The 72,089-nt window shown below is 36.7% G+C and overlaps 1 protein-coding gene across 1 annotated transcript; it reads right to left on the bottom strand.

Annotated features, from left to right (window-relative positions):
• Positions 1 to 35,886: 35,886 nt before the first annotated feature.
• LOC308439963 (vomeronasal type-2 receptor 116-like) lies at positions 35,887 to 60,003 on the bottom strand (the record flags this gene model as incomplete). The annotated part of the gene is made up of 6 exons (XM_080941898.1): positions 35,887 to 36,782; positions 39,120 to 39,243; positions 47,150 to 47,377; positions 48,925 to 49,737; positions 57,055 to 57,340; positions 59,762 to 60,003. 6 exons carry the CDS (start codon positions 60,001 to 60,003, stop codon positions 35,887 to 35,889), a joined length of 2,589 nt encoding a protein of 862 aa, XP_080798024.1.
• Positions 60,004 to 72,089: the final 12,086 nt, after the last annotated feature.

The raw sequence follows: 72,089 nt of genomic DNA, 5'->3' as shown, positions 1-72,089 counted from the left end.
ACAGCAGTGTCTGGCATCAATGTGAGAAGAGGCCTTTGTTTCCAGTGAGGACACATTTTCCCTGTATTTGGAAAGCCAAGGCACTGTGGTGGAGAGAGTGATTGAAAGGGCAAGAGAGCTAGTGCACCTTCGTGAAAACAAGTAGAGGGGGTTGGGGCTTGGGAGCAAGGTGGGCAAAGGGGATAACATTTCAAATGTAAATACAGAGAGTATCTAGTAAAAAATTAAAAAATTAAAAATAAAAGAAATAGTTGAAAAATAAAACCCAATTCCCCTACCACAGCATCCTGAATACCTTAACACACCAGAAAAGCAAAATTCTGATTTAAAATCACAACTCATAATGACGTTAGAGGACTTTAAGAAGATCATTATTAACTCCCTTAAAGAAATACACAACAATACAGGCAAACAGGTACAAGCCCTAAAAGAGGAAACAATGAAACTGGTGAAGAAATTAAACAAAACCATTCAGGATCTAAAAATGGAAATAGAAACAATAAACAAACCACAAAGGAAGATAACTCTGGAGATAGAAAACACAGGAAAAGGGTTAAAAGTCATAGATACAAGCATCATCAACAGAATACAAAGATAGAAGATAAAATTTCAGGGGCAGAAAATACCATAGAAAACATTGACACAACAGTCAAGGAAAATGCAAAATGCAAAAAGCTCCTAACCTAAAACATTCAGGAATTCCAAGACACAATCAGAAGATTAAATCAGAGAATTATAGGTATAGAAGAGAGTAAAGATTTCCATCTTAAAGGACTAGTAAATATCTTCAACAAAAGTATAGAAGAAAACTTCTCTAACCTAACAAAAGAGATACCTATAAACATACAAGAAGCCTACAGAACTCCGAATAGATTGGACCAGTAAAGAAAATTTTCCAGTCACATAATAGTCAAAGCACCAAATGCACAAAACAAAGAAAGAATATTAAAAGCAGTGAAAAAGGTCAAGTAATCTATAAAGGCAGACCTGTCAGAATCACACCATAATTCTCAACAGAGACTGTGAAAGCTAGAAGATCCTGGTCAGATGCCATACAGACCCTAAGAGAACACAAATGCCAGACCACGTACTATAGTTTACTATATTCGGTAAAACTCTCAATTACCATAGATGAAGAAACCAATATATTCCATGACAAAACCAAATTTACACAATATCTTTCCACAAATTCAGCCTTACAAAGGATGATAGATAGAAAATTCCATCAGAAGGAGGGACACTACACCCAAGGAATGGCAAGAAAATAATCTTACAACAAAACCAAAAGAAGAAAAGCACACAAACATAATTCTACCTCTATCAACAAAAATAACAGAAAACAACAATCATTATTTTTTAATATTTCTTAAAATCAGTGGACTTAATTCCCCAATCAAAAGACATAGACTGTCAGACTGGATACATAAACAGGATCGTGCATTTTTCTGCATACAGGAAATTCATCTAAGTGACAAAGATCATAGATACTATTATCCTGAGTGATTACTAAATTACTAAAGAACACACATAGTATACATTCACTGATAAGCAGATACTAGCTACCAAAAGGTCTGAATATCCAAGGAACAATTCACAGACCTTATGAAGTTTAAAAAAGTAAGGAAGGCCAGAATGTGGATGCCTCAGTCCTTCTTTGAAGGGAGAACAAAACACTCATGGGAGAAAATACAATGTCAAATCAAGGAATAGGGAATGAAGAAACTGTCTCACCTGAGGATCCACCCCATATGCAGCTACCAAACCCAAGCACTACTGCTGATGCCAAGAAGTAATTACTTGCAGGAACAATATGGATGCCTCTTAAGAGGCTTCTCCAGAGTCATACAGATACAGCTGATGATGCTTGCAGCCAACCATTGGACTGAACATGGGGACCCCAATGATGGTGCTAGAGAAAGGACTGAAGGAGCTGAAATGGTCTGCAAGCTCATGGTAAGAACAACATTATCAACCAGCCAAACCCTCATCAACTAAAACACAAACCATTAAGCACACATGGAGAGACCAGGTACATATGTAGCAGAGGATAGCATTGACTGCCATCAATGGGAAAAGAGGCCTTTCCTCCAGTGAAGGCGCGTTTTCCCACTGAAGGGCAATGCCTTGTCATTGAGATGGACAGGGTAATGGGGAGAGGGAGCACATTCATAGAAACAAGTGGAGCATGAGGGGGGATGGGATTGGGAGAAGGAGATATCGTTTGAAATGTAAATATAGTGAATAGCCAATAAAATAATTTAGAAAATAAAAGGGAACATCATGAAACTGAAAACTTCTCTATTGCAAGCAACACCACCATTCATACATAGCAGTAGTCTACATATTGAGTATCACTTTCACATCTGATAGAGAACCAGTAAATAAAACAACAATTCAAGATACTAGATACAAAAACCGCATCAGTGCATTTTTCAAATGAGATGGAAATCTCAACATAAAATTTTCAAAAAAGGAAGTTCAACTGGCTGAGAAACATTATTATTGTCTCATCCCTGGTACCACTGCACTGTGCTTTCTTTTCTTATGTGCTGTAAAATAACCTTTCCAAAGAGAAAAGTGGGCATTGTGGCACTGGGATAGAGGTATGTTTTGGAGTAAGTGGGATGAGTGGAAGAAAGAAAAATGTGGTTAGAGCTTATTGTATTAGAGAAGAATGTATGTTCAATAAAAGAAATATTCAACATGCCTACCCAGAAACAATATATAGTATTCACACATCTCAAGTTATCAGCCATTATGTAAATGATGAGCTAGCTACAGTATGTAGAACCAGAAAGGTAAGACACAGAGAAAGGGGACTAGGTGACACACATGGATTTCCATGGAAGCAGAATAAAAATGGGATTTTAGGAGTGAATTGATGGTAAGAATGATAGGATCTTGTTCAGAGGAGGAAAAGTGTTAGAGTTAACTAAAGGAATGTGGGAAGGACAGCTGGAATTGAGAAACATTTGAGGGGTAGTTGTTAAATCTAGTACATTGGAAATTTTCTAAAATATGTGAAGGGAATATTCCTGACATAGCTAAATATTGATGGCAATGGATATCCTTCTAATGGCATGACAAATAATTACTTGTCACCAAATGAAACTTCCCAATAACAGGAGTGGTTTAAATTCAATCAGTTTTGTTGGTGAAAGTGATTACATGTAAGTTCTTTTAATATTCTTGTTTCCAAGATAAGTAAATTTCTCTCCACAAGATGACAGCATGATCCTATTGCTGGAGACAACACCTGTAGAAATGGAGAGTTTGAGCTTGTACCTATATAAAACCTTCATTTCTATATTACAGTGTTAATGTGCAGAAAATATACTCCAGGCTGCCCAATGTATAATTTAAAATCTAGTTATGTTCCAAAAAATCTTAGAGCAGATGTCACAAAGTTTATCTGAATAAACAACCAATGTTTGATTTGTCTTACATTCCATCTCATCAGTGGAAACTTTGTGTGATTCTGCTTGAGTGACCATGAGTCAGAGACTTGATAGCTCAGAGACTTAGGATAAAACCAAATATTCATGGTCTTTAGCAAATAAAGTGATAATAAAAATTATCCCTGATGTCATTCTGCTAAAGTCATAGAACAGTGACTTTTTCACCAACCATCAGGTAAGCTTCCCCTCAGATGGGGTAACATACAAAAAGCAGACATTACAAAGAGAGGTAAATCTTGGAACACACAGTTCTAAATGTGAAGTGTCAATTAAATCCCTCACCTCAGAATTCAATGTTCCCTACTGCACATGGAGGAGTAAAGGGCTAAATGTCAGAATGGAAGGAGGACACCAGGAAAATAAGGCCCTATAAATCATCTTAGAAAATCTCACATGAACTCACAGAATCTGTAGAGAAACATAGCAAGTAGTTTAGCATAGGCCCAACTGCTCTATCAATGGTGGATGCTATACATATCGTGCTAATGCTACCTCATTTATACTTGAGAATAAAACACACAGTGAGTCCACTGAGCTCAGAAAGTCACACATTCTTTCAAAATCATATCTTCACTTCTAATGGTGGATCTTCTGAACACTCACTTCATTCCTACAGGTTTTCACAAACCTATAGCTTGTTGACACTAGCCTGGTAACACGTTGTCCAATGAATCCTTCTTAAGGTTCTCATTTTCCAGAGACACATATGACGTTACAGGACTAAACACTTCTGTTTCCTCAAACATATTTTCCAAACCCCAAATTTCCATCTCTACTGTGAGCTTATGAGTGGAACAGCATCAAGAGACAGGCAACATAGTCAGGGACAATGCCCAAAAATATTGTTGGGAGGCACAAATGAAGACCATGCTTCACACCTGCTTAACATGTTTGGGTGACCTATATCCAGCCCATGCTAGCTTTTTGGTTATTGTAGGTTCAATCACAGTGAGCCTCCAAAGGTCCAGGTTAATTTTGGTCTCCTTGTACAGTCCCCGTACCCTCTGCGTTTAGAAACCCTTCCCCCAGCTTTTACACAAGATTCTTCAAGTTCCATCTAATGTTAAACTGTGTGTCTGCATCTGTTTCTATTGCTGGGGGGGGGGATACGAATATAATAGACTTCATTCTGGCAGTATGACAGAGTGTCATTAATAGTGTCAGGGATTGTTTTTGCCCATGAGATGGTTTGCCAGTTGTGCCAATCATTAGTTGGCAGATTTCTCAGTTTTTGTTCCATTTTGTCTTGGCATATCTTGTATATCTGTATTCTGTACTTATGTTGGTATCTTCAGCGCTACAATAGGACTCCTGCCAGGCTAAAAGTGCTGGTTACGTCAGGGTCCATATCTTCCACAAATAGCAGTCTCAGAGAGTCTCTGGAGACAACGTCATACAGGGTCCCAGGCTTATTCTAAAGATGCTCCCATCTCACATTCCACTAATTTCCTTTGTCTCTCCCCTGCTCTCTCTACAGATGATCTCCCCACCACATCCAATCTCATGCCGCTCACCCCCAACATGTTCCACTGAAGACTACTTTATTTCCTCTTCTGAGACAGATTCAAACATCCTCATTTGGGCCCCCCTTGTTATTTGGCTTCTTTGAGTTATGGACTATCTCATGATTATCTGTATGTTATGGTAAAGATTCACTAATAAGTGAGGAATATCATGCTTCACATTTTCAATCTGGGCTACCTCACACAGGATGGTACTTATTAGTTTCCTCAATGTACTTGCAAAATTTATAATGCTCTTGTATTTAATAGCTTAATAGTACTCTGTTGTGTAAAAAAGAACAATTTATTCATCTATTCTTTAGGTGAAGAACATCTGTGTTTTTCTATATTTTGGGCTATTAAGAATAAAGCTGCCATGATTATAGTTGATCAACTGGGGTAGAGAAATTTTTGGGTATATGCCCAGGACTATTCTAGCCTGTTCTTGCGTTAGATCTATTCGCAATCGTCTGAGAAACCACCATATAATTTTCCATAATTATTAAACAGATTTGTGTTCTCACCAGAAATTGACATGTGTTCCCCTTGCTCCAAATTTATGCACTATTTACTATTACTTGTGATTTTTAATTTAATCTATTCTTTTATTATCATTTTTATTGGATATTCTATGTATTTAAATTTTAAATATTATCCCTGTTCCCTCTCTCTCATCCCAATCTCAACTATACTTACAGGTGTGAGATAAACCTTCAGAGATTTTTTTTTATTTGAATTGCCCAAATGACTAAGAATTTTGAACTTTTCAATAAGCGTTTCTAGGTCATTTGATCTTCATGTGCTGAGAATTCTCGGCTTAGTGCTGTGCCCCATATTTAAAGTGGATTATTTGTTTTGTTGTTATTTAATTTTGTGAATTCTTTATATCTTTTAGATTATAGCATTCTGTGAGATTTAGGGTTGGTGATGACATTTTCTCAGTTTGTAGGCTGTCATTTTGGTTTTTGATGCTCTCCTGTGCCTTACAGAAGATTTCCATCTAATAAGGACCACATTTATTAATTGTTAAGCTCAGTGCCTGAGCTATTGTTCTTCTGTTTAGAAAGTAGCTTTCTGTGGCAAAGTGTTTAAGGCAGTTCCCCACTTTCTTTCGTGTGGCAGTGTTCAAGATGCAGTCTTTGATACAAGTGGACTTAATTTTTGTGCAAGGAAATGAATATTGATCTATTTTCATTCTTCTACATGGAGATACCCAGTTAGTCCAGCAACATTTATTGAAGACACTTACCTTTCTTTACACTGTAGTTTTGTCTTCTTTGTCAAAAATCAAATGTGTATAGTTTTTTATTTTTTGAAACTTCAGTTTGATTCCATTGATTAAACTGTCAAATTTCATGACATTACTGCATAATTTTATTAGCACTAGCCAATAGTACAACTTGAAATCAGTGTTTGTTATGCATCTAGAAATTCCTTTTTGTACAGGATTGTTTTAGTACCCTGGGTTTTTTTTCCATAATAAAGTTGAGAATTGTTCTTTTTAGGACTCTAAAGGATAACGTTAGAATTTTGGTTGGATTTCCATTGAATCTCCAAATTGCCTTTGGTAAATGTCCAGTTTTTACAATGTTAATCTACCAAGCAATGAGCATTTTAAATTTTACAACTTCTGATAACTTCTTCTGTTTCTTTCTTCAGACACTTAAACTATTTTTCATACATGTCTATCACTTGCTTGTTTAGAGTTATACCAAGACATTTTACATTCTTGTATAAGCAATTTGTACTGTAAAACCTTTTATTTGTTTAATTTCTTTAATCTTTTTTAGTCATTTGGAAAAAGAAAGGCTACTCATTTTTTGAGATGATTTTGTTCCAGGCAACATCGCTGAAGTTTCTTATCAGCTGAAGGAGATCTCTGGTAAAATTTTAGAAATCACTCATGTATACAATCATATCTGTGAATAGGAATACTTTGACTAATTCATTTTTTTTATAAAACAACTTTATTTTACAAAACAAAGATAGATGTACAGATTTTAAACATTTTTTGCTTAAAATTATATACTTTTTGTCAGTACTTTTTTTTCAGATTTTAACATAACTTTTACATAAAACTATATGAATATATTTTTTTAGTCAGTACTTGATTTTTTTCAAGGTTTGATTGTATGCCTTGAAAACTTAATAGTTACAATGAGTACATATAAAACATGTAAAACAAAATGTAACATGGAAATAGTTAAAGTTTTCTTGTTTTGTAAATATTTTTTTTGTTTTGTTTTGTTTTGTTTATTTCTTGGACTTCATACAGTCTGTGAGTTGTTTCTGGGGGAGTGCAAGACTCTGGGGTTAGCATCCCACTATCAGTGACTGCATATTATGTCTGTTCTTTTGTGACTGGGTTATCTCACTCAGGATAATCTTCTCTAGATGCAGCCATTTTCTTAAGAATTTGTTTAAGTCATTGTTTCTGGTGGCTGAGTAGTATTCCATTGTGTATATGTGCCACAATTTTTGTATCCATTCATCTTCTGAAGGACATCTGGGTTCCTTCCAGCTTCTGGCTATTATAAATAGAGCCGCTATGGACATTGTGGTGCATATATCTTTGTTGTGTATTAAAGTGTCTCTGGGGTATATGCCCAGAAGTGGAAAAGCTGGGTCTTCAGGTAGTACTATATCCAATTTTCTGAGGTATCGCCAGACAGATTTCCAGAGTGGTTGTATTAGCTTGCAACTCTACCAACAGTGGAGAAGTGTTCCTCTTTCTCCTCAGCCTCGCCAGCATCTGCTGTCATCTGAGTTTTGGATCTTGGCCAATCTGACTGGTGTGAGATGGAATCTCAGGGTTGTTTTAATTTGCATTTCCCTGATGGCTAAGGATGACGAGCACTTCCTCAGATGTTTCTCGGCCATTCGGTGTTTCTCAACTGAAAACGTTTTGTTTAGCTCTGTACCCCATTTTTTAATAGGGTTATTTGATTCTCTGGTGTCTAGCTTTTTAAGTTCCTTTTACACCTTGGATATTAGGCCTCTATCTGATGTGGTGTTGGTAAAGATATTTTCCCAGTCTGTTGGTTGCCGTTTTGTTTCTTGACGATGTCCTTAGCCTTACAAAACCTTTGCAATCTCATTAAGTCCCATTTGTTAATCTTTGACCTTAGAGCTTGAGCCATTGGTGTTTTGTTCAGGAAATTTTCTCCTGTGCCTATGTGTTCTAGGGTTTTCCCTACTTTCTCATCTAATAGTTTCAGTGTATCTGGTTTAATGCGGAGATCTTTGATCCACTTACACTTGAGCTTTGTACAAGGAGATAAGAAAGGGTCTATTTTCATTCTTTTGCATGCTGAGTGCCAGTTGGACCAGCACCATTTGTTGAATAGGCTGTCCTTTTTCCATTGATTGTTTACTGCTCCTTTGTCAAAAATCAGGTGACCATATACATGAGGGCTCATTTCTGGATCTTCTATTCTATTCCATTGATTCACATGCCTATTTCTGTACTAATACCATGCAGTTTTCAGCACAATTGCCTTGTAATATTGCTTGAAGTCAGGGATAGTTATTCCCGCAGATGTTTTTTTGTTGTTGAGGATGGATTTCGCTATTCTAGGTCTTTTGTTATTCCATATGAAATTGCACATTGATCCTTCCAATTCCATAAAGAACTGGGTTGGAAATTTGATGGGGATTGCATTGAATCTGTAGATTGCTTTTGGTAGGATGGCCATTTTTAAGATGTTGATTTTTCCAATCCATGAGCATGGGAGGTCTTTCCATTTTCTGAGATCCTCCTCAATTTCTTTCTTTAGAAGTTTGAAGTTCTTGTCATACAGGTCCTTCACTTGCTTAGTTAGAGTCACACCAAGGTATTTCATAGTTTTTGTGATGATTGTGAAGGGTACCTTTTCCCTAATTTCTTTCTCCACGTTTGTCCTTTGAGTATAGGAAGGCTACTGATTTGTTTGAGTTAATTTTGTATCCAGCCACTTTGCTGAACTTGTTTATCAGCTGTAGGAGTTCTGTGGTGGAATTTTTGGGGTCACTGAAGTACACTATCATGTCATCGGCAAAGAGTGATGTTTTTATTTCTTCCTTTTCGATTTGAATTTCCTTGATCTCATTTTGCTGTCTAATTGCTCCAGCCAGGATTTCCAGTACTATGTTGAATAGGTAGGGGGAGAATGGGCAGCCTTGTCGAGTCCCTGATTTTAGTGGGATTGCTTCAAGTTTCTCGCCATTAAGATTGATGTTGGCTGTTGGTTTGCTGCATATTGCTTTTATTATGTTTAGGTATGGGCCTTGGATTCCTGTTCTTTCCAGGACTTTTAACATGAAGGGGTGTTGGATTTTGTCGAATGCTTTCTCAGCATCTAGGGAGATGACCATGTGATTTTGGTCTTTGAGTTTGTTTATATGGTGGATTTCATTGATGGATTTCCTTTTGTTAAACCATCCCTGCATCCCAGGGATGAAGCCTACTTGGTCATGATGAATGATTGTTTTGATGTGTTCTTGGATTCGGTTTGCAAGGATTTTGTTGAGTATTTTTGCATCAATGTTCATAAGTGAGATTGGTCTGAAGTTCTCTTTTCTTGTAGGGTCTTTGTGTGGTTTAGGTACGAGGGTTATTGTAGCCTCAAAAAATGAGGTGGGTAATATTCTATCTGATTCTATCTTTTGGAATAGTTTGGCGAGTATTAGTGTTATATCCCCAATAAATGTCTGATAAAATTCTGCACTGAACCTCTCTGGACCTGGGCTTTTTTTTGTTGGGAGGCTTTTGATGACTTCTTCTATTTTTTTAGGTGTTATAGGGTTATTTAGATGGTTTACTTGGTCCTGGTTTAACTTTGGGACCTTGTATCTGTCTAGGAATTCGCCCTTTTCCTCCATTTTTTCCAATTTTGTGGAGTATAAGTTTTTGTAGTAGTATCTGATGATTTCTTGAATTTCCTTGGTTTCAGTTGTTATGTCACCACTTTCCTTTCTGATTTTGTTAATTTGTGTACTCTCTCTTTGCCCTCTAGTTAGTCTGGCTAGCGGTTTATCAATCTTGTTGATTTTCTCAAAGAACCAACTGATGTGATCTCTCTCCAGTTTCTTTTTGGAAGCACTAGGGGTTTTAAGTTTTCCTCTTAATACTGCTTTCATTGCATCCCATAGGTTTGGGTATGTTGTGTTTTCGTTTTCGTTGGATTCTAGAAAATCCTTAATTTCTTTCTTTATTTCTTCTTTGACCCTGCTATTCTTTAACAGAGCGTTGTTTAGTTTCCATGTGTATGTGGGCTTTTTGTTGTCTGTGTTGTTGTTAAAGACCAGCCGTAGACTATGGTGATTTGAGAGGATGCATGGGAGTATTTCAATCTTCTTATATCAATGGAGGCTCATTCTGTGTCCAATTATGTGGTCAATTTTCGAGAGGGTGCCATGGGGTGGTGAGAAGAAGGTGTATTCTTTTACTTTAGGATAGTATGTTCTGTATATATCTATTAATTCTAGTTGGTTCAAAGTCTCTGCTAATTTTGCAGTGTCCTTATTCAGTTTCTGTTTCCCTGATCTGTCCATTGGTGAGAGTGGGGTATTAAAGTCTCCCACTATTATTGTGTGGGGTGAAATGCATTTTTTGAGCTTTAGTAGGGTTTCTTTTATGAATGTGGGTGCTTTTTTATTTGGAGCATATATGTTAAGGATTGAGAGTTCCTCCTGACTGATTTCCCTTGTAATGAGTAAAAAGTGTCCTTCCTTATCTTTTTTGATAACTTTTGGTTGGAAATTTACTTTATTCGATATTAGAATAGCCACTCCAGCTTGTTTCTTGGAGCTGTTTGCTTGGAAGTTTTTTTCCCACCCTTTTACTCTGAGATAGTGTCTGTCTCTGTCTCTGAGATGAGTTTCCTGTATGCATAAAATGGCTGGATTTTGTTTATGTATCCAGACTGATAGTCTATGTCTCTTTATTGGGGAGTTGAGACCATTTATGTTAATAGATATAATGGAATAGTTGCTTCTGTTTCTTGCCATTATTGCTTTTTTGGGTTGAGTTGTGTCTGTGTTTTTTTCTTCTTATAGTTTTCTTGTTTAGGAGTTTTCTTGTTTTTACTAGGCTGTATTTTCCCTCATTGTATTGGGTTTTCTACCTATAATTCGTTGTAGTGCCGGGTTTGTGGTCAGATAATGTGTGAATTTTGATTTGTCTTGAAATATCTTCGTCTCTCCATCAATGGTGATTGATAGTTTTGCTGGGTATAGCAGCTTGGGCTGACACTTGTGCTCTCTTAAGGAGTGCATGATGTCTGTCCAGGCTCTTCTAGCTTTCATAGTCTCTGTTGAGAAGTCTGATTGGTCTGCCTTTATATGTTACCTGACCTTTTTCCCTTACTGCTTTTAGTATTCTTTCTTTACTTTGGGCACTTGATGTTTTTACTATTATGTGTTGGGAGGTATTTCTTTTCTGGTCCAACCTATTTGGAGTTCTGAAGGCTTCTTTTATGCTCGTAGTCATCTCATTCTTGAGTGTAGGGAAGTTTTCTTCTATGATTTTGTTGAAGATATTTACTGTGCCTCTTAGTTGATACTCTTCTCCCTCTTCTATTCCTATTATCCTTAGGTTCGGTCTTTTCATTGTGTCTTGGATTTCCTGGACATTTTGGGTTAGGAGCTTTTTGTTTTTTGCATCTTTCTGGCTATTTTGTCTATGTTTGCAATGTTGTCTTCTTCCCCCGAGATTCTCTCTTCGATCTCTTGTAATCTATTGGAAATGCTTGCTTCTGTGACTCCTGATTTCTTTTTTTGGTGTTCTCACTCAAGGGTTATCTCTTTTAGCGTTTTCTTTATTGTGTCAATTTCTGTTTTAATTTCCCTCTTCCATTCCTTTATTTCTTTGGTTCTGTTTTCCTCTAGTTCTTTTAGTTCTTTGAGTGTTTTTCTTGTTTCTTCTTTAAAAGCTTCTGAATCTTTTTGCTTTTCCTCCCTTTCTTGTTTAAGTATCTCTATCAGTGTCTTGAGGTATGATTTCAGGTCTGTGTCTTCTTTTTATGGAGTGTTTGGAATTCCGATGTTTGCTACTATCGGAGAGTTGGGTTCTGGTGTTGCTAGATTGTCTTGGTTTCCTTGGGATATACTCTTTCGCTTTCCTCTTGCTATTTTATTGTCAGTGATATGTTCTTGCCTTTCCTTTGTCTCTGGTCTGTGACCCTGGTTCTCCACTGGTCCAGGTGTCAGATAGGCCAAGCCCTGTTTTATGCCTCAGAGTCGTCGGGTGTGAGCAGAAGTTCCAATGTTCTTTTTCTGGTTGCTGGATCGGGCAAGGCAGGGCTGGGCTAGTTATGGTGTGCACTTTCTGTGTGCACTCCGCAGAGATCTCTCTGCTCCCCTGCAGCCCAGGTCTCCCACCCACCAGTTGCTCAGCCTCTATTCGCCACCGTTCCGGGTTGCAGATGGGACAGTCTCCGCTCTGCGTCCTGAAGTCGCCTCTGGGTGGAAACAGAAGTTCTAATTTTCTGTTCCCAATCGCTGGATCTGGCAAGACAAGGCTGGGCAAGGTAGGGTGTGCACTTTCCGTGTGCACTCCGCAGAGATCTCTCTGCTCCCCTGCAGCCTAGGTCTCCCACTTACCAGTTGCTCAGCCTCTATGAATCGCTGTTCCGGGTGGCAGATGGGCCAGGCTCCTCTCTGAGTCCTGAAGTCGCCTCTGGGTGGAAACAGAAGTTCTAATTTTCTGTTCCCAATTGCAGTTGCTCAGCCTCTATGAATCGCCGTTCCGGGTGGCAGATCGACTTATTCATTTTTAATTTGCATTGACAAGACCACTATAATTTTCTTACTGCCTTAGCTAGAAGTTTGAGTAGTATGTTGAACAGAGAAAAACAGCCTCAATTTTAGTAAAATTCCTTTACATATCTCTCCATTCATTTGGTGTTGGCTCTTGGCTTGGTGTATATTGCTTTCATTATGTTTAGTTATGTATCTTGCATACCTCATCAAGACTTTTCCATGAAGGGTTGTTGTATTTCACTCAAAGCCATAGTTAGGGCAATGGTGGCTCAAAATTTGTGTGAATAATAACCAAAGAATATCTGATTTATCTAAAAAGCCAGTTCACAAAGTTGACCCAAGCTGACACTGCTGGAATGCTTATGAGATATTAAATCAAACAGGCACCTACAACATCAAATCTTACTATTCACAAGACAGTAACAGAATTACTTGTACTGGCATTTTATCAAACTCAGAAGTCAGTCCTTTGCAAGGTCTACATCAGTACTTTTTTCTTCTGTGGTTAGAAGAAAACAAGAGGTCAACAGCCAGATATTATGTGGGAACATTCAAACTTAGCATAAAACAAATGTCTCCATTAAATATCTTCCTCATGCCTCAGAAAACACCATGGCAGATAGATTCAGAAGAATGTAACCACTGAGATCATGGAGGACACCAAGGAAACAATTCCTTCTACAGCAACAGTACTGGCACTTTAGAAAGCCCAGAGACTTAGGCAAAAGGAATATGATCTCTATCAACCTGCCAAAATGCCACTTGTAGTCCTAGTGCTCAACTTAGATGTGGACATACACCCCATCTATCCAGAAGCAATGTTTGATTCCTACAATATTTCAATGCAAAAGTCTCCAAAAAAGACCAACAAGGGAAGCAAGCCATTCTTAATGTTAGAGCATGAGCTCAGCAATAAACAGCAAAGAGGAAATAAACCAAACCTCATGTTTGGAGGATCCTGTCTGAAAATGTGACAGGGTTCTGATTTTCAACACTGTTGTTTAAAACACACACACACACACACACACACACACACACACACACACACACACACAAACACACACACACACTCACTCACTCACATACACACACACACACAAACACACACACACACACACACACACACACAGACACACACACACACACACACACACACACACACACACACACACACACAACCCTAATGCTACTTGTATATATATTATGGCTTCCAGGTTTCATTTTTTTATAGAATTCCTGAATGTTGTAATGTATGAGTTTCTGCTTCTTGTTCATTCTCTTAGTGTCTACTCCTTATGTTTTCTGTTGTTGTTTATTCAAATTCTGATGTATTATATTAACTTAGTGTGTTTTGTTTGTTTGTTTGCATTTTGGGTTTTGTTTGTTTTTGGTTTTGAGTTGCCTCTCCAGTTTTATTTATCTTTATCTTTTTATTTGAGGGAGTTAACACATGTAAAGGTAGAGTGTGGGAGATGTATTCTTTCTGCCTTACTACATTGAAGGCAGAATATCAATTATTTTTGAAAATTATATTTTATTTGTATTTCTGTGTATATATTTTTCCTACTTGTGTCTTTGTGTTTCACATGAATGCACTGCCTATTGAAGCCAGAAAAGGGCAGGAGATACACTGAAATGGTAGTTACAGTAAGGCTTTTAAAAAAATTATTGAATATTCTCTGTATTTACCTTCAAAAGTCATATTCTTCTCCCATTGAATATTCTCTGTATTTACATTCAAAAGTCATAATCTCCTCCCATTGAATATTCTCTTTATTTACATTCAAAAGTCATATTCTCCTCCCATTGAATATTCTCTGTATTTACATTCAAGTCATATTCTCCTCCCATTCTCCTCCCTCCTCCCCTGAACTTGCTTCCATGTAGTTGCTTCCTCTACAATCACCTCAGTGCCTTGACTGGTTGATGATGCTTTTTCCATTAGGTTGAAAACCCTTTCAGCTTCTTCAGTCATTTCTCTAGCTCTTTCATTGTGGCCCCCATGTTCAGTCCAATGTTTAGCTGCAAGCATCCTCATCTGCATTTATTTGACTCTGGCAGAACCTCTGAGGAGATATCCATATCTGGTTCCTGCCAGCAGACATTTCTTGGCATCAGCAATAATGCTTGAGTTTGGTGGCTGCATATGGGATGGTTCCCCAGGTGAGACAGTCTCTGTAGATCTTTTCTTTAATCACTGTTACTCTATTTGACCTTGTATTTCCTCCTATGAGTGTTTTGTTCTTCCTTCTAAGAAGGACTGAGGCATCCACATTCTGGCCTTCCTTCTTTTTGAGCTTCAAAAGTTCTGTGGATGGTTTCTTGGGAATCTGAGATTTTTGGGATAGTATCTGGTTACAAGTGAATACATACTGTGAGTGCTCTTTTGAGACTGGGTTACCTCATTCAGGATGATAGCTTCAAGTTCCATTGATTTGCCTAGGAATTTCATGACCTCACTGTTTTTGATAGCTGAGTAGTATTCCAATGTATATATGTACCACAATTTCTGTATACATTCCTCTGTTGAAGGACATCTGGGTTCTTTCCAACTTCTGCCTATTATAAATAGGGCTGCTACGAACATGGTGGAGCATTTTAGGTGTTGGAGCTTCCCTTGGGTATATGTCAAGGAATGTTATAGCTAGATCCTCAGACAGTACTATGCCCAATATTCTGAGGAACTGATTTCCAGAGTGATTGTATCAGTTTACAATCCCACCAATATTGGAGGAGTGTTCTTCTTTCTCCACATTCTCACCAGCATTTGCTGTCACATGAGTTTTTGATCATAGTAATTCTGATTGGTGTGGGGTGAAATCTTAGGGTTAGTTTGATTTGCATTTCCCTGATCACTAGGAATGTTGATCATTTCCTTAGGTGCTTCTCAGCCATTCGATATTCCTCAGTTGAGAAGCTTTTGCTTATCTCTGTACCTCATTTTTAATAGGATTATTTGGTTCTCTAGGAGATTAACTTCTTGAGTTCTTTGTACATAGTGGAGGTTAACCCTCTATCAGATGTAGAGTTGATAAAGATCCTTTTCCAATCTGTTGGTTTCTATTTTGTCTTTTTATAGTGTCATTGGTCTTACAGAAGATTTTAAATTTTATAAGATCCCATTTGTCAATTTTTGATCTTAGAACATAAGCCATTAATATTCTGTTCAGTAAAGTTTTTCCTGTTCCTGTGTTCTAAGCTTTTCTCAAATTTCTGTTCTATTAGTTTCAGTGTACCTGGTTTTATGTGAAGGTCTTTTTTCCACTAGGACTTGAGCTTTGTACCAGAAAATAAGAAGGAATCAATTTGCATTCTTCTGCATGCTGACTGTTAGTTGATCCAGCACTATTTGCTAAAGACTCTGTTCTTTTTTCCATTGAATATTTTTAGCGTATTTCTTCAAAGATCAAATGACCATAGGTATGTGGTATCATTTCTGTATCTTTGATTCTATTTCTACCTGCCTGGCTTTGTACCAATATCAGGCATTTTTTTTTTTTAAATCACAATTGATCTGTAATACAGCTTGGGGTCAGGGATGGTGATTCCTCAGGTAGTTTCTTTTTATTGTTGAGAATGGCTTTTGCAATTCTGAGTTTTATATTAGTCCAAATGAATTTGCAAATTGCTCTTTCTTAGAGTCTTGCACTTGCTTTTTGTCATTCTTGTCATCTTGTTATCTTGAAATCAAAGAATATCTCAGAAGATAAAAAAATACTTTATTGCTCATGGATTGTCAGCATTAATCTAGAGAAAATGGCCACCTTGTCAAAATCAGTTATGGGATCCACATCAAAATTACAACTCGATTCTTCTTCTTCTTTTTTAAAATTATTATTTGTTTATTTTCTTTACATCCCACTCCCTGACCCTCTCCCAGTCACCCCTTCTACAATTCTTCCCCCTTTAGCTAGTTCTCCTCTGAGCAGATGGAAGCCCCCTGGCTATCTTCCCACCCTGGCACATCAAGTCTCCATGATATTAGGTGCTTCCTCTCCCACTGAGGCTATTCAAGGCATCCAAATGAATAGAACATACCCCACATACAGGCGACAGCTTTTGGGGTAGCCCCCACTCCAGTTGTTCAGGATCCAAATGAAGCCAAGCTACAGATTAGCAGGGAAGCCTAGGTCCAAACTGTGAATTTTCTTTGGTTAATGGTGCAGTCTCTGAGAGTCCCAAGGGTCCAGGTTAGTTGATTCTGTTGGTCTACCTGTGGCGTTCTTGATCCTGTGGAACCCATGACCCCTTAAAGGCTGTGATCCTTTCTCTTGTTCTTCCATAAGTGTCCCCAAGCTCCATTCGCTGTTTGAGTCACATTTTTTTAAATCCATCTACTGATGACTTTCTTTCCTGGCTGTTATGAATAGTGCTGCAGTAAACATGGATATACGTGTATTCTGAGGTGTGTTCGAGTTCAGAGTTCCTGGGGTACACATCTTGGAGTGGTTTAGATACATCATATGGTTGTAGTAGCTTCAGATTTTTCCCTTAAATTTTCAAAGATTTATTTATTTACTTTATGGATATAAGCATGCTGCCACTTCTGACACACTAGAAAAAGACATCAGATCTCTTTGCAGATGGTTGTGAACCACCATGTGGTTGCTGGGATTTGAACCAAGGACCTCTAAAAGAGCAGCCAGTGCCCTTAACCGCTGAGCTATCTCTCTAGCCCCGTCCTTATTTTTTTCACTTTTATTTTTACTTGTGTGTGCACATACTGTGTGTGTGAGGGAGAGTGTTTGTGTTAATGTGTGTGTACAGAGTATGCATTTATATATATTGCATGTGTATAAATCATGAACTGTAGAGGCCAGGAGAGGGCTTAAATTCTCTGGAGCTGGAGTTAAAACTGATTGTGAGCTTCCCAGCGTAGATGCTAGGCTCCTAGCCCAGGTCTTCTAGAAGAGCATCCAGTGCTCTTAAGCACAGAACCATTTCTCCAGACCCATATTTTGAATTTTCAGAGAAATCTCTACACTGACTTCCATAGTGGAAATATAATTTCACACTCCAAATCTCAGGGAATACAGGCTCCTCTTTTTTCATATTGTCAAATCATTCATTGAATTTTTTTATTTTAATTTTTCCAGTGGGTGCTTTGCCTGTATGCATCTTAGTACCAAATGTATGCAGTGCCTGTGGGGGTCAGAAGAGGGTGCAGTTCCCCTGGAACTGGCTTTATTGATGGTTAAGAACAGACATGTATATGTACTGGGAACCAAATCCAGGTCCTCTGGAAAAGCAGCCAGCATATTTGACTATCTCTCCAGCCCATTATTTGTTTTCTTGATGATAACCATTCTGAGTAGGGTGAGCTGTAACTTCAAAACCAGGTTATCACTTAATTTTCTTAATAGCCAGTGTTCAATACTTTTTCAATAAATTCTGTCCCATTCATAGGTATTTTGCTAACTTTACATTCAATGCATAGCCCATTTGTTCATTAGATGCTCTGTGTGTGTGTGTGTGTGTTTAAGTTCTTTATATATTTAAATACTAATCTCCTATCTGACATATAGTTTACATTATTTTCTCCATTCTATAGGCTGTCTCCCACAATAGCCCCATGAAGAAGAGACCATCCTTTCCTCTCTTAAAGCACTATTACCAGCCTTTGACATATGACTTTGGAACATATTGAAGGTTCAGACATCAGTGAGTGAGGTAATGATGTCCTCTGCCTCTCCAGGATGACTTTCTGTTCAGTTTCACATTATGTGTATGGGTATGTTGTGGGCATACAAATTCAGTGCATCATATATATGCAATACCCAGGGAGAGCAGAAGAGGGTGTTAGATCCCCTGAAACTGGAGATATAGATGGTTGTGAACTACCATGGTGCTTCTGGGAATTGAACACAGGTTCTCGTTTTCTCAGCTATACCACCTACAAGGTTTCTTTCTTTCTTTCTTTTTCTTTTTATGTTCCTTTTGAAAAAAACTTTATTTTAAAAAACAAAGATAAAAGAAAAAAATTTAAACATTTTTGCATAATTGTATACAAATACATTTTTGTCAGTGCTTGGCTTTTTTTTTTTTTTTTTTTTTTTTAAGATTTGAAACTCTGCATAAAGGTCTTACTAGTTACAATGAGCAAAAAGTACATGTAAAACAGGATATAACCCGGAATTAGTCAATGTTTTCTTGGTGTGTAAGAATTGAGCATAATGTTTTTTTATGTTTGTTTTGTTTTGTTTTCTTTGTTTCTTGAGCTTCACACAGTCTGTGAGTTGTTTCTGGGGCAAATCCAGACTCTGGAGTGAGCATCCCACTATCAGTGACTGCATATTATGTCTGTTCTTTTGTGACTGGGTCATCTCACTCAGGATGATATTCTTTAGATGCATCCATTTTCTTAAGAATTTGTTTAAGTCATTGTTTCTGATAGCTGAGTAGTACTCCATTGTGTAAATGTACCACAATTTTTGTATCCATTCATCTACTGAAGGACGTCTCGGTTTTTTCCAGCTTCTGGCTATTATAAAGATAGAGCTGCTTTTCTTGTTTCTTCTTTAAAGGCTTCTGAATCTTTTTGCTTTCCTCCCTTTCTTGTTTAAGTAACTCTATCAGCGTCTTGAGGCATGATTTCAGGTCTGTGTCTTCTTTTTCTGGAGTGTTTGGAATTCCGATGTTTGCTACTATGGGATAGCTGGGTTCTGGTGTTGCTAGATTGTCTTGGTTTCCTTGGGATATACCCTTTCTCTTTCCTCTTGCCATTTTGTTGTCAATGATATGTTCTTGCCTTTCCCTTGTATCTGGTCTGTGTCCCTGGTACACTTTCCGTGTGCACTCCGTAGAGATCTCTCTACTCCCTGGCAGCCCAGGTTCTGGGTGGCAGCTGGGCCAGGCTCCGCTCTGCATCCTGAAGTCGCCTCCAGGTGGAAACAGACATTCCTAAGATCTGTTCCTGTTCACAGATGCTCAGCCTCTACGAGCCGCCTTTCCGGCAGGCAGGTGGGCCAGGCTCTGCTCTGCGTCCTGAAATCGACTCTCGGTGGGAACAGAAGTTCCTAAGATCTGTTCCCGGTCACTGGATCGGGGAAAACAGGTCAGGTCAGGGCAGGAGGTGCCCTTTCTGTGTGCACTCCTCAGAGATCCCTCTGCTCCCCAGCAGCCTAGGTCTCCCACTCACCAGTTACTCAGCCTGTATGAGCCGCCTTTCTGGCTGGCAGTTGGGCCAGGCTCCGCTCTGTGTCCTGAAGTCGTCTCCAGGTGGGAACAGAAGTTCCTAAGATCTGTTCCAGGTCACAGTTGCTCAGCCTGTATGAGCTGCCTTTCCGGCTGGCAGTTGGGCCAGGCTCCGCTCTGCGTCCTGAAGTCGTCTCCGGGTGGGAACAGAAGTTCCTAAGATCTGTTCTCGGTCACTAGATCGGGGAGCCAGGGCAGGTCAGGGCAGGGGGTGCCCTTTCCGTGTGCACTCCGCAGAGATCCCTCTGCTCCCCAGCAGCCTAGGTCTCCCGCTCACCAGTTGCTCAGCCTGTACGAGCCGCCTTTCTGGCTGGCAGTTGGGCCAGGCTCCGCTCTGCGTACTGAAGTCGTCTCCGGGTGGGAACAGAAGTTCGTAAGATCTGTTCCTGTTCACAGTTGCTCAGCCTGTACGTGCCGCTTTCTGGCTGGCAGTTGGGCCAGTCTCCACTCTCAGAAAATTGGATATAGTACTACCTGAAGACCCAGCTATTCCACTTCTGGGCATATACCCCAGAGACACTTCAATACACAACAAAGATATATGCACCACAATGTTCATAGCGGCTCTAATTATAATAGCCAGAAGCTGGAAGGAACCCAGATGTCCTTCAGAAGATGAATGGATACAAAAATTGTGGTACATATACACAATGGAATACTACTCAGCCACCAGAAACAATGACTTAACCAAATTCTTAAGAAAATGGCTGCATCTAGAGAAGATCATCCTGAGTGAGATAATCCAGTCACAAAAGAACAGACATAATATGCAGTCACTGATAGTGGGATGCTAACCCCAGAGGCTTGCACTCCCCCAGAAACAACTCACAGACTGTATGAAGTCCAAGAAATAAAGAAAACAAAAAAATATACATATATTCACAAAACAAGAAGACTTTGACTATTTCCATGTTGCGTTTTGTTTTGCATGTACTTTACGCTTATTGCAACTAGTACGTTTTCAATGCATACTGTCAAGCCCTTGAAAAAAATCAAGTACTGACTAAAAAACATATTCACATGGTTTTATGTAAAATTTATTTTAATGTCTGAAAAAACAGTACTGACAAAAATGAATAATTTTAAGCAAAAAATGTTTAAAATCTGTACATTTATCTTTGTTTTGCAAAATAAAGTCGTTTAAAAAAAGAGATAGACCTGCTATGAACATTGTGGTGCATGTAACTTTATTGTATATTTGAGTGTCTCTGGGGTATATGCCCAGAAGTGGATTAGCTGGATATTCAGGTAGTGCTATGTCCAATTTTCTGAGGAATGGCCAGACTGATTTCCAAAGTGGTTGTATCAGTTTACAACCCCACAAACAGTGGAGAAGTGTTCCTCTTTCAACACAACCTCGCCAGCATCTGCTGTCATCTGAGTTTTGGATCTTGGCCAATCTGACTGGTGTGAGGTGGAATCTCAGGGTTGTTTTGATTTGCATTTCCCTGATGGCTAAGGATGTTTAGCACTTCCTTAGATGTTTCTTAGCCATTTCATATTCCTCAATTGAGAATGTTTAGTTTAGCTCTGTACCCCATTTTTTAATAGTGTTGTTTGGTTCTCTGGTGTCTAGCTTTTTGAGTTCTTTGTATACCTTGGATATTACGCATTATCTGATGTGGAGTTGGTAAAAATCTTTTCTTATTCTGTTGGCTGCCATTTTGTATCCTTGTCAATGTCCTTAGCCTTACAGAAACTTTGCACTCTCATTAAGTCCCATTTGTTAATCTTTAACCTTAGAGACCTTAGAGCTTGAGCCATTGGTGTTTTGTTCAGAAAAATTTCTCCTGTGCCTATGTGTTCTAAGGTTTTTCCTAATTTCTCTTCTAATAGTTTCAGTGTATCTGGTTTAATGTGGAGATCTTTGATCCACTTACATTTGAGCTTTGTACAAAGAGATAAGAAAGGGTCTATTTTCATTCTTCTGCATGGTGAGTACTAGTTGAACCAACACCATTTGTTGAATAGGTTGTCCTTTTTCCATTGAATGTTTACAGCTCCTTTGTCAAAAATCAGGTGACAATATACATGAGGGCACATTTCTGGATCTTCTATTCTATTCCATTGATCCACGTGAAAATATCTGACCAGTACCATGCAGTTTTCAGCACAATTGCCTTGTAATATAGCTTGAGGTCAGGGATAGTGATTCCCGCATATTTTTTCTTGTTGTTGAGGATGGATTTCGCTATTCTAGGTCCTATGTTATTCCAGATGAAATTGCGCATTGATCTTTCCAACTAAATGAATAACTGAGTTAAAATTTTGATTGGGATTTTATTGTATCTGTAGATTGCTTTTGGTAGGATGGCAATTTTTAAAATGTTGATCCTTCTAATCCATGAGCATGGGAGATCTTTCCATTTTCTGTGATCTTCCTCTATTTCCTTCTTTAGAGGTTTGAAGTTCTTGCCATAGAAGTCCTTCACTTGCTTAGTTAGAATCACACCAATGTATTTCATAGTTTTTGTGACTATTGTGAAGGGTACCTTTTCCCTTATTTTCTTCTCCACATGTTTGTCCTTTGAATATACAAAGGCTACTGATTTGTTTGCATTAATTTTATTTCCAGCCAATTTGCTGAACTTGTTTATCAGCTGTAGGAATTCTCTGGTGGAATTTATGGGTTCACTTAAGTACAGTATCATTTCATCTGGAAATAGTGATGTTTTTACTTCTTCATTTCCGATTTGTATCACTTTGATTTTCTTTGCTGTCTAATTGCTCCAGCCAGGACTTCCAGTACAATGTTGAATACGTCGGGGGAGAGTGGGCAACCTTGTCGAGTCCCTGATTTCAGTGGGATTGCATTAAGTTTCCCACTGTTAAGTTTGATGTTGGCTGTTGGTTTTCTGAGTATTGCTTTTATTATGTTTAGGTATGGACTTGGATTTCTGTTCTTTCCAGGACGTTTAACATGAAGGTGTGTTGAATTTTGTCAAATGTTTTCTCAACATTTAGTGAGATGACCCTGTGATTTTGTTCTTTGAGTTTGTTTATATGGTGGATTACATCGAATGATTTTCTTATATTAAACCATCCCTGCATCCCAGGGATGAAGCCTACTTAGTCATGGTGAATGATCCTTTTGATGTGTTCTTGGATTCGGTTTGCAAGAATTTTTTTGAGTATTTTTGCATCAATGTTCATATGTGAGATTGGTCGGAAGTTCTCTTTCCTTGTAGGGTCTTTGTGTGGTTTAGGAACAAGGGTTATTGTAACCTGAAAAAATGAATTAGGTAGTATTCCATCTGATTTTATCTTGTGGAATAGTTTGGAGAGTATTGGTGTTATGTCCACAATATTTATCTGCTAAAATTCTGCACTGAACCTGTCTGGACCTGGGCTTTTTTTGGTTGGGAGGATTTTGATGACTTCTATATCTTTAGGTGTTATGAGATCATTTAGATCGTTTATCTGGTCCTGGTTTAATTTTAGGATCTTGTATCTGTCTAGGAATTCATCCATCTTCTCCAGATTTTCCAACTTTGTGGAGTACAGACTTTTGTAGTAGGATCTGATGATTTCTTGAATTTCCTCAGTTTCAGTGTTTCTATCTCCACTTTCCTTTCTGATTTAGTTAATTTGTATACTTTTTCTTTGTCCTCTAGTTAATCTGGGTAGGGGTTTATCAATCTTATTTTCTCAAAGAACCATCTCTTGGTTTTGTTGATTCTTTCGATGGTTCTTTTTGTTTCTATTTAGTCTATTTCTGCCCTAAGTTTGATTATTTCTTGCCTTCTCCTCTTTTTGGTGTGTCTGCTTACTTTTGTTCTAGAACTTTTAGCTGTGCTGTCAAGTTTCTGATGTATGCTCTCTCCAGTTTCTTTTTGGAAGTGCTCAGAGCTCTGAGTTTTCCTCTCAGTACTGCTTTCATTGCATGCCATAGGATTGGTATGTTGTGTTTCCGTTTTCATTGAATTCTAGAACGTCCTTAATTTCTTTCTTTATTTTTTCTTTGATCCTGCTATCGTTTAACGGGGCGTTGTTTAGTTTCCATGTGTATGTGGGCTTTTTGTTGTCTTTGTTGTTGTTAAAGACCAGCCTTAGACCATGGTGATCTGAGAGGATGCATGGGAGTATTTTAATCTTCTTTTATCAATTGATGCTTGGTCTGTGTCCAAATATGTGGTCAATTTTTGAGAAGGTGCCTTGGGATGCAGAAAAGAAGGTGTATTCTTTTACTTTAGGATGATATGTTCTGTAGATATCTATTAATTCTAGTTGGTTCATAGTATCTGCTAGTTTTACAGAGTCCTTGTTCAGTTTCTGTTTCCATTGTCTGTCCATTGGTGAGAGTGGGGTATTAAAGTCTCCCACTATTATTGTATGGGGTGAAATGTATTTTTTGAGCTTTAGTAGGGTTTCTTTTATGAATGTGGGCGCTTTTGTATTTGGAGCATATATGTTAAGGATTGAGAGTTCCTCCTGACAGATTTCCCTTGTAATGAGTAAAAAGTGTCCTTCCTTATCTTTTCTGATACCTTTTGGTTGGAAATTTATGTTATTCGATATTAGAATAGCCACTCCAGCTTGCTTCTTGGGTCTGTTTGCTTGGAAAATTTTTTCCCAACATTTTACTCTGAGATAGTTCCTGTCTTTGTCTCTGAGATGAGTTTTCTTGTATTCAGCAAAATGCTGGATTTTGTTTATGTATCCATTCTGATAGCCTATGTCTCTTTATTGTGAGTTGAGTTTATTTATGTTAATAAGTATCAAGCAATAGTGGTTGTTGTTTCCTGCCATTATTGCTTTTGTAGGTTGAATTGTGTTTGTGTTTCTTTCTTCTTTTGGTTTTCTTGCTTAGGAGTTTTCTTGTTTTTACTAGGATGTAGTTCCCCTCATTGTATTGGGTTTTCCACCTATAATTCGTTGTAGTGCTGGGTTTGTGGTCAGATATTGTGTAAATTTAGATTTGCCTTGAAATATCTTCATCTCTCCATCTATGGTGATTGATAGTTTTGCTGGGTATAGCAGCTTGGGCTGGCAACTGTGCTCTTTTAGGGTCTGCATGATGTCTGTCCAGGCTCTTCTAGCTTTCATAGTCTCTGTTAAGAAATCAGGTGAGATTCTGATTGGTCTGCCTTTATATGTTTTTCCCTTACTGCTTTTAGTATTCTTTCTTTGCTTTGGGCACTTGGTGTTTTGACTATTATGTGTTGGGAGAAATTTCTTTTCTGGTCCAACCTATTTAGAGTTCTAAAGGCTTCTTTTATGCTCGTGGTCATCTCATTCTTAAGGGCAGGGAAGTTTTCTTCTACAATTTTGTTGAAGATATTTACTGTGCCTCTTAGTTAATATTCTTCTCCCTCTTCTATTTCTATTATCTTTATCATTGGTTTTCTCATTGTGTCCTGGATCTCCTGACATTTTGGGTTAGATGATTTTTGGTTTTTGCATCTTCTCTGACTGTTTTGTCTATATTTTCAATGTTGCATTCTGCCCCCAAGATTCTCTCTCTCATCTTTTGTAGTTGATTGGAAATGCTTGCATCTGTGACTCCTGATATTTTTTTTAGCTCTTCTACTCTAGGGTTATCTCTTTTAGTGTTTTCTTTATTGTTTTAATTTCTTATTTAAATTCCTTCTTTTATTTTTTCATCTCTTTGGTTCTGTTTTTCTCTAGTTATTTGACTTCTTTGAGTGTTTTTCTTGTTTCCTCTTTAAAAGCATCTAATTTTTTTTATGCTTTTCCTCTCGTTCTTGTTTAAGGATCTCTATCATCGTCTTGAAGTATGATTTTACGTCTGGGTCTTCTTTTTCTGGAATGTTTGACATTCTGCTGTTTGCTTTATGGGAGAGCTGGGTCCTGGTGTTGCCAGGTTGTCTATGTTTCCTTGGGATATGCTCTTTCGCTTTCCTCTTGCCATCTTGTTGTCAGTGATATGTTCCTTCCTTTCCCCTTTACCTGGTCTGTGTCCCTGGATCTCCGCTGGTCCAGGTGGTAGATGGTCCTAGACCTTTTCTATGCCCCAAAGTCGCTGGATGGGAACAGAGGTCCCAATGCTGGGTTCCTGGTCCCTGGATCAGGCAGGGCAGGGGTGTGCTTTTTTTGCGCACTTGGCAGAGATCTCTCTTCTCCCTGGCTACTTGGATCAACTTCTCCTTAGGCCTGTACCTTTGTGAACTTCTGTTCCAGGTGGCCGACAATGTTTCTTAATGTTTCTTAATAGTTCTTCTGCATGACCTCTAAGCCTCAGAACCATTCCCTTGCAGGTTTCTGATACTAATGACAGGCACCAGCTGACTCCCTTTCCTGTGTGCTGCACTTCAGAGGCTTCTCCTGAACACTTAACACTCACTGGTTTCTGAGACCTCAGCTCAGGAAGGGGAAAAGCAGGCCATCTGGACTAGGAGAGGCCTTGGGTGTTTGTGGAGGACAAGGGGAAGTGGAAGAAAGACAAGGAGGCCAAAGCATCCTTTCTGGTAGGTGGGTGAGACAGTCCTCTTTCTTATCTTGCTGGTAGATTTTGCTGCAAAACTGGGCTCTGTCTCTTAGGGAGACGATTGGAAGAGAAGGTATCAAGCCTACAAGCAGTCCATGCCGGATCCCGCAGAGAAGGAGCTGGGTTTTTGGACTGTTTAGGAGGTAGGGCGAGGCTCACATGTATAAATGTGTCCCAGCATGTTAGTTAGTGTCCGTCTGAAGGCTAAGCTGAAAGAGCTCATGCCTCCATGATGGCGGTGGTTATCATAATGTGGGTCCACCGGAATGGTACTTCTGTAGGGACTTTACATCCACTAACTCTTTCTTCACAGCAACACTGTAAGTAGGAAGTGTATGTAATCTTTACACTGCGGACCAGGGAAGCAAAGGCCCTTTGGTTAAACAGCTTGCCTACAATCACATAGCGCTGGGCAGAGCTTGGGTTTTACATCTGGCTGCCTGGTGCCCTCATCTACTTCCCTCACCACCCAGCGCACTGTCTTCCATGTAGATGTGAGCTAAGTAAGTGCTCGATAAAATTGTCAGCACTGGCAAGTGAGCATTAGCCCCACCGGCTGACCTCGGAGCTTACACGCCAGATACATGACAAAAACTCGTGTCTCTTGGAATCCACACAAAAAGATATTGCTGCTTACACCCGTTTCTACTGAAGGGACTCAAGGTTGGTAAAGTTCACTAATGTGTCTGGGTGTCACTGGCACCTGGCCAGGAGTAAACGTAGGCTCAGGGGCAAAGCTCTTCTTTGTGTCTGGTGCTGGAGTAGCCGGAAGAAGGTCTCTCAATTCTTCATACAGTTAGAAAGAGCAATTTCCATTTTCATTTGGAATAAAATTTCAGGATAAAAAAAATTATTCTCAACAATATAAGAACTTCCATGAGAATTACCATCCTGAACTGTAAGTTGTATTACAGAGAAATGCTGATTATAATTATATGGTTTTGATACAGAGACAGACAATTAGATCAATGGAATAGAACTGAAAACCCAGAAATCAACCCACACACCTGTGGTCACTTAATTTTTGAAAAAGGAGCTAAAAGATTTCATGGAAAAAGAACAGCATCTTCAATAGATGGCAAAATTACGTTAGTGTATGTGTTTTATGATATGCTAAAAATCTGGAGGAGTCAAGATAATTCTCATAGCCACTTAATTCTGTACCTCAAACAGAGATATTTCAGCACCTGGACATGGGAGGGAGAATGAGTTTGAGAGAGGTAGTCACTGCCTATGAGCGGATGCTTTGGTGAAACAGAAGGAATATGCATGAAAGCTGTTTCAGAGCTCTGGTAGGTACAGGAGGGTGTTATGCTTCTTCTTTGGATATTCTGGAGGAATGCTTGGTTCTGGTTTTAGGTCCCTTCAGATATCTGGGTCCCTTTGGTAGGGCACCTACTTCTCTTTCATTTGTTGTTTATTGGAGTGCCAATCTGTCCAAGTCCATGTTTTAATTTTGTTGTTTGATTGCTTGTTACTCTGTGTTTCATGTAAAAAATGGCTAAAACTATCTGCTAGTAACTCCCCCAAAATCAGAAAGGAAAATGGAGAAATAAGGACTGAAACTGAGGAAATTCAGGAAATCATCGGATCCTGCTACAAAAGCCTATACTCAACAAAGCTGGAAAATCTGGAGGAAATGGATGAATTCCTAGACAGATACAAGATCCTAATGTTAAATCAGGACCAGGTAAACCATATAAATAATCCAATAAGACCTAAAGAAATAGAGGCAGTCATTAAAAGTCTCCCAACCAAAAAAGTCCCAGGTCGAGATGTGTTCAGTGCAGAATTTTATCAGACATTTATTGATAACATAATACCAATACTCTCCAAACTATTCCACAAAATAGAAACAGATGGAACAGTACGCAACTCAACTTTTGTGGCTATAATAACCCTCGTTCCTAAACCACATCGAGATACTGCAAGAAAGAGAACCTCAGACCTATCTTACTTACTAACATTGATGCAAAAATACCCAAAATTTTTTTTGCAAACCGAATCAAAGAACACACCAAAAGGATCATCTACTATGATCAAGTAGGCCTCATTCCTGGCATGCAGGGATGGTTTAACATACAGAAATCCATCAATGTAATCCACCATATTAACAAACTCAAAGGGAAATAAAACCACATGGTCATCTCACTAGATGGTGAGAAAGCCTTTGACAAAATTCAACACCCATTCATGTTAATAGTCTTAGAGAGAAAAGGAATCCAAGGCCCATACCTAAACATAATAAAACTGATATACAGCAAATGAACAGCCTACATCAAAGTTAATGCTGGCAAACTTGAAGCAATCCCAATAAAATCAGGGACTCAACAAGGCTGCCCACTCTCCCCCTACCTATTCACCATAGTACTGGTAGTTTTGCCGGAGCAATTAGATATCAAAAGGAAATCAAAGGAATACAAATTGGATAGGAAGAAGTAAAAATATCACTATTTGCAGATGACATGATAGTGTACTTAAGCGACCCCACAAATTCTACCAGAGAACTCCTACAACTGATAAACAAGTTCAGCAAATTGACTGGATATAAAATTAACTCAAACAAATCTGTAGCCTTCCTATATTCAAAGGATAAACATGTGGAGAAAGAAATTAGGGAAAAGATACCCATCACAATAGTCACAAATACTATGAAATACCTTGGTGTGACTCTAACTAAGAAAGTGAAGGACATGTATGACAAGAACTTCAAACCTCTAAAGAAGGAAATCGATGAAGATCACAGAAAATGTAATGATCTCCGTGCTCATAGATTGGAAGGATCAACATTTTAAAAATGGCCATCTTACCCAAACCAATCTACAGATTCAATGCAATCCCCATCAAAATTTAAACCCAGTTTTTTATTGAATTGGAAATTGCAATGTTCAATTTCATCTGGAATAAAAAAAGACCTAGAATAGTGAAATCCATCCTAAACAACAAGAATACATATGCGGGGATCACTGTTTCTTACCTCAAGCTATATTACAAGGCAATTGTTCTAAAAACTGCATGGTACTGGTCAGAAGTTTTCACATGGATCAATGAAATAAAATAGAATATCCAGAAATGAGCCCTCACATATATGGTCTTCTGATTTTTGACAGAGGCCCTATAAACATTCAATGGAAAAAGGACAGCCTATTCAACAAATGGTGTTGGTCCAACTGGCACTCAGCATGCAGAAGAATGAAAATAGACCCCTTCTTATCTCTTTGTACAAAGCTCAAGTGTAAGTGGATCAAACATCTCCACATTAAACCAGATACACTGAAACTATTAGATGAGAAACTAGGGAAAAACTTAGAATACATAGACACAGGAGAAAATTTTCTCTACAAAACACCAATGGCTCAAGCTCTAAGCTCTCTAAGGTCAAAGATTCACAACTGGGACTTAAAGAGATTGCAAAGTTTCTGTAAGGCTAAGGACTTTGTCAAATACACAAAATAGCAGCCAAGAGAGTGGGCCAAGATCCAAAACTCAGATGAAAAGAGATGCTGGCCAGGATGTGGAGAAAAAGGATCACTTTTCCATTGTTATTGGGGTTGTAAACTGCTACACCCACTCTGTAAATCAGTCTGGCCTTTCCTCAGAAAAATGGACATAGTACTACTACCTGAAGACTCAGTTATTCAACTTCTGTGCCTTTACCCCAGAAATGCTCCAACATACAACAAAGATACATGGACCACAGTGTTCATTGCAGCTCTATTTATAATAGCCAGAAGCTGGAAAGTACCCCGACTGGATTGTTTGTTGGAGGTTGTGTTGTGCTTTCTCAACCTGTGGTTCTGCTTTGTAAAGAAATCTTGAAGATTGTAGTTTAACTGCCAGTGTCCTATTGACAGCAGTTAGTAATTCGATCACAGGCTCAAGATTGTCACTCACACATTTGTAATTCCTAAAAACATCAAGCACGTAGAGATTGTTCCAGCTTTTGTGAAGGGTTGTTGAAGCTTTACTACTGGAGTTGCTATTCCAAAAAATTCAAATAGAATTATTGATTTTAAAGATTGTTTTAATACTGTTTCTTCACATCTTCATGATTGTAAGAGGTTTGCATTTAGCATGTCTGCTTGGAATTTTTAGGAACTCTTGGAGTGATAGATACCATTGAAAACTTTGCCTCAAGGAATGGCTACATTATGTCAAATTTGCAGCAGCTTCAATACAAGTGGTTAGGACTTTTAATCCTTTTGTGTATATTCTGGATATTTTACTAGGTGATCCCTATGAAGGAGTTTTACTACAAAGCTTTTCTCTTATACAATGAGAGCAAATCTTTAAAATTTTGTAGTTGTTGCACTAGAAAAGATTCAAAGACAATATCCTTTTAAATATTTAGGTCATCAGTTTTATCCTAAACAAATTGTGGCATTGAAAATTCAAATAAGAAATGATAATTTACTTCCTTTAAAGGATTTTCTAAAGTCGTTAGGAGATTTTAATTGGATAAGACCTGTCCTTATGCTCACACATGGGAACTTAAGCTTCTGTTCAATATTCTCAAGGGATGGGAATCCTAATTCCCCTCAACACTACATTGTGCAGAATGTATATAGGAAGCTATTAGTTAAAAACAGATACATTCTATTGACTATGACCAACTGTTCGCTGTTTGTTTTCTTCCTATTCACCCACAGCAATCTGTTGGCAAAAGGGACCATTTATGTGGCTTCATCTTTCTTCGTCTTGAAGTAAAGTTTTAACATCCTATGATGAAGCTATTGCTGCAGTAATGCAGACTTTTAGGATACAATAAGGAGAGTATTTTGGAAAGAATGTCTTGTGAATATGATGAAATATTTGTTCCTTATTCCAAACAGCAATTAAATTTGTTATTGCAGAATACTGATATTTGGCCTATTGCATGTGTAAAGTTTTCAGGCAAAATTGATAACCAGTGTCCAAAAGAGAAGTTGTTAAATTTTTTCTCTATCCATACTTTTGTATTTCCTATAAATTTACACATGCTGCCCATAGAAAATGCACTACTGCATTTGTAGATGGCTCATCTAATGTCAAAGCAGCATATGTAATGACCACATGTTTATTCTCTTGAGTTTTCCCCTGCTTCAACATAGATTATTAGATTACATGCTTTAGCTGCTATTTTTTAATGATGAAATATCAAACTTTTGCTTTCAATGGGTATATTGATAGACAATGTACAGCTCGTGGTTTGTGTTGCTTGAAATTGTTTCTTTTTTTGATAGTGCTAATTCTCACGTTTTGCAGTTATTTATACAAATACAACTCAACTTAAGAGAACGTACTGTTCCATACTTTATAGAAATTTATAGAACTCAGAATGGATTGCCTTGGACCCCTTAGTGAGGGCAATGCCACAACATATTTAGATACCAGGCAGACTAGAGTCTCCTTCATATCATCAAAAGAGTAGTAGCTTGAGAAGATAATTTGGTCTTTCTATAGAATGTGCATATAAACTTGTAAAGACTTGTTTTTACTGTCCTCAGTTTTGTTCTGTACCACATGATGGTGTTAACCTTCCAGGACTTGTACCTAATCTATTATGGCAAATGGATATTACTTGTATTTCTGATTTAGGAAAATTAAAGTATGTACACATGTGACCTAGTTATAATTGTTTTAAGAGGAAATGCAAATAGATATGCAGTTACTCATTACCTATTTTGTTTTCCTACAATTGTTTCACATCAGATTAAAACAAACAATGGGAGTTTCATCAGGACCAGTGGACCACCAACAAGTTGCTGGGAGCTCAGTGGAGCTGCTGGAGCGCTCTCCATACTAAGTGGAAGGGTGAGTCAACTTCTTTTGCCCACTGTCTACCTCAGGAGAAGCTGCCCAGAACTCTCTTGGTGCAGAGAGCAGTACTGCCTGGGATCTCAGCCTTTTTCCCAAGGCTAGAACTGGAAGAGGTGCATCAGGACTAGGCTCTGCCATTGAAACTCAGAGTCGATTCAGAGAGACAAACACCCAGGAATAATCTCCCTCTGGAGATCATGGGCCCACAGTCCAACAAGAGAGACAAGCTCAAGTAAGAGACAACAAGATCCCCTAATCTAATGACATGATCATGTGATTTTTTTTTTTTGAGTTTGTTTTTAAAGTGGTATATGTTGATTGATTTCTATATATTGAACCATACTTGCATCCATGGGATGAAGCCTACTTGATCTTGAAAGATGAACTTTTTGATGAGTTCTTGGATTTGGTTTGGGAGGATTTTAATGAGTATTTTTGCATTGATACTCATAAGTTAAATTTGTCTGAAATTCTCTTTTTTTGTTTATTCTTTGTGTGGTTTAGGTATAAGTGTAATTGTTACATCATAGAATGAATTGTGTAGGGTTTTTTGTTTCTATTTCATGGAATGGTTTGAAAAATATTAGTAGAGGGTCTACTTTGAAGGTCTGATAGAATTTTTCTGGTTTTGGGCTTTTGTTGATTGGGAGACTTTTAATGAATGCTTCCATTTCTTTATGGGTTATTGGCCTGTCTGGATATCTTATCTATCATGATTCAATGTTGGTATGTGGTATCTATCTAGAAAATTATATTTTGCATACATATTTTCCAGTTCTGTTAAGTATAGGGTTTTGTCGTAGGATTTGATTTTTTTATTTCTTTGTTTTCTGTTATTTTGTCTAAATTTTCATTTATTTCTTTTTTTCTTAATTTGAATACTGTCTCTCTGCCTTACGGTTAGTCTGGCAAAGTGTTTATCATTTTGATTTTCTCTAAGAACCAGCTCCTGGATTCACTCATTATTTACATACTTCTTTTTGTTTCTACTTGGTTGATTTCAGCACTGAGTGTGATTATTTTTTCGTTTCTACTCCTCACGTGTGGAAATATTTACTTCTTTTTGTTCTAAAGCTTTCATGTGTGCTATCTAGCTTCTAGTATTTGCTCTTTCAAAGTTTTTTGAGACATCCAGAGCTAGGTGTTTTCCTCAAGAGAACTACTCATGTAGGCTTGCTCATTGTCTTTTTGGAGGCACTGTAAATAAAGTATCTAATAAAAATTATGAAAAAAAAATCATAATTTTCTAGGGTATAGTTTCCCTCTGTTTTGGAGTTTTCATTGATTATCCTTTTTAGGGCTGGATTTGTGGAAAGATATTGTACAAATTCGATTTTGTGATTGAATATCTGGGTTTCTCTGTTCAGATGAAGTCACCTCTTGAGTACCTGACTGCATAGCCATTCCTTAAGACGTGGAATTAACATTAAAATTCAAACAGCTTCAGGACAATCTACACATGTCATTTGGATTTCTCTAGGCTTCTCGTCTGTTCTTTGGCATTTCTTAAGGTCAGAAAGTCTTCTATAATTTTGTTGAAGATATTTCCTAGCTCTTTAATTTGGGAATCTTTTCTTTCTTCTATACCTATTATCTTTGGTTTGGTCTTCACACTGTGTTTTATATTTCCTCGATATTTGGGTTTAGAAGATTTTTGTATTTTGCATTTTCTTTTACTATTGTGTCAATTTTTTTCTATGGAATCTTCTGCACTTGAGATTCTCTCTTCTATCTCTTTCATTCTGTTCGTGATCATTTCTGATCTATTTCCTAGGGCTTCTATCTCAAGGATTTTTCTCCCTTTTTGATTTCTTTATTCTTTTTATTTCCATTTTGATATCATTGATATTTTTTCAGTTCCTCCTACTTGGGTTTTGTTTTCCTGTAGTTATATAGGGAAATTTCTGTTTTTACCCCAAGGACTTCTACTTGTTTTGGTTTTTATTCTGTGTTTTTTAAAGTGAGTTGTTTATGATTTTCTCAGTGTCTTCTATGACCATGATGAGATATAATTTTAAGTACAAATCATGTCTTTTCACTGTGATGGGGTATCCTGGACTTGCTATTGTGGGAGTACTAGGTTCTAATTTTGCCAAGTAGCCTTGTTTCTTGTTGCTAATTTTCTTGTGCCTGCCTCTTACACTCTAATTATCTCTAGTGCTACTTTCCTTGGCTGCCTATGACTGAAGCCTCTCCCTCCTTTGATCCTGGTTGTGTGAGGACTCCTGAGAGTCCAGTTTTCTCTGGTCCTGTGCTTCTCTGATCCTGTGATTCTGTGATCCTTGGTATGTCAGAGCTCCTAGGAGACAAGCTTCCTCTGGAATCCTAAAACCTTGGTGTTACCAAGCTCTTGAGATCCTGTTGTACCAGAGCTCCGAAGAGTCCAGCTTTCTCTGTGTATTGCAGGGTGGATGAGGAGCCAGAATCTTTGGTTTGCTCCCAGTGAAAACTGGAGGTAACAATTCAGTGCCTTGGCTGGGTTAAGGTTTTTTTTTTTTTTTTTTTTTTTTTTGATAATGGTGATGCATTTTAGACCCATTCAGCAACAAAGTGGGGGGAGAAAACTGATAAATGTGAAGGATTTAGTGAAGCTGCAAAAAATCAAATGCCTTTTTAAAATTTGCCTTTTTAACATTTCATTTTCTAGGATGCAGCATAATCAAAGCATCTGGCTCCCATTCTATAATTCCAGAATTTTCTGAGTTCTGGTCCTCAATCAGAACTGCACACTGATGGCATTCTCTGAGAAAAATTAGGTACGTGCCAATATGAGTCGTTTTTACTTCTCTGTTCCAATACCACAGTATAACAATATGCTGACATGTCTTGAAGATTATTTTATTTCTTTTTATTATTCCAGTTATTATCCCTGTCTCAATTTCCCCCATTATTCTTCCTCATCACATACTTCCTCCCCATCGTCACTGCCAGTCCCCAGATTTTCCTAATCCCTGGAATCTCAAATATTATTGTTTTCAAATGTATCTTCTCTCACCGAGGCCCGACCAAGTATTTCCATGCTGCAAATGTGTCAGGGCTCTCATTATCAGCTGGTGTATAATTCCTGTTTAGTGGCTTGGTGTCTAAAAGGTCTTGATTGTCCAGACTGTTTGAGACTTCCGGTCTTCATTAGGGTAAACATTAACCTCAGCTTCTTCTATTATCTAATTCAACCACAGGGTTTTCCGGCTTGTGTCAATTGTTGGATGCAATATTTTTGTTTTTGAGTGCACAAAAAGAACTTTTTAAACTTATATTATTGGAAATAGCTAGAAGACCAGCTGGAAAAACAGGCAGTATTCTGTCTTATATGTGTTCCTAATCAAAATCAGAAAATGTGTTCTGGTGTCATCTTTGATGATTCTTTAGTTAGTTTGTTTGTCTGACTGATTTATAGATTGTTTCTATATGTAGCCTTGTATGTTCTGGAACAAAATTTCTATATAAAGTCCTGTGATTACCTGCCTTATCAAATTTTATTGGAAGTTACCAGAGGGGAAATATCAATGCAAGCAAAATGATTAATAAAATTGTAATAATAATTTGAGAAGTTAAGTTCTTCCAGAAGAACCTAAGCATTTTTTGTGTACAATCTATGAAATATCCATAGTTTTGATATGTCTAGACATCACTAGAGAAGCAATGAGAATGATAAAAAACTAGACACAGGCAGTGTAATCAAATATTTGGTGGTTGTGTACCAAATTTACATTTGATAGAATCCCTGAAATATTGGTCAGAATTATTATTTTTTCCTGATTTTTTTGATAGAATTTCTGTCTGGTCTCATTAAAATAATATAGATCTTGGGTGCAAAGATGCATCCAAGCATCCCTGCACTAGATGCCCAGATGGAGAAGATCTCCACAGCAACCATGACCTTGCCCTTGGTGCTATGGTAGACAGGGAGGAAGGTGACCCAGACACTGCAGAACACCAGCATGCTGAAGGTCAAGAACTTGGCTTCATTGAATGTGTCAGGCAGATTCTTGCCCAAGAATGCCACAGTGAAGCTTGCAAGGGCCAGGCAGGTCAGGTATCCCAGGACACAGTAGAATGCAGTAACTGAGCCCTTGTTGCACACAATGATGATGTGGCCATGCTCAGAGTGTTCATCAGTATCAACAAAGGGAGGGGAAACAGCTAGCCAGATTGCACACAGAATACATTGGAATAGGGAACATATGGGAATAATGTAGTTGGGTGTCCCTGATACCAAGAAGTTTCTCATCCTTCTTCCTGGATCTGTGACTTTGAAAGCCAGAACCACAGTGATTGTTTTGGCCAGAACTGTGGAAACAGCCACAGTGAATACAATTCCAAATGTGATTTGCTGTAAGATGCATGTTACTCTGTTAGGATAGCCAATGAAGAAAAAGGAGCACAGGAAACAGAACATGAGTGACATGATCAATATGTAGCTGAGCATTCTGTTATTGGCCTTCACAATAGGAGTGTCGTGGTGCTTCACAAAGACCCAAAGTACCACAGCTGTGATTGCAGAGAAGCAGAAGGCTACTAAGGCAAGAGCCATCCCCAAGGGGTCTTCATAACTTAGGAAGATCACAGCCTTCTCAATGCATTTGTTGTGTTCTGTGTTGGCATACTGGTCTTCTGGACAATTCAAACACTGATCCATATCTGATGTCCAAAAGAAAGTTTAGTTAGTGCTGTTTTAGAAATTGTATTGACAAGGTTTTTCAAGTAAGGGTGCTGAAATAAGGTTGTAATCCTGCCTTTGATGTTGACAAAGCAATTTGCAGGACATTGATGCTCAGCATTGCTTTCAATTCACAATGATCATAAAGATTTAAGGGGAAATAACACCAAGCCATTATTTGTTTGTCTATTTAACTTTGTTAATTATAGTATTTATAATGTTATCAGATAGCAAAGATTTCCTAAAACATTTTGTTCTATGTTGATATCCAGTAGATTTTTGAAATCAGAAATGATATACTCATAAATGAATATGTGTTTGGGTATATTTTATAAATACAAAACCTTAAACTTACTGGTTCCAGAGATTAATGACTGCCTTATAATTCATTTCCTATGACACACTGAGACCTTGACTTCTGTTTGGAAAAAAGATCTGGAGTAGCTACCCAAGAATTCAGTAACTCAAGCTCCCAGACAGAAACAACACTACATTTAACAGGTAAGCTTTGTATAGGGGCATATATTTATACATATGTGTTCATGTAAAAGTGACAATGTCATTATTCAATTTAAGTGATTCTTGTCATAATTCATAAGAAGGTGTAGAAGGTGTTGTAACATATCGATGTTTAAAAAGTAGAAAACATTAAATAAATGTGCCCTCAGATGTGTCTTCATTTGCCAATAAGTAAAGTTCTGATTATTGTTCATAAAATGCACTAATATTATCACTGAAGAAAAAATTCTGTAGATACTTTGTACTAAGGAGACCTTCACCTTGATTCCCTGTTTTGGATGCTGAGCACCTTCATCTTAGCCTCATCTCCATTCCACTGGGACTTTGTGTCTCTGGTGTACTCAAGGATGAAATCAGTATTGACAACAGAGTGAGCAAAATAACTGAGGAATCCTTCTGTCAGAGTGCATTTGTCTTAAGCAATAGTACACCATTCCTAAATGGTCATTCCCATCATGGCTACAATATGAACTATGACTGTAATTGCATTTAATATAATGTCATGTCAGAGAATGTTGATGTTCTTCCTTCATTTTTAGAATTCTTATTTATAACAATGCAGTTGTGGAGACCTATTATTTGATATGTCTCCTAAAAGCCTAAGAAGCTGGTTTAGCTATAAATAGAATATTTTGCTCTATGAGAGAGCTGGAGTTTAGTCACAGCACCCATTCCAAGTGTCTCACAGAGCATGTGAATGTAACTATAGGGGTAGTATTTTCTCATACATGTACCTATACATGTGTACCCATCCCCCATACATAAGAAATCAATGTAATAAAATATCTTATGGAATTTTGTGGAATTCATTGATGTAAATATTCCTATTTGCTTTTATATGTAAACTAATTTTAGTATACTTTAAAAACCATTTTTGAGCATGGTGCATGTACTTCAAAATGTATTTCAAAGGACATCTTCAGAGCAGGTTTATTTTTCCTACTACATGCATCATGGGAGTAAACTCAGACTGTAAGACTTAGCAACAAATTATACCACGTTGAACCATCTTGCAGGCAAAATAGGTCTTTTAAGATCTTTGATTCATTACATAGAATGAAAAGCAAAATATTGGAAAAACTATCCATAAACTGTTTTCATTTTGCCAACTCCCAGTAATTATGGATGTAATATGTAATATACTGAATATGCTTCTCTTCATATATTCTACATCATGAGTCAACTTTTTTACTTAACTTTCTCTAATTTTGTCACACATGCTTTCATCATGGTCCTCTGAATATTATATCCTTAGCAGTCTTTCACAAATTTGCAAATACTTTTGTCTTTATATTAATCTTACAGAGAACATGTTTGTCATACTTGTAAGTCTTATGTCCTAGTCCAGTAAATTTGATATGTGTGTTTCTTCCTTGGCTTCTTATGAACAAGGTATGCACAATCATTTCTAGAATTGCTATATTTATGAAATATGACTAAATTAATTCTTAACATATTCTAAAAAAATCTAATGTGCATGCATTTTTAAACAATAGATTAATTAATGGAAAATTTTATGAAGTATTCCCTCAAATTGTAGTTTTATGTTTTGAAGTATTTCTTTGTGATAATGTATTTGGCCATGAATTTGCAACTAGTCACTATGAGGGTATGTTACAGATATATGTGTTTGTTAGTTTTTTGGCAGGGTTTTGTTACTGTTTTATGTATCTGCAACAAGTAAATTAGAAAATTGATATATGTTACATTTGCTGTTGCCTTTTAGTTGAGTTTATTATCCCAGTGTGGTACAAGATGAATATATATTTGCAGGATTCATCAGAGCAGCCATCACTCACTTGTGTCATTGGAAATTTTATTTTCAGGGCAGGGGCTGCAAATAAAACAACAAGTTGCCATTCCCTCCTTCCAGATTCTTCTGAATCCAGGACTACAATCTGCACTGCACACAGAAGATGGCATCTGAGATTAAATGAGACACAAACTGATGATGAGTTTTAACTTCTTATTTTATGTTTTATATTATCACATTAAGATTTCAAAAAGCTCATTTTATGTACACCAACTGTTTGATATTTCACTCTTCCATTGATTAATGACCAGCTCTAAATAGTGAAAATATATTGAAAAAATCTATGATAGTTTCTGAATGTCTTCTAATTCAGGAAAAAGAGCTAATTGTAAGCCGTGTGCAAAATCTACAGAGATTGAAACCTGATGTTTTTTGTTAATTATTTTTTATATGTCACTAAATACTTTGAACAGACAAAGGAAACTTTAATTGAAACAATTTCTCAGCCAAGAGTAGCCTGTCCTTACTTGTTTGAAGCAATTTCTTAATTGATAAATGATGTGGAATTTTACTTTCAGTGTCAAGATATCCACCCACACCTGTCTTTCCATGACTATAAGCCATATGTCACATTACCGCTTTTTACTCAGCTTGTTAAAAATTAAAGTTTAGGCCATCTGGTCTGGCAGGCACTAAAGGTTTAAAAACTGGTGAGTAGGAGATCGAGTCAGCTAGGGAGCAGAGAGATCTCTCGGAGTGCGCACAGAAAGCGCACCCCCGTGCTGCCCCATCCAGGGACCAGGAACACAACTTTGGAACTTCTATTCCCACGCAGCAACTCTGAGGCACAGAACAAGGCTCTGCCCATCTGACGTCTGGACCAGTGGAGATCCAGGGACACAGACCAGAAAGATACAAGGAAAAGGTGAGAACATATCACTGACAATGAAATGGCAAGAGGAAAGAGAAAGAGTATATCCCAAGGAAACCAAGACAACCTGGCAACACCAGAACCAAGCTCTCCCATAACAGCAAACATCGGAATTCCAAATACTCCAGAAAAAGAAGATGCAGACCTGAAATCATGCCTCAAGACTGCTGATAGACATACTTAAACAAGAATGGGAGGAAAAGCAAAACGATTCAGAAGCTTTTAAAGAGGAAACAAGAAAAACACTCAAAGAACTCAAAGAACTAGAGGAAAACAGAAACAAAGAAATGAAGGAATGGAAGAGGGAAATTAAAACAGAAATTGACACAATAAAGAAAACATTAAGGGATAACCCAAGAGGCAGAACACCAAAAAAAAAAAAAAAAAAAAAAAAAATCAGGAGTCACAGAAGCAAGCATTTCGAATAGATTACAAGAGATTGAAGAGAGAATCTCGGGGGCAGAAGACAACATTGTAAACATAAACAAAACAGCCAGAGAAGATGCAAAAAACAAAAAGCTCCTAACCCAAAATGTCCAGGAAATCCAAGACACAATGAGAAGACCGAACCTAAGAATAATAGGAATAGAAGAGGGAGAAGAGTATCAACTAAGAGGCACAGTAAATATCTTCAACAAAATCGCAGAAGAAAACTTCCCTCCCTCAAGAATGAGATGACCAGGAGCATGAAAGAAGCCTTCAAAACTCCAAATAGATTGGACCAGAAAAAAATACCTCCTGACACATAATAGTCAAAAAACCAAGTGCCTAAAGCAAAGAAAGAATACTAAAAGCAGTAAGGGAAAAGGTCTAGTAACATATAATGGCAGACCAATCAGAATGACACTCGATTTCTCAACAGAGACTATGAAAGCTAGAAGAGCCTGGACAGACATCATGCACACCCTAAGAGAGCACAAGTGCCAGCCCAAGCTGCTATACCCAGCAAAACTATCAATCACCATAGATGAAGAGATGAAGATATTTCAAGACAAATCAAAATACACAGAATATCTGACCACAAACCCAGCACTACAATGAATTTTAGGTGGAAAACCCAATATAATGAGGGAAAATACAGCTTAGTGAAAACCAGAAAACTAAACAAGAAAACCAAAAGAAGAAAAAGACACAGACACAACTCAACCCACAAAAGCAATAATAGCAGGAAACAGAAACAACTATTCCTTGATATCTATTAACATTAATAGACTGAACTTCCCAATAAAGAGACATAGGCTATCAGAATGGATATATAAACAAATACCAGCCTTTTGCTGCATACAGGAAACTCATCTCAGAGACAAAGACAGACACTATCTCAGAGTAAAAGGGTGGGAAAAAAACTTCCAAGCAAACAGCCCCACGAAGCTAGTTGGAGTGGCTATTTTAATATGGAATAAATAAATTTTCAAACAAAAGTTACCAGAAAAGATAAGGAAGGACACTTTTTACTCATTACAAGGGAAATCTGTCAGGAGGAACTCTCAGTCCTTAACATATATGCTCCAAATAAAACAGCACCCACAATCATAAAAGAAACCCTACTAAATCTCAAAAAATACATTTCACTCCCACACAAGTGGGAGACTTTAATACCCCACTCTCTCCAATGGACAGATCATAAAAACAGAAACTAAACAAGGTCACTGTAAAACTAGCAGAGACTTTGAACAAACTGGAATTAATAGATATCTACAGGACATATCATCCTAAAGTAAAAGAATACACCTTCTTCTCAGCACCGCATGGCACCTTCTCGAAAATTGACCACATAATTGGACACAGAACGAGCCTCAATCGATTTAAGAAGATTGAAATACTCCCATGCATCCTCTCAGAGCACCATGTACTACGGCTGGTCTTCAAGAACAACAAAAACAACAAAAATCCCACAAACACATAGAAACTAAACAACGCTTTGTTAAATGATAGCAGGGTCAAAGAAGAAATAAAGAAAGAAATTAAGGATATTCTAAAATTCAATGAAAATGAAAACACAACATACCCAATCGTATTGGAGGTAATGAAAGCAGTACTGAGAGGAAAACTCATAGCCCTAAGTGCTTCCAAAAAGAAACTGAAGAGAGCTTACATCAGCAACCTGACAGCACAGCTAAAAGCCCTAGAACAAAAGGAAGCAGATATACCCAAGAAGAGTAGACGGCAAGAAATAATCAAAATTAGGGCCGAAATAGACCAAATAGAAACAAAAAGAACCATTGAAAAAATCAACAAAACCAAGAGTTGGTTTTTTGAGAAAATCAACAAGATTGATAAACCCCTATCAAGACTAACTAGAGGGCGAAGAGAGAGTATACAAATTAAAAAATCAGAAAGGAAAGTGGGGACATAACAACTGAAACTGAGGAAATTCAAGAAATCATCAGATCCTACTACAAAAACTTATACTCCACAAAATTGGAAAATCTGGAGGAAATGGATGAATTCCTAGAAAAATACAAGATTCTAAAGTTAAACCAAGACCAAGTAAACCATCTAAATAACCCTATAACACCTAAAGAAATAGAAGAAGTCATCAAAAGCCTCCCAACCAAAAAAATCCCAGGCCCAGACATGTTTAGTGCAGAATTTTGCCAGACATTTATTGCAGATATAACACCAATACTCTCCAAACTATTCCAAAAGATAGAATCAGATGGAATACCACCTAACTCATTTTTTGAGGCTACAATAACTCTCGTACCTGAACCACACAAAGGCCGTACAAGGAAAGAAAACTTCAGACCAATCTCACTTATGAACATTGATGCAAAAATACTCAACAAAATCCTTGCAAACCGAATCCAAGAACACATCAAAACGATCATTCATCATGACCAAGTAGGCTTCATCCCTGGGATGCAGGGATGGTTTAATATAAGAAAATCCATCAATGTAATCCACCATATAAACAAACTCAAAGAACAAAATCACATGGTCATCTAACTAGATGCTGAGAAAGCATTTGACAAAATTCAACATGCCTTCATGTTAAAAGTCCTGGAAAGTACAGGAATCCAAGGTTCATACTTAAACATAATAAAGGCAATATACAGCAAACCAACAGCCAACATCAAACTTAATGGTGAGAAACTTGAAGCAATGCAGGTAAAATCAGGGACTCGACAAGGCTGCCCACTCTCCCCCTACCTATTCAACATAGTACTGGAAGTCCTGGCTTTAGCAATTAGACAGCAAAAGGAAATCAAGGGGATACAAATCGGAAAGGAAGAGATAGAAACATCACATTTTGCCGATGACATTATAGTGTACTTTAGTGACCCCAAAATTCCATCAGAGAACTACTACAGCTGATAAACAAGGTCAGAAATGTGGCTGAATACAAAATTAACTGAAACAAATCAGTAGTCTTCCTATACTAAAAGAACAAACATGTGGACAAATAAATTAGGGAAAAGGTACCCTTCACAATTGTCACAAAATCTATGAAATACCTTGGTGTGACTCTAACCAAGCAAGTGAATGACCTGTATGGCAAGAACTTCAAACCTCTAAAGAAGGAAATTGAGGATGATCTCAAAAAATGTAAAGATGTCCCATACTCATGGATTGGAAAAATCAACATTCTAAAAATGGCCATCCTACCAAAGCAATCTACAGATTCAATGCAATCCCCAGGAAAATTCCAACCAAGTTCTTCATGGAATTGGAAAGGTCAATGTGCAATTTTATATGGAATAACAAAAGACGTAGAATAGCGAAATCCATCCTCAACAACAAGAAAACATCTGCGGGAATCACTATCACCTCAAGCTATATTACAAGGCAATTGTGCTGAAAACTGCATGGTACTGGTACAGAAATAGGCATGTGGATCAATAAAATAGAATAGAAGATCCAGAAATGAGCCCTTATGTATATGGTCACCTGATTTTTGACAAAGGAGTTGTAAACATTCAATTGAAAAAGGACAGCCTATTCAATAAATGGTGCTGGTCCAACTGGCACTCAGCATGCAAAAGAATGAAAATAGACCCATTCTTATCTCCTTGTACAAAGCTCAAGTGTAAGTGGATTAAAGATCTCCACATTAAACCAGATAAATTGAAACTATTAGATGAGAAAGTAGGGAAAACCTTAGAACACATATGCACAGAGTAAATTTCCTGAACAAAACACCATTGGCTCAAGCTCTAAGGTCAAAGATTAACACATGGGACTTAATGAGATTGCAAAGTTTCTGTAAGACTAAGGACATTGTCAAGAAAACAAAATGGCTGCCAACAGAATGGGAAAAGATCTTCACCAACTCCACATCAGATAGAGGCCTAATATCCAAGGTATACAAAGAACTCAAAAAGCTAGACACCAGAGAATCAAATAACTTTATTAAAAATGGGGTACTGAGCTAAACAAAACGTTCTAAGCTGAGGACTATCGAATGGCTGAGAAACATCAGAGGAAGTGCTAGACGTCTTTTGCCATCAGGGAAATGCAAATCAAAACAACCCTGAGATTCCACCTCACACTAGTCAGATTGGCCAAGATCCAAAACTCAGATGACAACAGATGCTGGCGAGGTTGGGGAGAAAGAGCAACACTTCTCCACTGTTGGTGGCTTTGCAAACTGATACAACCACTCTGGAAATCAGTCTGGCATTACCTCAGAAAATTGGACATAGGACTACTTGAATACCCAGCTATTCCCCTTCTGGGCATATTGCCCAGAGGCATGTTAGTACTCAACAATGATATACGCACTACAATGTTCATAGCAGCTCTATTTATAATAGCCAGAAGTTGGAAAGAACCCAGATGTCCTTCAGAAGGTGAATGGATACAAAAATTTGGTACATTTACACAATGGAGTACTACTTAGCTATAAGAAACAATGACTTAACAAAATTCTTAAGAAATTGGATGCATCTAGAGAATATCATCCTGAGTGAGATAACCCAGTCACAAAAGAACAGAAATAATATACAGTCACTGATAATGGGATACTAACCCCAGATAGCACTGACCACTCCAGAAACTACTCACAGACTGTGTAAAGCTCAAGAAAAAAAAAAAGAAAGAATGAAAAAAAAATCATTATGCTCAATCCTTACATACCAAGAAAACGTTGACTAATTCCGGGTTACATCCTGTTTTGCATGTATTTTATGCTCATTGTAACTAGTAATACCTTAATGCACACTATCAAATCTTTAAAAAAAAAGCCAAATATTGACAAAAATGTATTCGTATACTTTTATGCAAAAATCCTTAAAATTTGTACATTTATTTTTGTTTTTTAAAATAAAGTTGTTCAAAAAAATTAAAGTTTAATTAAAGCAACAGAGAAACAAGTTACTATTTGAAAGACATTTGACACAGGAAAATATTTCCTTACTTCACAGATAATATATAACCTTGTATAAGTCAGCATAGCAAAGCATAAAAATGGGATAAAAATCAAAATATCAGAATATGTAGACACTGGTTTAATATGGGTGGAAATGATAAATTGGTGTGCAATGGCCTTGAATATGGAGTGTTTTAGAATATCAAAATGCTCTACACTGTCGGCAAATACCAGAAAAAGCTGGTTAGCCATTAGCTTGCTTAAATTAATTGAAGACTTAAAACTTTTTTCCAGGTTTTTTATATTGTTTAAATAGTGTCTTACAGGGAAGTATCAGTAGAATAATACTCCCAATGAAGTTCAGAGTACATTGTATTATTTTATTCACCACCATTTTTCTTTAAATATATGTTAACAACTTATAATAATTTAAAGGCTATTTTTACTTAGAGTAAGGAAAATAGGATTACCTTAGTCCTTTATGTTAATTTATTTATGTTAGTGTCTTCTTATCACACAGGGATTGTTTGGACTCACACTATAAGGAAGACTGGCAATAAACAGACAGAGATTTTCAGACCTCTGCCTTTACAGGGCTTGGATAGAAACATGAACCAACAAAACTACCTGACATTAATTTTAACTTTCAAGGATAATGATTTTCTGTGCATGTATTATAGTATTGTCAATAGATTTATGAAAGAAAATATTATGATATCCATATGTGTTCCTTCTTTCCTATCTCTTTTGTTTTATTTCTTTAAATCTTAATGAATGTTAGACTTGGTTAAGAACTATTTCCGAATGTTTTTGGTAAAGGATGTAAATGTGTATTGTGTGGATCGGCATATGTTGAAACATGACTGCATCACTGGAATAAATTCTTCCTTTTCTCAGAGAATGGTCTTTCTGTTGTGTATTGTGTTCTTTCCATAGGCATTTTAGTCGATAATTGTTCTATACATATCCATCAAATGTATTGTCGTCTAATTTCCTTTGTTCCCTCTTATTACACATTATAATGTTTTCCTCTACTTATATAAAGAATATTGCTCTTCTTGTAAGTGAATGAATGATATGGGCAACCAAGGAATGCCTTTAAAATGAGGCAGCCTTGTTGTGTTTGGTTTTATTTAGTGAATGTTAAAATATTCTGTTATATTTGAAAATTAATTATTACTTTTGTCTTGTTGCTGTTATTGTTTTATGTAATGTGTTTTGAAAGCCATTTATTCCTGCATTATTTTTAGAGCTGTCTATATTTTTCTTTGCCTATTTGTTAATCTTACTTAAATGCGTAAAATGCATTCTTTAATGCTTTTTAAAACGTAATTTTTTGTAATATAAATTTCTGTAATTGGGTTCATTAGTGAAATTGGTAAATGTCCCTCCATTACATGGAAAAACATTTTTGGGTATAATGACAAGAGTTAGCAATTATGACTCATTGTTTCATAGCTATAACATTAATGTCACTATTATCAACATGTGTCCCAGGGATTTAAGGTAGGTGAGATCACTGTGCAGTGTAATAGCAATGATGATTTGAAGAGAATATTGTTCAGTTTAAAGGAAAGATTATCAAACTGTGGTGAAAAAAAATTTGTATTTGTTAAATTTCAGAAAATCGTTCATATACAACAAAGCAGATTTTATGCATATATGAAATCTTCAAAGAATCAGAAAAATTACAATATGGATAATAAACATTATACAGGATCCTAGATATTGGCTCCTGATGTGATGAAATGTTTCATATTAACATGTTGCAGTGTATGCACTTGACAGTTTTTACTGCTGTTTGTCATAAATCAATAAGTTAATAAACACCCACCTTTCTACTTCCCGTGGCCAACTCAATCATGTCTTCATATAAGTGAAAATGTCTACTTTGTAGAAAATATGGACTGAATTTTCCTATCTTAACCTTAGTTGCAAGGTGTTGTGAGAAATTCAAAATGTGAAAAACGTCATATTCTTCCTGCTGGATTTCTCTCTGTTTCATAATCACGTTTTCCCCAAGAGGATTAGTGAAGTGGGTCTTTCTCAGAAAGGAGTTTAGCTAAAAGACAACAATTGCACTATAATGAATATACAATTTCCTCAAGTCATAAAATGTATTCTGCTTTTATAGTAAAGAAAAAATATCAGATCTAAATAGATAAGGGTCATAGCAGATTGTTTAAAAACTGAGCATTTTTTATTGTCAAATAATGTCGATGTGTTGTTCTTGAAATTTGTGAAATATAAAGCTACTATTAAAATATGTATTTACATAATATGCAAAGTGTTTAGAAGTAAGGAAAGGGCAGATGATAGAATTATGAAAGAAGAATGAAACTATAACAAAAGCAATTGGATGAATAATATTATCATAATATCCCACGAATTTTATCAGACACAAACAGATAAAAAAATGCAGAACCAAACACAGATATGCAATGCACACACACACACACACACACACACACACACACACACACACACACACAAACCCACACACAAAAACCCACACACACAACCACACACACATTAACAAAGAGAGAGGCACACATCTTTTCTAAGTCACAATTATAATAGAGCTATACACTAATTTACACTCAAAATACATACATGTTGATACATATATGTAAATATTCAGGCACAAAAACGCATACATATGCACTTATCTAAAAGTACAGATTTGCAATCACATAAAATAGACACATTGACACATATAAGCATACACAGATTGACAGCACCGCACATGTGGAGACATAAATATATAAGCATCAACCCAGAGTGATAGTGACACATTGAAAAATATATACGCACACCTAATGCCAAAAACTAGGCAAAGGCCAAGACAAGCATAAATAAATAGCCAATCATATATAAAGAAAATTAGAAAAATATGTATAAGCACATACTAACATTTACAAAATCCATACAATGTTATAGAAAGTAATATACTCTGACAATTGATTACACAAACATATACACATTTATGAACACACAGAAAGAAAGTCATACATAGAAAAAACTGTTATTTGCCTCCACAGTCATACAGAGATAAACATGTATGTAAAAGGCAACACAAATATAAACACAGAGAAGCAGAAATACTAAAAAATGTTCAGTGAGAAAGATACACTCACATATAAATACATATAATAGACTGAACTGGATGCCACACTACTTGTTTAATAACTCTCAGAAAATTAAGTAAGTTACCCAGAGCCTGCACTGGGGGTAGAATTACTATGGCATGCCAAAGGAAATTATTCCTCAATATGATTTTAATAAAATTGACAAATATAAGTAAAAACTCATCTTCCCATCATTAAAAAAATTCACGAGGAAACACTGTTTGTATTCAAAACTATAAGGGGTATACTGATGGATATTCGGGTTCTCTGTATGAAACCACTAATTTTCATTGGTAATCTGTGCTATCTTTTTGTATTTATATTTATAAAAGTCACTAGATTTGTTTTTCTCAAGGAAAAATCCTCAGAAACCTATCTATTTTGGAAAAATATTTTTTAGTTCATTAAGTGTAGGTATCTGAGAAACTGTAAATGGCTATGCTATTGAAAACACCAGACAGCATCCAATAAAGAAATCTACCTTCAAGCAGTGAGAACTGGCTCCTTTGCCATTAACTATTTCCTGATTATCAATCTGCTGTAAATTCATCTCATGGAGTGCATGGGCCACGGCATACACAGCATTGTATATGTTATGACTTGTCTCACTAAAGGTCATGTCAACCTCCTCTTCCATTAGCCAATCCAATGAGGCATTGGGCGAGGAGTTCTTCAGTATCTTACAGTTAGATGCTGAGTCTTCATAGTTAAAGTACTTCCACTCCGGCATTACCAGATATAAATCTTTGCTTCTGAGATGGTACCATGTCTGTACAAAATTTTTAAAGCTAGATATCTCACCATGGTGGTGTAGAAAAGTAAAAGTTCCATAGAATGTGCCGTGAGTTAAGTCTCTTTTACTGGTAGGGAAATTCCATTGTTTTGTGGTGAGCCATATTCTCTGAATAACTGGAGATTCCCACATTCTGAAGCTTAACTCCATAATACTGCTTATTTCCCCATAAATCACAATAACATTTGTTGAAGACATCAAAATTTGTTTGTAGTACATTTCAGTTTTGTGATAAAATTCAGCCTCATGAATTGATATCATGTTCACAAAGGCAAAACAAATTTTCTTCTTTTCACTCTCCTTTCTCAACTCTGATTGAAACTGATTGCCTTGCTCATCATTTGAAATAACAAGACCCACCCAGTTCCAGTTGAAGTAAAGTAAGAAGGAGACCATTGCCAGTGTTAGAGATGTGTCCTTTGGGGCCATCTGATAGAGATAGGGAAACTGTTCATTATCACTGAAGACGGAATGGAAAGGTCCGTAGGAAAGATGAAGGAGCTACAACACAGAGTAGAGCATGAGGCATAGTGCACATGAAATAACCTAATCATATTTACCTACAAACAGTTGATTATGTGTGACATTTCCTCTCATGTCTGATGCATATGAGCATATGTGGAAGCCTGGAACGTCCACTAATTGAGGGAACAGCAAGCACAGCTTTTTGACAAAGGGATAACAAAAGGTATTTGCACATTATAATAACTGCTGTTCTGTTTTCAGTTTTAGTTGTGATTTCTGTGTTTTCAATGTTTCAAGGGATTTTAGTCTATTTTCAGCATGGGGATATTTGACTAAAATTATTTTAAAGGCCATGTATGTCATTATATCATAATTCAAATACAATTCCTCTCATATTTAACAGTAATGGTCTATGGATAATACTACTTTAGCCTTTACAAAAACTATTCTTATCTTGCCCGACTTGAAGGTAGTCTTTGTACAGTAGAGGTTTGACTCACATAAAGCTGTCATAGATTTCCTTTTTTAGGATACATCTCCAAAATACTCTGGGAATACCTCCTCTGTAACTCCCAGAAAACATATAATCAGACCAAAATAAATTTTAGATTGTAAAATTGGTTTTATAATCTAAAACACATCATCAGCAGATCAGATTGAAAAACCCTTCCTACTAAATGCCCAGTCAGTTACGGTACAAAATTTATAGGATCCGTATGTTGTATCCCTTAGGAAAATAAACAAAAAGGAAAATTAGAATAGATAGAGTTTTCTCCTCCATTCAAAGTGTCTGATAATGATCAAAAAAAAAAAAAAAAAAAAAAAAAAAAAAAAAAAAAAAAACATGAGAAAAAATATGTAAGAAGAAGGTGTCAGAAACCCATGACCCTTCTTTCTTACAAAAGTTTACTTGTGAAATTCCACCTTTATATCTTATGATGAGGAAACAAAAGAAAAACAAGATAAGACATAGCAGTAAGCTCTATAATGATATGACGTAATCATTATATTATTAAAAATATTGGGTGTGTGCAATACATGTGCTCAGGCCAAATGCTACCGGGAAGAGCAGAAGTCCAGGGACACAGGTCTTGTGAGATTGGGCTGTGAGTAGCTGGGGCGCAGAGAGTTCTGGGTCGAGGGCCTGGAAAGCAAATCCCATTGGTTCAGGGAAGCAGAAACTCAGCCATAGAAACTTGGTTTCCACCCGGATGGCCCTTGAATGCAGAACTAATGCTCAGGCTATCTTCCAAAAGGAACAGCAGGTATCTAGGGACACAGGCCAGGTACATGGGAGAGACAGGAAACAATCACTAACAATGAGACCTTATATAATGAAAGACAACAATATGACAAGAAGAAAGCAGAAGAACTTACCCCAGAGAAAGCAAGACAATCTGGCAACACCAGAACACAACTCTCTCATCATAGCAAACAGCAGAATGCCAAACAATACAGAATGAAAAGACTTAGACCTGAAATCATACCTCATTTTCCTTAAGTGAGAATGGGAGGAAAACCATAAAGAAATAAAAGCTATTAAAGAGGAAACAAGAAAAACACTAAAAAAATATCAAATAACTAGAGGAAAACAGAACCAAAGAGAAGAAACAATGGAAAAAGGAATTTAAAATGGAAATAGAATAAAGAAAACACTATATGAGACAACCCTAAAGGTAGAAAACCTAAAAAAGAAATCAGGTGTCACAAATTCAAGCATCTCCAACAGACTACATGAGATGGAAGAGAGAATCTTGGGGGCCGAAGACAACATTGAAAACATAGACAAAACAGTCAGAGAAGATGAAAAAACCAAAAGAATCCTAAACCAATTTCCAGGAGATTCAGGACACAATGAGAAGACCAGACCTAAGGATAATAGGAATAGAAGAGGGCAAATAGTATCAACTAAGAGGTACAGTAAATATCTTCAACAAAATCATAGAAGAAAACTTCCCTCCCCTTAAGAATGAGATGACCATGAGGATAAAGGAGTGCTACAGAACTCCCAATACAGTGTACCAGAAAGGAAATTCTTCCAGACACATAATAGTCAAAATGCCAAGTGCCCAAAGCAAAGAAAAAATACTAAAAGCAGTAAGGGGAAAAGTTGATGTAACATGTAAAGGCGGACCAATCAGAGTCACACCCAACTTCTTAATAAAGACTATGAAAACTAGAAGAGCCTGAACAGACATCATGCAGACCCTAAGAGAACACAAGGGTCAGCTCAAGCTGATACACCCAGCAAAACTCTCAATCACCATAGATGGAAAGACCAAAATATTCCAAGAAAAAACTAAATTTACACAATATCTGATGATAAACCCAGTAGAACAAAAAATTATAGATGGAAAACCCAGTACAAGGAGGGAAACTACATCCTAAAAGACAAGAAAATACCTAAGCAAGAAACCCAAAAGAAGAGATTCACAGGCACAATTTTACCTCCCAAAACAAAAAAAAAAAAAAAAAAAAAAAAAGCAGGAAATAGCAACCAATATTCCCTAATATCTGTTAACATAAATTGTTCCAATTTCCAATAAAAAGATATAAGCTATCAGACTGCAAACATAAACAAAACCCATCATATTTCTGCATACAGGAAATTCACCTCAGAGACAAAGACAGACACTATCTCAGAGTAAAAGTTTGGGAAAAAAATTCCAAGCAAATGGCCCCAAGAAGCAAGCTGGAGTAGCCATGCTAATATTCAATGACGGAGACTTTCAACCAAAAGTTATCAAAAAAGATGAGGAAGGACACTTTTTTACTCATTATACAGAAAATTGGTCAGGAGGAACTCCCAATCTTTAACATATATGCTTCAAATAAAAGAGCAACCATATTCATAAAAAGAACTCCACTAAAGCTCAAAAAATACATTGCACCCCACACAATGATAGTGGGAGACCTCAACACTCCACTCTCGTCAATGAACAGATCATGAAAACAGAAACTCAACAAGGACACAGTAAAACTAGCAGACATTATGAACCAATTGGAAATAATAGATATCTACAGAACATATTATCCTAATACAAAAGAATACACTTTCTTCTCAGCACCTCATGGCACCTTCTCCAAAACTGACCATATAATTTGTCACAAACCAAGTGTCAATAGATATGAGAAGATTGAAATACTCCCAAGCATCCTTTCAGATCCCCATGGTCTAAGGCTGGTTTTTAGTAACAGCAAGGACAACAAAAAGCCCATATAAACATGGAAAGAAAAAAATGCTCTATTAAATGATAGTATGGTCAAAGATAAAATAAAGATAGAAATTAAGGATTTTCTAAAATATAATAAAAATGAAAACACAAAATACCCAAACCTATGGGATGCAATGAAATTAGCAATGACATGAAAACTCTTACCTCTGAGTGCTTCCAAAATGAAACAGGAGAGAGCATACACTAACAACTTGACAGCACAGTTGAAAGCTCTAGAACATAAGAAAGCAGATACACCCAAGAGGAGTAGACAGCAAGAAATAATCAAACTCAGAGCTGAAATTGACCAAAAACAAAACAAAACAAAACTAAACTAAACTAAACAAAACAAAAACCAATCAAATAATGAACAAAACCAAGAGCTGGTTCTTTTAGAAAATCAACAAAATTGATAACCCTTAGCCAGACTAACTAGAGGGCAAAGAGAGAGTATGCAAATTAACAAAATCAGAAATAAAAGTTGAGACATAACAACTGAATGCAAGGAAATTCAAGAAATCATCAAACCTTACTACAAAAGCCTATACTCAACAGAGGTGGAAAATCAGGAGGTAATGGATGAATTCCTAGACAGATACCAGATACTAAAGTTAAATCTGAACCAGGAAAATCACCTAAATAATTCTATAACACCTAAAGAAATTGAAGCAGTCATCAAAAGCCTTCCAACAAAAAAGCCCAGGTGCAGGTGGGTTAAGTGCAGAATTTTATCAGAAATTTATTGATGACATACCAATACTCTCCAAACTACTCCACACAATAGAATCAGATGGAACATTACCTAACTCATTTTTTGAGGCCACAATAAATCTCGTTCCTAAAACACACGATGATCCTAGAAGGAAAGAGATCTTCAGACTAATCTCACTCATGAACATTGATGCAAAAATACTAAAAAATACCCTTGCAAACTGAATCCAAGAACACAACTAAATTATCATTCACCACAATCAAGTAGGCATCATCCCTGGGATGCAGGGATGGTTTAATATACGGAAATCCATCAACTTAATCCACAATATAAACAAACTCAAAAAAAAAAAAAAAAAAAACACACATGGTCATCTCACTACATCAAGAGAAAGAATTTGACAAAGTTCAACACCCCTTTATTTTAAAAGTCTTGGAAAGAACAGCAAGCCGAGGCCCATACCTAAACATAATAAAAGCAACATACAGCAAACCAACAGCCAACATCAAATTAACAGTTGGAAACTTAAAGCAATGCCTCTAAAATCATAGTACAAAAAGTCCTGGCCGGATCAATTAGAGAGCTAAAGGAAAACAAAGGGATACAAATTGGAAAGGAAAATCAAAAATATCACTGTTTGCAGAAGGCATGATAGCGTACTTAAGTGACCCCAAAAATTCCACCAGAGAAATTCTACAGCTGATAAACAAGTTCAGCAAAGTGGATGGTTATAAGACTAACTCAAACAAATCAGGAATCCTCTTCTACTCAAAGGACAAACAAGTTGAATCAGAAATTAGGGAATGGATACCCTTTACAATAGTCACAAACAATATGAAATACTTAGGTGTGACTCTAACCTGTATGACACCTAACCTGTATGAATAACCTGTATGACATGAACTCCAAACTTCTGAAGAAGGATATCAAGGAAGATCTCTGAAAATGGAAAGATCTTTCATGCTCATGGATAAAAAGGATCAAAATTTTAAAAATGGCCATCTTACCATAAGCTATGTACAGATTCAAGGCAATCCCCATCAAATTTTCAACCATTTCTTCATAGAGTAGGAAAGACCAATGTGCAATTTCATCTGGAATAACAAAAGATCTAGAATAGCTAAATCCATCCTCAACAATCAGAAATCATCTTCAGGAATCATTATCCCATACCTCAAGGTACATAACAAGACAATTGTGCTAAAAACTGCATAGTACTGGTACAGAGCGAGGCACATGGATCAATGGAAGAGAATAGAATTTAGAAATGAGCCCTCACATAAATCGTCACTTGATTTTTGACAAAGGAGTTGTAAACATTCAATGTAAAAAGGCCCGCCTATTCAACAAATGGTGTTGGTCCAACTGGCACTCAGCATGCAGGAGAATGAAAATAGACCCTTTCTTATCTCCTTGTACAAAGCTCAAGTGCAAGTTGATCAATGATCTCCACAATAAATCAGCTACACGGAAATTGTTAGAAGAGAAAGTAGGGAAAACCTTAGAACACATAGGCCCAGGAGAAAATTTCTTCAATAGAACACCAATGGGTCGAGTTCTAAGGTCAAAGATTGACAAATGGGACTTAATGAGATTGCAAAGTTTCTGTTAGGCTAAAGACACTGTAAAGAAAACAAAACATCATCCAACAGATTGGGCAAAGATCTTTACCAATCCCACATCAGATAGAGGCCTAATATCCAAGGTATACAAAGAACTAAAAAAGCTAGACACCAGAGAATCAAATAACCCTATTAAAAATTGGGTATAGAGCTAAACAAAAAGTTCTCAACTGAGGAATATCAAATGGTGGACAAGTATCTAAGGAAGTGCTAACATCCTTAGTCATCAGGGATATGCAAATCAGAACAATCCTGAGATTCCACCTCATATCCACCACAATGGCTAAGATCAAAAATTCAGATGACAGCAGGTCCAGGCGAGGATGCAGAGAAAGAGGAACACTTCTCCACATTTGGTGATGTTGTAAACTGATACATCCACTCTGGAAATCAGTCTGGCAATTCCTCAGAAAATTGGACATAGTACTACCTGAAGACCCAGTTATTCCAGTTCTGGACATATACCCCAGAGAAGCTCCAACATACAACAAGGACACATAAACCACAATGTTCATAGCAACCCTATTTATAATAGCCAGAAGGTAGAAGGAAACCAGATGTCCTTCACTAGATGAATGGATACAAAAATGTGGTATATTTTCACAATGGATTACTACTCAGTTATCAGAAACAATGAATTTAATAAATTCTTCAGAAAATAGATACATCTAGAGAATATTATCCTGAGTTATATAACCCTGTCACAAAAGAATAGACACAATATGCAGTCACTGATAATTGGATAAAACCCCAGAAAGGTCTGAACTCCCTAGAAAGAACTCACAGACTATATGAAGTTCAGGAAAAAAAAAATAAAAAAACATTATGATTAATCTTTACACACCAATAATACTTTGACTAATTCCAGGTTACAACTTCTTTTACATGTACTTTATGCTCATTGTAACTAGTAACTTCTTAATGCAGTCTCTCAAACCTTTAAAAAAACCGTAAGCACTGACAAATATATATTCGTATACTTTTATACAAAAATGCTATAAATTTGTACATTTGTCCTTGTTTCTTAAAATAAAGTTGTTCAATTAACAAATAAAGAAAATGACTTACAATAACTAGAGAAACATATTTCTTGAATTTTGACAGAAGATTTAATGACAATTGGCACTGTGATCATTGATGGTTGGTCATATGCTCAGTGGTAGTAAAATGACTATCACCACAGACTGGATTGGAAGCCTTCATGCTGTCTAGTGCCACTGAAACATCATGAGCTGCCAGGCTGAGAATGGTCTGTCATGCCTTTGCAAACAATACTCTAGATCCTTAAAAGATGTGCTATTGAGACAATGTTTGTAGTGTATAATTAATTCTATCAGTTTATTACTGATATCAAAATTTAGGACACCACAATAATTGTAAATGATAACTCAGTTATGTTCCAATGATTATCCAACGATAATCTAAATTTTTGTCCAAGATTAATATAACACATAAACGGGGGCAGAAATAAAGTGTTCTATATTTGGAAACTACACGAATCAGTCTCTGCTTACTAAGATTTGTATAAATAAACACTGTGACTGCCTTGCAGTCAACCCTGAAAGATTCTCTCTTTAGGTCAGACTCAATTCTTAGGGCCTTCTCTATTCCCCCTTTCTAGAATCTATCAAAATCTGGAGATGGCATCCAACAGAAGGTTTGTCATGTCTCTGTTTAATAAGTACCCTGGAACTACATGGATTAACAGATGAATAAATCTAATCTCATCTATTAATGTTCTTAATATCTGTCAAAGTCCCCCAAAGAGACATGATGTTAAGAATACTGGACTATGGGAACTCACATGTGGAGTTATTTTGTTCAGGAATATCCAGAAAATATAAGATATTCTCCATTTGGGTCCTGCAAGCAGAAATGAACACATGGTCTCCTCCATACAGAAATAATTAGGAAAATAACTATTACGGTTTTCTTGTAATAAATAGCGTATTACTGTTTCAGATTTTCCATCACAATGGTCAAAATTGTATATTTGGAAAGACATATTTGGTAAAAGATCAGGATTCTTGTTGATTTCATCCATTGAAAAGGCCAATGCCAAAGCATATTTGTGGTTTTTATTTGATTTTCTGTAAAAAAGTACATTATTTATTGTGGAAACATATCTTTTCATCATCAATAGAAGCTCTATTCTCTATGTAAGTTTGTGCATCTGAGCTCTAAAGATGAAAAATAGCCTTTTCCCCCAGACTGGATTGATATGAGAACCCAGAAAATAACAAACACATTAAAATTTATGACAGTTTTTCTTCTTTAAACAAATATGATATTGACCTCATCCACAGAGAGCATTTTCTTCCCTATTTTTGAGCGCTTGACCAAAAGGTAAAGAGAAAATCATAGATATTGACAAAACAGTAATTCTGGTCATGTCTTTAATTTGAAATCATTGAGAAATATAAAGATACATTCGTTATGAGAGCTATTGTGTTGCTGATATTTTCTTGTGGATTTAAATGCATTGGTTCAGGAAGAGGAAACTTGACTTATAAGGGAATAATGGACCTCTGCAACACCAGATATTGGTCAATATTAATAAAATGTTCTCTCATCTCTGACCTCATCTTGTTAATCTCTTCTTTCAATCTTTTGCTGAAAGACAATAATTCCTAAAGAGTTACTTTGAAATAAATTCAAATATCAAACATGCATTTGGTAAATGATACGTATCTATGCATGTGCATGTATAGCCTTGTGCTAGGTGCTTTGTATAGATATTTAGGGCCAACCTCACTTGCCAAGTATTATTCACCTACTTTCTGTTTACACAGGAATGTGATATATTTCCTCTGGGTACTTTTTAAATTATAACTTAATTTCTATAGAACATCCTTGATTACATTTCCAGTTACTCTAAAAAAGCACTAGCATTCAAGAGATTACTAGAAAAATAAATATTGCAGTGATATTTGTATGTGCCAGTATTATATGTTTATAAATTAGAAGAGATTTTTGTGCAAATTGTATAGAATATGTTATTTTTTGTTATAAAAGTGGACCACAAGATAGTGGGAATGCAATAGTACCACATTGTGTTTCTGTTCATGTAAAGAAAATTATGTTTTGTGTCATTTTTGTTATTTCATACAGGCTGTTCAATAAACACTAAACATACACCTTTATATTTAATGATTAAATTTGAGGTAATTTAATCTGGTTTTCACCAAAAATTTTATATGTGTGGTGATTTCATGCTATACTCTATAAAATAGTCCATTTTAGAAGAATATTCTTTATTAGCACACACACAGTATTCTCAATTAAATGTTGCCAATAAAGAATAGAAATTTGTGGATAGACCATGTGCAATGCTCCAAATACTATCTACAGCTAAAATTAAGGGAACATCCATAACGTATGTTGTCTGTGTAGCCTAGTAGTGTAAACGGTTGTGTTTCAAAACAACTATTAATAATTTACAAAAATGGGTATTGATACCACACTGGTAATATTTACCTATTATTTACAAAAATTACTAAAAAATAAGTCTCAGAAGGTATAAATATCATAATGGATCAGAGATTAACCAACTTAGACATGAAAGTGAAGACAAGTTTCTTAAATAATGACAAAAATAATTAATAGATAACTACTGTATCACTGTTCTCAAATGTTCCAAATATTCCATAACACCCATGCCAGTGACAAGGGACATAAACAGTCACCAGTGTAATTGATAGCCTCACTATTCAAAGAATGTAAATGTTTCATTTGATTCCATATGTCCCAAATATGTTTTACTCAAAAGAGAGAGTGCCAAACTTTATTAAACACAAAAGAAATTTATTGTACATACACATTGTAAAGCAAAAAGCCACAGGGCTTTTAAATTTTATCTTTTAAAACACTTGGATGTATTACCCTCTAATAACCTAAGTATTCCTTACTCATATACAGACACACATGTATATCCATCATTCATATCAATATAAACATTTGAGTGAAAATATCTCCTCTTTCCAAACTTAATGAAGCTTTAGAAGGCAAGAAGTGACCATATGCAGTGGATGTGAGAGAGTAAGTCTGTCTGTATGTAAATTTATTGACAACTATATGTGCCATGTCCTTTACTGGAACCAGCATATGCTCTAGGAGCAGCTCACCAATGGAAGGACTGTCAGCAGAGTTTATGGTCATTCATTTGCAACCACTTGGAATAAGTCACAATGAAAAATTATGGGATTAACTTTAATAAGCCATTAGTTTCTATAGTACAACACAAACTGTTATTAGGATGGCTCAGTGCTAAGGAGAAATGTAGACAGTCCTTTAAGCTCAACTTCCAGGACACCTGGAAGAGGAACAAAACCTTTTCTGGATTAATTAGGAGAAATTAGGATTGAATTTGTAAAAAAAAAAAAAAAAAGCTTAATTATCTGTTCAGTCTTAGAAACAGAAAAGAAGACTCAAGACTTTGCCCAATCTTGATCTTCACATCACTCAAGAAATAGACAAGTTTTCATTTACTTGAATAATACAAATGCACTTACAGGAAATTTAAAGTCTGGTTGATGTAATCTTTCTCCATAGGCTTCTGAACTGCTCCAAAAAGGAAGGAACAAGTTATCTCCAAGTCTTTATCCTGGACCTCATCCAAATTTACTTTCCAAAAGCACTTGGGATCAATGAAATTTGACATGATTAGTAGAATATTGTAGAGAAAGGAGAATACAATTAAAGGTAACATATTCTCCTGCCTTAAACCTGAGCAATGTGGATTGTGATGTGCCATGCGTATCAGCACATCAAATTTCTACCATCTTTTATTTCTCTGGGCAAAGGTGATGTTTGTTGCATATTCATGATTCTTATTTTTTTCAGATTTCTCCTGAGTCCTGGAGGAATATTAAACACTTTCTTCCCTGAAGCTCTGCAACTGGTGTTCACAGTCCATGTAATAAACAGGGTATGGTAAATACTTAGGAGAATAATTTATTCTCAAGCTCCATGATATCACTCATGTTTGTGAACCCCTAGATAGAAGTCCTTTTATTCTAGTTTGAGACTTGGATATTTTTACCAAGGGATTATGAAGACACAAGTAGAAATGATGTCAGTGGATTGTATCAGATCATTCATAGTGAGAAATTCACTAATAGTACATTTAGACCTACTGGAAACACATAGGACATTATATGACAAAGTGTAAGACAAGAAGTGGCTGTTTGTATTATAAATAGTTTATGTTTATAGTCACTGAGATCCACAGACCATATAAAGTGTAGACTATGTCATACCAGTGACATGTACAATTATCTAAACAAAGTTTGTGCTTTCATGGTGTTTGTAATCAATAAACAGACCAAATAAGAAATATATTTAAACCAGCTGTATCCAAAATTATACAATTCTTCACAGAGCCACCATCAAATTATATGGTAATGATTCAGTTTTAAATGTTGAACATGATGCAGAGAAAATGCCATTCTGTGAGCTTTCTTTCCTTTTTCTTTTCATTTGTTATTTTACTTATTTACATTTTAGTTTTTTACCCTCCCTGTCTCTCCTCCACAAAGCACTTATAGCCACTCCTACCGTGTAAACACACACATCTGTCTTCTAAATTATAATATGACTATGAAAACAGGGGACTCAGAAATACTATTTGTTTAATTTCATCTATTTTTCAATCATTTGTACGTTACAAAAGGTCTATTTCTGTAAACATTTAGAAGATTGTGTTGTGAGTTTTCTTCTTAATGTTTACATTTAAGCATGGATATTTGCTGAATTGCACTGTTAACATTTTTAGAATGCAGCTTTTATGACAATAATGAAGATCCATTTTTAAAATTAAAATAATTAAATTTTACATGATGAGATTTCCTTATTTTCTCATTTGTTAAAATGTATCAAGATATATGCCATCTTGTATATTATAAGCAATCATAAAATAAAAGACATTTGTAGAGGCTGAGCAACTGGTGGGTGGGATACCTGGGCTGCCGGGGAGCAGAGAGAGCTCTGCGGAGTGCACACGTAAAGTGCACCCCCTGCCTTGCCCTGACCTGCCCTTCCTGAGCCAGCGACCAGGAACAGAATGTTGGAACTTCTGTTCCCACCCGACGACTCTGAGGCATAGAACAGAGCTCAGCCCATCTGACACCTGGACCAGTGGAGATCCAGGAACACAGACCAGTAACAAGGGAAAGGCAAGAACATATCACTGACAACAAAATGGCAAGAGGAATGTGAAAGAGTATATCCCAAGGAAACCAAGACAGTCTAGCAACACCAGAACCCAGCTCTCCCATAACAGCAAACATAGGAATTCCAAACACCTCAGAAAAAGAAGACACAGACCTGAAATCATACCTCAAGATGTTGATAGAGATACTTAAACAAGAACAAGAGGAAAATCAAAAAGATTCAATAGCTTTTAAAGAAGAAACAAGAAAAACACTCAAAGAACTCAAAGAACTAGAGGAAAACAAAACCAAAGAAATAAAGGAATGAAAGAGAGAAATTTAAACAGAAATTGAAACAATAAAAAAACACTAAAAGAGATAACCCAAGAGGCAGAACACCAAAAAAAGAAATCAGGAGTCACAGAAGCAAGGATTTCCAATAGATTACAAGATATCGAAGAGAGAATCTCGGGGGCAGAAGACAACATTGTAAACATAGACAAAACAGTCAGAGAAGATGCAAAACACAAAAAGCTCCTAACACAAAATGTCCAGGAAATCCAAGATACAATGAGAAGACTGAACATAAGGATAATAGGAATAGAAGAGGCAGAAGAGTATCAACTAAGAGACTCAGTAAATATCTTCAACAAAATTGTAGAAGAAAACTTCCCTACCATCAAGTATGAGATGACCACGAGCATAAAAGAAGCCTTCAGAACTCCAAATAGGTTGGACCAGAAAAGAAATACCTCCCGACACATATCAGTAAAAACATCAAGTGCCCAAAGCAAAGAAAGAATACTAAAAGCAGTAAGGGAGAAATGTCAGGTAACATATAAAGGCAGGCCAATCAGACTCACACTCGATTTGTCAACAGAGACTATGAAAGCTTGAAGAGCCTGGACAGACATCATGCACACCCTAAGAGACCACAAGTGCCAGCCCAAGCTCCTATATTCAGCAAAACTATCATTCCCCATCGATGGAGAGATGAAGATATTTCATGACAAATCAAAATTTACACAATATCTGACCTCCAACCCAGCACTACAACGAATTATAGGTGGAAAACCCAATACAATGAGGGAAAATACAGCCTAGTAAAAACAAGAAAACTCCTAAACAAGAAAACTAAAAGAAGAAAAAAAACACAGACACAACTCAACCCAAAAAAGCAATAATGGCAGGAAACAGAAACAACTATTCCTTGATATCTATTAACATAAATGGACTCAACTACCCAATAAAGAGACATAGACTATAAGACTGGATACATAAACAAAATCCGGCCTTTTGCTGCGTACAGGAAACTCATCTCAGAGACAGAGACAGACACTATCTCAGAGTAAAAGGGTGGGGAAATACTTCCAAGCAAACAGCTCCAAGAAGCAAGATGGAGTGGATATTCTAATATCGAATACAGTAAATGTCCAACCCAAAGGTATCAAAAAAGATAAGGAAGGACACTTTTTACTCATTACCAGGGAAATCTGTCAGGAGGAACTCTCAATCTTTAACATATATGCTCCATATAAAAAAGCACCCACATTCATAAAAGAAACCCTACTAAAGCTCAAAAAATACATTTCACCCCACACAATAATAGTGGGAGACTTTAATACCCCACTCTCACCAATGGACAGATCATGGAAACAGAAACTGAACAAGGACACTGCAAAACTAGCAGAGACTTTGAACCAATTAGAATTAATAGATATATACAGAACATATTATTCTAAAGTAAAAGAATACACCTTCTTCTCAGCACCCCATGGCACCTTCTCGAAAACTGATCACATAATTGGACACAATGCAAGCCTCAATCGATATAAGAAGATTGAAATACTCCCATGCATCCTGTCAGAGCACCATGGTCTAAGGCTGGTCTTTAACAACAACAAAGACAACAAAAAGCCCACATACACATGGAAACTAAACAACGCTCTGTTAAACGATAGCAGGGTCAAAGAAGTAATAAAGAAAGAAATTAAGGATTTTCTAGAATTCAATAAAACGAAGAGACAACATACTCAAACCAATGGCATGCAATGAAAGCAGTACTGAGAGGAAAACACATAGCACTAAGTGCTTCCTAAAAGAAACTGGAGAGAGCTTGCATCAGCAACCTGACAGCACAGCTAAAAGCCCTAGAACAAAAGGAAGCAGATATACCCAAAAAGAGTAGACAGAAAGAAATAATCAATATTAGGGCAGAAATAGACCAAATAGAAACAAAAAGAACCATTAAAAAATCAACAAAACCAAGAGTTGGTTCTTTGTGACAATCAAAAAGATTGATAAACCCCTAGCCAGAATAACTAGAGGGCAAAGAGAGAGTATACAAATTAACAAAATCAGAAAAGAAAGTAGTGACATAACAACTGAAACGGAGGAAATTCAAGAAATCATCAGATCCTACTACAAAAACTTATACTCCACAAAATTGGAAAATCTGGAGGAAATTGTCAAATTTTTAGACAGCTACAAGATCCCAAAGTTAAACCAAGACCAAGTACACCATCTAAATAACCCTATAACACCAAAAGAAATAGAAGAAATCATCAAAAGCCTCCCAACCAAAAAAAGCCCAGGTCCAGACAGGTTCAGTGTAGAATTTTATCAGACATTTATTGGGGATATAACACCAATACTCTCCAAAGTATTCCAAAAGATAGAATCAGATGGAATATTACCAAACTCATTTTTGAGGCTATAATAACCCTCGTACCTAAACCACAGAAAGACCCTACAAGGAAAGAGAACTTCAGACCAAACTCACTTATGAACATTGATGCAAAAATACTCAACAAAATCCTTGCAAACCGAATCCAAGAACACATCAAAACAATCATTCATCATGACCAAGTAGGCTTCATCCCTGGGATGCAGGGATGGTTTAACATAAGGAAATCCATCAATGTAATCCACCATATAAACAAACTCAAAGATCAAAATCACATGGTCATCTCACTAGATGCTGAGAAAGCATTTGACAAAATCCAACACTCCTACATGTTAAAAGTCCTGGAAAGAACCGCAATCCAAGGTGCATACTTAAACATAATAAAAGCAATATACAGCAAACCAACACCCAACATCAAACTTAATGGCGAGAAACTTGAAGTAATCCCACTAAAATCAGAGACTCGACAAGGCTGCCCACTCTCCCTCTACCTATTCAACATAGTACTGGAAGTCCTGGCTGGAGCAATAAGACAGCAAAAGGAGATCAAGGGGATACAAATCGAAAAGGAAGAGATAAAAACATCACTATTTGCCGATGACATGATAGTGTACTTGAGTGACCCCAAAAATTCCACCAGAGAACTCCTACAGCTGATAAACAAGTTCAGCAAAGTGGCCGGATACAAAATTAACTCAAACAAATCAGTAGCCTTCCTATACTCAAAGGACAAACATGTGGAGAAAGAAATTAGGGAAAAGGTACCCTTCACAATCGTTACAAAAACTATGAAATACCTTGGTGTGACTCTAACTAATAAAGTGAAGGACCTGTATGACAAGAACTTCAAACCTCTAAAGAAAGAAATTGAGGAGGATCTCAGAAAATAGAAAGATCTCCCATGTTCATGGATTGGAAAGATCAACATCTTAAAAATGGCCATCCTACCAAAAGCAATCTACAGATTCAATGCAATCCCCATCAAAATTCCAACCCAGTTCTTCATGGAATTGGAAAGATGAATGTGCAATTTCATATGGAATAACAAAAGACCTAGAATAGCGAAATCCATCCTCAACAACAAAAAAACATCTGCGGGAATCACTATCCCTGACCTCAAGCTATATTACAAGGCAATTGTGCTGAAAACTGCATGGTACTGGTACAGAAATAGGCAGGTGGATCAATGGAATAGAATAGAAGATCCAGAAATGAGCCCTCATGTATATGGTCACCTGATTTTTGACAAAGAAGCAGTAAACATTCAATGGAAAAAGGCCAGCCTATTCAACAAATGGTGCTGGTCCAACTGGCACTCAGCATGCAAAAGCATGAAAATAGACCCATTCTTATCTCCTTGTACAAAGCTCAAGTGTAAGTGGATTAAAGATCTCCACATTAAACCAGATACACTGAAACTATTAGATGAGAAAGTAGGAAAAACCTTAGATCACATAGGCACAGGAGAAAATTTCCTGAACAAAACACCAATGGCTCAAGCTCTAAGGTCAAAGATTAACAAATGGGACTTAATGAGATTGCAAAGTTTCTGTAAGGCTAAGGACATCATCAAGAAAACAAAACGGCAACCAACAGAATGGGAAAAGATCTTTACGAACTCCACATCAGATAGAGGCCTAATATCCAAGGTGTAAAAGGAACTCAAAAAGCTAGACACCAGAGATTTAAATAACCCTATTAAAAACTGGGGTACAGAGCTAAACAAATCATTTTCAGTTGAGGAACACCAAATGGCCGAGAAACATCTGAGGAAGTGCTTGACATCCTTAGCCATTAGGGAAATGCAAATCAAAACAACCCTAAGATTCCACCTCACACCAGTCAGATTGGCCAAGTTCCAAAACTCAGATGACAGCAGATGCTGGCGAGGCTGCGGAGAAAGAGGAACACTTCTCCACTGTTGGTGGGGTTGCATGCTAATACAACCACTCTGGAAATGTGTCTGGCGATACCTCAGAAAATTGGATATAGTCCTACCTGAAGACCCAGCTATTCCACTTCTGGGCATATACCCCAGAGACACTTTAATACACAACAAAGATATATGCACCACAATGTTCATAGCGGCTCTATTTATAATAGCCAGAAGTTGGAAGGAACCCAGATGTCCTTCAGAAGACGAATAGATACAAAAATTGTGGTACATAAACACAATGGAATACTACTCAGCCACCAGAAACAATGACTTAACCAAATTCTTAAGAAAATGGCTGCATGTAGAGAAGATCATCCTGAGTGAGATAACCCAGTCACAAAAGAACAGACATAATATGCAGTCACTGATAGTGGGATGCTAACCTCAGAGGCTTGCACTTTCCCAGAAACAACTCACTGACTGTATGTAGTCCATGAAATAAAGAAAACAAAACAAAACAAAAATATTTACAAAACAAGAAATCTTTAAATATTTCCATGTTACAATTTGTTTTACATATACTTTTTGCTCATTGTAACTATTAAGTTTTCAAGGCATACTATCAAATCTTTAAAAAAATCAAGTACTGACTATAAAATATATTCATATAGTTTTATGTAAAAATTATGTTAAAATCTGAAAAAAAGTACTGACAAAAATGTATAATTTTAAGCACTAAATTTTTAAAATATGTACATTTATCTTTGATTTGTAAAATAAAGTTGTTTTAAAAAATATGCATCTTAGTAGCAAATGTATGCAGTGCCTGTGGCGGCCAGAAGAGGGCGCAGTTACCCTGGAACTGGCATTATTGATGGTTAAGATCAGACATGTATATGTACTGGGAATTAAATCCTGGTCCTCTGGAAAAGCAGCCAGCATTTTTGCCTATCTCTCCAGCCCATTATCTGTTTTCTTGATGATAACCATTCTAGCAGGGTGAGCTGTAACTTCAAAACCAGGTTATCACTTAATTTTCTTAATAGCCAGTGTTCAATACTTTTTCAATAAATTCTGTCCCATTCATAGGTCTTTGCTAACTTTACATTCAATGCATAGCCCATTTGTTCATTAGATGGTTTGTGTGAGTGTGTGTGTTTAGGTTCTTTATATATTTAAATACTAATCTCCTATCTGACATATAGTTCACATTATTTTCTGTATTCTATAGGCTGTCTCCCACAATAGCCCCATGAAGAAGAGACCATCCTTATGTCTCTTAAAGAACTGTCACCAGCCTTTGACATATGACTTTGGAGCATATTGAAGGTTCAGACATCAGTGAGTGTGGTAATGATGTTCTCTGCCTCTCCAGGATGACTTTCTGTTCAGTTTCACATTATGTGTATTGGTATGTTGTGGGCATACAAATTCAGTGCATCATATATATGCAATACCCAGGGAGAGCAGAAGATCCCCTGAAACTGGAGATATAGATAGTTGTGAACTACCATGGTGTTTCTGGGAATTGAACCCAGATTCTCGATTTCTCAGCTTTACCACCTACAAGGTTTCTTTCTTTCATTTTTTTTCCTTTTATGTTCCTTTAAAAAAAACTTTATTTTAAACAACAAATATAAAAGAAACAAATAAACATTTTTGCATGATTGTATACAAATACATTTTTGTCAGTGCTTGGCTTTTTTTTCTTTTTTTTAAGATTTGAAACTCTGCATTTAGGTCTTACTAGTTACAATGAGCAAAAAGTACATGTAAAACAAGATGTAACCCGGAATTAGTCAATGTTTTCTTGGTGTGTAAGGATTGAGCATAATGTTTTTTATATGTTTGTTTTGTTTTGTTTTCTTTGTTTCTTGAGCTTCACACAGTCTGTGAGTTGTTTCTGGGGCAATCCCAGACTCTGAGGTGAGCATCCCACTATCAGTGTCTGCATATTATGTCTGTTTTTTTGTGACTGGGTTATCTCACTCAGTATGATATTCTTTAGATGCATCCATTTTCTTAAGAATTTGGTTAAGTCATTGTTTCTGATAGCTGAGTAGTACTCCATTGTGTAAATGTACCACCATTTTTGTATCCATTCTTCTACTGAAGGACATCTGGGTTCTTTCCAGCTTCTGGCTATTATAAAAATAGAAGTGCTGTGAACAATGTGGGGCATGTATCTTTATTGTATATTTGAATGTCTGTGGGGTATATGCCCAGAAGTGAAATAGCTGGATATTCAGGTAGTGCTATGTCCAATTTTCTGAGGAATGGCCAGACTGATTTCCAGAGTGGTTGTATCAGTTTACAACCCCACCAACAGTGGAGAAGTGTTCCTCTTTCTCCACAAACTCGCCAGCATCTGCTGTCATCTGAGTTTTGGATCTTGGCCAATCTGACTGGTGTGAGGTGGAATCTCAGGGTTGTTTTGATTTGCATTTCCCTGATGGCTAAGGATGTTTAGCACTTCCTTAGATTTTTCTCAGTCATTTCATATTCCTCTATTGAGAATGTTTAGTTTAGCTCTGTACTCCTTTTTTTTTATTAGTGTTGTTTGGTTCTCTGGTGTCTAGCTTTTTGTGTTCTTTTTCTACCTTGGATATTAGGCCTCTATCTGATGTGGAGTACGTAAAGATCTTTTCCCATTAGGTTGCCTGCCATTTTGTATTCATGACAAGGTCCTTAGCCTTACAGAAACTTTGCAGTCTCTTTAAGTCCCATTTGTTAATCTTTAACCTTAGAGACCTTAGAGCTTGAGCCATTGGTGTTTTGTTCAGAAAAATTTCTCCTGTGCCTATGTGTTCTAAGGTTTTCCCTAATTTCTCTTCTAATAGTTTCAGTGTATCTGGTTTAATGTGGATATCTTTGATCCACTTACACTTGAGCTTTGTACAAGGAGATAAGAAAGGGTCTATTTTCATTCTTCTGCATGCTGAGTGCCAGTTGGACCAACACCATTTGTTGAATAGGTTGTCCTTTTTCCATGGAATGTTTACAGGTCCTTTGTCAAAAATCAGGTGACCATATACATGAGGGCACATATCTGGATCTTCTATTCTATTCCATTGATCCACGTGAAAATTTCTGACCAGTACCATGCAGTTTTCAGCATAATATCGTTGTAATATAGCTTGAGGTCAGGGATAGTGATTCCCGCATATGTTTTCTTGTTGTTGAGGATGGATTTCACTATTCTAGGTCCTATGTTATCCAGATGAAATTGCGCATTGATCTTTCCAACCCAATGAATAACTGGGTTGGAATTTTGATTGGGATTGCATTGTATCTGTATATTGCTTTTGGTAGGATGGCCATATTTAAAATGTTGATCCTTCTAAACCATGAGCATGGGAGATCTTTCCATTTTCTGAGATCTTCCTCTATTTCCTTCTTTAGAGGTTTGATGTTCTTGTCATACAAGTCGTTCACTTGCTTAGTTAGAGTCACACTAACGTATTTCATAGTTTTTGTGACTATTGCGAAGGGTACCTTTTCCCTAATTTTCTTCTCCACATGTGTGTCCTTTGAATATACAAAGGCTACTGATTTGTTTGAATTAATTTTATATCCAGCCAATTTGCTGAACTTGTTTATCAGCTGTAGGAATTCTCTGGTGGAATTTATGGGTTCACTTAAGTACAGTATCATTTCATCTGCAAATAGTGATGTTTTTACTTCTTCATTTCTGATTTGTATCACTTTGATTTCTTTTGCTGTCTAATTGCTCCAGCCAAGACTTCCGGTACAATGTTGAACAGGTAGGGGGAGTGTGGGCAACCTTGTCGAGTCCCTGATTTCAGTGGGATTGCATTAAGTTTCCCACTGTTAAGTTTGATGTTGGCTGTTGGTTTTCTGAGTATTGCTTTTATTATTTTTAGGTATGGACCTTGGATTCCTGTTTTTTTCAGGACTTTTAACATGAAGGTGTGTTGAATTTTGTCAAGTGTTGTCTCAGCATTTAGTGAGATGACCCTGTGATTTTGTTCTTTGAGTTTGTTTATATGGTGGATTACATCGATGGATTTTCTTATATTTAACCATCCCGGCATCCCAGGGATGAAGCCTACTTGGTCATGGTGAATGATCCTTTTGATGTGTTCTTGGATTTGTTTTGCAAGAATTTTGTTGAGTACTTTTACATCAATGTTCATATGTGAGATTGGTTGGAAGTTCTCTTTCCTTGTAGGGTATTTGTGTGGTTTAGGAACAAGAATTATTGTAACCTCATAAAATGAGTTAGGTAGTATTCCATCTGATTCTATCTTCTGAAATAGTTTGGAGAGTATTGGTTTTATGTCCTCAATAATTATCTGCTAAAATTCTGCACTGAACCTGACTGGACCTGGGCCTTTTTTGGCTGGGAGGCTTTTGATGACTTCTATTTCTTTAGGTGTTATGAGATTATTTAGATCGTTTATCTGGTCCTGGTTTAATTTTAGATTCTTGTATCTGTCTAGGAATTAATCCATTTCCTCCAGATTTTCCAACTTTGTGGCGTACAGACTTTTGTAGTAGGATCTGATGATTTCTTGAATTTCCTCAGTTTCAGTGTTTCTATCTCCACTTTCCTCCCTGATTTTGTTAATTTGTATACTCTCTTTTACCTCTAGTTATTCTGGCTAGGGGTTTAACAATCTTGTTTATTTTCTCAAAGAACCATTTCTTGGTTTTGTTGATTCTTTCGATGGTTCTTTTTGTTTCTATTTAGTCTATTTCTGCCCTAAGTTTGGTTATTTCTTGCCTTCTACTCCTCTTGTGTTTATCTGCTTACTTTTGTTCTAGAACTTTTAGCTCTGCTGTCAAGTTTCTGATGTATGCTCTCTCCAGTTTCTTTTTGGAAGTTCTGAGAGCTCTGAATTTTCCTCACAGTACTGCTTTCATTGCATCCCGTAGGATTGGTATATTGTGTTTCTGTTTTCATTGAATTTTAGAAAGTCCTTAATTTCTTTCTTTATTTCTTCTTTGACCCTGCTATCGGTTAATGAGTCGTTGTTTAGTTTCCATGTGTATGTGAGCTTTTTGTTGTCTTTGTTGTTGTTAAAGACCAGCCTTAGACCATGGTGATCTGAGAGGATGCATGGGAGTATTTTAATCTTCTTTTATCAATTGATGCTTGGTCTGTGTCCAATTATGTGGTCAATTTTCGAGAAGGTGCCATGTGATGCAGAAAAGAAGGTGTATTCTTTTATTTTAGGATGATATGTTCTGCAGATATCTATTAATTCCAGTTGGTTCATGTATCTGCAAGTTTTACACAGTCCTTGTTCAGTTTCTGTTTCCATTATCTCTCCAAGGTGAGAGTGGGGTATCAAAGTCTCCCACTATTATTGTGTGGGGTGAAATGTATTTTTTGAGCTTTAGTAGGGTTTTTTTTTTTAATGAATGTGGGCGGTTTAGTATTTGGAGCATATATGTTAAGGATTGAGAGTTCCTCCTGACAGATTTCCCTTGTAATGTGTAAAAAGTGTCCTTCATTATTTTTTCTGATAACTTTTGGTTTGAAATTTATGTTATTCGATATTAGAATAGCCATTCCAGCTTGCTTCTTGGGGCTGTTTGCTTGGAAATTTTTTTCCCAACCTTTTACTCTGAGATAGTGTCTGTCTTTGTCTCTGAGATGAGTTTCCTGTATGCAGCCAAATGCTTGATTTTGTTTATATATCCATTCTGATAGCCTATGTCTCTTTATTGTGAGTTGAGTTTATTTATGTTCATAGGTGTCAGGCAATAGTGGTTGCTGTTTCCTGCTATAATTGCTTTTGTACGTTGAATTGTGTTTGTGTCTCTTTCTTCTTTTGGTTTTCTTGCTTAGGACTTTTCTTGTTTTTATTAGGATGTAGTTCCCCTCATTGTATTTGGTTTTCTATCTAAAATTTGTTGTAGTGCTGGGTTTGTGGTCAGATATTGTGTAAATTTTGATTTGTCTTGAAATATCTTCATCTCTCCATCTATGGTGATTGATAGTTTTGCTGGGTATAGCAGCTTGTGCTGGCACCTGTGCTCTTTTAGGGTCTGCATGATGTCTGTCCTGGCTCTTCTAGCTTTCATAGTCTCTGTTAAGAAATCAGGTGAGATTCTGATTGGTCTGCCTTTATATGTTTTTCCCTTACTGCTTTTAATAT

Source organism: Micromys minutus, assembly GCF_963924665.1.
Source record: "Micromys minutus genome assembly, chromosome: 30".
Taxonomy (NCBI): Eukaryota; Metazoa; Chordata; class Mammalia; order Rodentia; family Muridae; genus Micromys; species Micromys minutus.
The sequence above is the reverse complement of the archived record's forward strand: the minus strand, read 5'-3'. Positions and strand labels throughout refer to the sequence as shown.